The sequence below is a fragment of the Canis aureus genome, chromosome X, assembly GCF_053574225.1.
Source record: "Canis aureus isolate CA01 chromosome X, VMU_Caureus_v.1.0, whole genome shotgun sequence".
In the NCBI taxonomy this organism is placed as follows: domain Eukaryota; kingdom Metazoa; phylum Chordata; class Mammalia; order Carnivora; family Canidae; genus Canis; species Canis aureus.
Genome location: NC_135649.1, coordinates 123,004,991 through 123,069,910, shown reverse-complemented (window position 1 = coordinate 123,069,910; position 64,920 = coordinate 123,004,991). Strand labels below are relative to the sequence as shown.

Genomic DNA, 64,920 nt, shown 5'->3' with positions numbered 1-64,920 from the left:
TCCTCAACCGGTTTGCTGGGATGCGCCAAACAGCCCCTGCGCCCTCCCCGAATCCCTGCCCTTTGGGATGCGGTGTCCTCCCCAAATCCCTGCGCCTGGGATGCGGAGTCCTCCCCAAATCCCTGCGCCTGGGATGCGCAGTCCTCCCCAAATCCCTGCGCCTGGGATGCGGTGTCCTCCTCAAATTCTTGCCCCTGCGATGCGGAGTCCTCCCCAAATCCCTGCACCTGGGATGCGGAGTCCTCCTCAAATTCTTGCCCCTGGGATGCGGAGTCCTCCCCAAATCCCTGCACCTGGGATGCGGAGTCCTCCCCAAATCCCTGCGCCTGGGATGCGGAGTCCTCCCCAAATCCCTGCGCCTGGGATGCGGAGTCCTCCCCAAATCCCTGCGCCTGGGATGCGGTGTCCTCCTCAAATTCTTGCCCCTGCGATGCGGTGTCCTCCTCAAATTCTTGCCCCTGGGATGCGGAGTCCTCCCCAAATCCCTGCACCTGGGATGCGGAGTCCTCCTCAAATTCTTGCCCCTGGGATGCGGAGTCCTCCCCAAATCCCTGCACCTGGCATGTGGAGTCCTCCTCAAATCCCTGCGCCTGGGATGCGGTGTCCTCCTCAAATTCTTGCCCCTGCGATGCGGTGTCCTCCTCAAATTCTTGCCCCTGGGATGCGGAGTCCTCCCCAAATCCCTGCACCTGGGATGCGGAGTCCTCCTCAAATTCTTGCCCCTGGGATGCGGAGTCCTCCCCAAATCCCTGCACCTGGCATGTGGAGTCCTCCTCAAATCCCTGCGCCTGGGATGCGGTGTCCTCCTCAAATTCTTGCTCCTGCGATGCGGTGTCCTCCCCAAATCCCTGCACCTGGGATGCGGTGTCCTCCCCAAATCCGTGCCCGTGGGATGCGGTGTCCTCCCCGAATCCCTGCCCATGGGATGCAGTGTCCTCCCGGAATCCCTGTGCCCGGGATGCGGTGTCCTCCCCAAATCCCTACCCGTGGCATGCGGTGTCCTCCAAGATGTTAATGGGGGGTCACGGCTCATAGATGTTTCCAGACACCCCCCCTTTACCCAAAACCCATGAGCTATGTTACAAGCGCTCCAGCGCCCCGAGACTCACCCTCTGGGAGACGCCGCCACGTGCTTCCTCTCCACGAGGCCTGGCGTGGCCCCAAACGTGCGCGCGTAGCTCTTAGGACCCCGGAGCATCCGTCTGCATAAGAACGCCCGTGTGCCCAAACCCGGAGACCCGTCCTGCCCTCGAATGAGCGGCGTCAGGAGCACGTGCGCTTAGGTCCCGGCGCCCTGGCGAGCTGGAAAGGGTCCGGGGGCTACAGAGCGCGCCGCACAGGCCTCAGGGACGGTCTCTGCTCCACCCCACAGGGTACTTTGGCAACACCGACCCGCATGACGGCCGCTACCCGCCCAGGCCCAAGCCGCCCGCAGGTACGTGCACGGTCTCTCTCACCTGAGTGCGGAGGTGAGAAGGGAAGGTGGGGTGTGCAGGGCATCTGCCTCTAGCGTGGCGTCGGTGGGCTTGTGCGCACCTGTGCGCTTGGGAAGGTTGCATCGTGGGCGCAACCAGCCACGGGGCAGAGTGCACTTACATGTGGACACGTGTGTGAGCGTGTCTGTGTGTGTACTTGCACGCGCACTTACCTTCAGGTGCTCTGCACACACCTGTGCAGGTGCCTTTCTGCGTGCGCTCCTGTCCATAGCATCCTGTGCACAGCGCCACGTGTGCAGGACTTTACAGGTACGGCTCCCCACTGCTGCGGGGGTGCGTGTGCGAGCCCTCCTTTACACACGCGCACGTCCACGCGTCTTCACTTAGGCCTGTCGTCCTCACAGAGTGTGTACATATTCCCGTCTCTAGAGTCACGTGTGCATCCTTTTATTCATATTCACATCAACACCTGCATTTGCACAGGTCTCCATCTGTATGTATGTACACCTTCGTGTGCGTCTGTATGAGCACGGTCATATACACACGTGTCTGTGTATCGTTACTTAGGTGCATATCCCTTATGTATATGCACGTATCTCTCTATTGTTATATGCACGTAGATGCCCCTTTACAGATATTCACATAAACACCTTAATGTACACGTGTACATCTTCACTTAGGTATAGGCCCTTTGTATATGTACTTATTTACACACTTACGCATGCGTCCCTTTATATATGTGCGTAGAGACACCTTTATATATTCATGTCTCACGACATCTTTACTTATGTACGTGTACCTTTATATACACTTATATGAGCACTTTTATCTACATAGTGTCTGCATGTCTTTACTTGGACATATATCCCTTATCCCTTATAGATGTATGTTCATATTGATCTATTTTTTATATTTACATATATATCCCTTTATACATATATTTATATATCTTTATGTTCATGTATAGATCCCTTTATATGTTCACGTAAACACCTTTATATACAAATGTCTCTATATATCTTTATATACGCATGCACTTATTTCTATGTGTGTCTATTTGCATATACACTTTGATAAATATGCAGGTATAGATATTCATTTGTGTGTGTCTATATATATATCTTGATATAGGTATTACGTACCTTTATGTATACATAAGTGTTTATATGTAATGCATATATACACCTGTATATGTGTGTTTATATATATCTTTGTTTATATATTTTATGTACATACACACCTCTGAATATGTATATATACTTGTATTTGCACGTTTATATACATATACTTCTGTAATAATGCCTGTGTATAGCTTCGTATATGTATGTATACATATATCTTTATATGTGTGTATATATACATTTATATATGTACATATATAGTTTTAAATATGTATGTATATAGTTTAACTATATACATTTTTATATGTATATCTATATATTTATGTCTATATGCATTTTTATGGAGATTTAGTTTTATATGTATACTACACTTTCATATATGTATATTTATATATGTACTTTTATTACATATTTATTATGTATTATATATTTTATCATATATTATATATTCATTATATTTTTATTATATATTCATTATATATTACATATTCATTATATATTATTTATTAATTATATGTTCATTATATCTTTTATATATTTAACTTTTATTATATTTTATCATATATTATATATTCATTATATTTTATCATATATTATATATTCATTATATTTTTTCATATATTATATATTCATTATATTTTATTATATATTCATTATATTATATATTCATTATATTTTTATCATATATTATATATTCATTATATATTCATTATATCTTTATTATATATTCAACTTTTATTATATATTCATTATATATTATATATTCGTCATATTTTTATCATATTATATATTCACTATGTTTTTATCATATATTATATAATCATTATATTTTATTATATATTAATTATATATTACATATTCATTATATATATTCATTATATATTATATATTCATTATCTATTATATCTTTATTATATATTCCACTTTTATTATATATTTATTATATTATATATTCATCATATTTTATCATATATTATATATTCATTATGTTTTTATCATATATTATATATTCATTATATTTAATTATATATTAATTATATATTACATATTCATTATATATTCATTATATATTATATATTCATTATATGTTCATTATATCTTTATTATATATTCGATATATATTCATTGCATATTTATATTAATTCTATATATTTGTTACATATTTATTCTGTATAATATATTTATTATAGTCATTTATTATATATATTCATTATATACACTCAGTATATATATTTATTATATATTCATTTTATATATATATACACATATACCTTTATTTGTGGATATGTGCACATATACCTATGGGTGTATAGATGTATCTTTACACACACACACATCCAGGTGTATATAAAGCTTTCATGTGACGCTCTCTCCACCCCTGGCACGTGAACACCTGCACAGAATTTCTCATAGGTCAGGAAGGGCACGGGCCCTACGGGGCACACCCGTGCACAGCCCTGGGCTCCAGGCTGTAAGGCATGAGGCTTTGTGTGCAGTAGGCGAGGCTTCTCCCGTGCTTGCTTGTGGGATGTCCTTCCAGAGAGGTGAGGACTCGTCCCCGACCGCGTGCCAGACGGCACCTCGGTCATGTGGACAGGCTGGGTGCACACGCTGCTCTTTCCTGCGGAGTTTCACGCCGTGAACAAAGAGCGTTGTCTCTAAGGTTCTCGCTAGAATGCTCGAACGTCAGTACCAATGCCGGGCTTTTCATCAAGAACGTTCATGCTGGGGTTCACCTTCCCGGTCTTCCCGGCTCATAAACGTGCTTCCGGGTTGGGGTGTCCGGTCCGGCTCACATCTCTCTGCAGGAGGAGGATGCACCTGCACTAATAGGAGCCGCCAGGGTACCTGTGAGGTCTGGGAAGGCCCCGAGCTTTCCCTGGGGGATCTCTTTTCCTCCCAGCACGCCGTGACCTCAGCCGGGCAGCCCTGGATGTGCCCTGGTGGCCCTTGCTCTTGGCACTGTGTGGGGCTCCCTTTGGGGTGAGTCCTGGACACGGCTTTAGGGCCATCACCCACGATGGAAGCCTGTGCATCCCCGACCTGTGCCTTCTCTCCCGCAGGAGGCGGTGGCGGCTACTACCCCGGCAACGACGGCTACGGCGGCACTCACGGTATGGCCAGCATCCCGGGCCGGAGGGCGGCGGGTGGGCAGGCAGTACGCGGGGACTCCCGCGTGGGGCCCGGGCACGGCCTCTCTCTGGGCGCTGGGCATTGGCGCTCTCTCTGCTGGCGGCTGGGGCTCGCAGCCCTCTCTGCGCAGCTGTGTGGCTTGGCGGTGGCCCTCCGTCCAGGTGCCTGGCCACTGCCCGCACACCTGTGTCCAGGTAGCGGGAAATGGAGCGGCAGGTACCAGCACTGAGCATGTGGACATCGGCCAAGGAACCGGGGGGCCTTTGTCAGGCGGCCGACCTCCCGCCAACAGAAAGCACTCGGGGTGCCCGACTCTGCCAAGAACGAACAGAAATGTCCAAATGTCCGCAGGAGTGACGCGTGCAGTCGTTGTCTGGCCGGGGCTTTCTCGCCATCGAACCAGCAGACCTTGAGTCCCTCAGACCCTCTCTGCTCCCGTAAGGGAAGATTGAGAACACGACGTCATCGCTGTGGAAACGAAATGATACCGATTTTTTTTCCCACAGAGATACAATTGACACACAAGATTGTATTCGTTCTACGTGTGCAACATGATTCGGTAACTGATCACAGATCTAAGTCTAGGGAATGTCCATCAGCCACACAGAGTTACAAATTCTATTTCTTTTTTGCATCCATTGACGCACATAGTTACAAATTCTATTTTTTTTGCATCCATTGGCGCACCGTAGTTGCAAATCCTATTTTTTGCATCCATTGGCGCACATAGTTACAAATTCTTTTTTTTTTTTGCATCAATTGGCGCACCATAGTTGCAAATCCTATTTTTTGCATCCATTGGCGCACATAGTTACAAATTCTTTTTCTTTTTTTGCATCCATTGGCACACCATAGTTGCAAATCCTATTTTTTGCATCCTTTGGTGCACACAGTTACAAATTCTTTTTTTGCATCCTTTGGCGCACGTAGTTTCAAATTTTATTTTCTTCATTGTTTTATTTTATTTATTGATTTGACAGAAAGAGAGAGCGTGAGCAGAGGGAGGGGTCGAGGGAGACTGAAGTATATTCTCTGCTGAGCACAGAGCCCACCCAGGACTCAATTCCAGGACCCTGAGACCATGACCTGAGCCAACAGCAGATGCTCAACCCACTGAACAACCCAGGCGCTCCACAAATTTTATTTTTTTTATCGTGAAATGACAACCTTGAAGATGTATTCCCTTAGAAACTTTTTTTTTTCCTTAGAAACTTTTAAACACAGGATATAGGATTGTTCATTAGGGTCCCCAGGGCTTATTATTAATCTTATGACTGCACTTTTGCCTCTTTGGCTCCCATTCGCCCATCAATCAATTTATACATGGATTTCCAGGCATTATTTTCCTTTTGTTTGCCATCTTTTAAGGGATTGGAGCATCCTTAGTGAATTGAGTGACTGTCTTTTTGGTCGAAACTAATATTTCGACAGTGCTTTTGCAAGGCGTGTGGTCCTTTTAGACACGTGGTCCTTCCCATGAATCTTCCTAACCTGTGAAGCGTAAATCATTATTTCACACCTGTTTGTACAAAGTAAAGGAGAAGCATGGTGCTCCTGCACTCTGCTTTAGGGGGCAGACAGACGTCCACCACCCTATAGATGGTCCCGTCCCCATAACGCTGTCCCTACAAGATGCACAAGCCTGTATGGGACCCGGGACGTGTCAAAGGTCCCAGGTGAGCCCGATGAAGAGCTGCCTGGTTGAAAGTGAATGTGCCGACGTGATGCTCCATCATGGTCCTTCCATAGAAATTACAGGACAAGTTTTTTGGGATATTTTTACAAGCAGCCACGCGGAGTGTTGTGGGGTCAGATGACGCCCTCACATCCCCCAGGCCAGGGAGGTGTCCTGATCCGGGGGTGTGTTTACTCTGCACACACCTCTGACGATTCTCCCTCCGTGAGCATCTTTTCCAGAGCTTTCATTTCCATCTTTGCCGGATTTGTAAGCGGGAGACAAATGCCTCACCCCGCAGTGTTCCCCGGGAACCCTAAGGATGCCTACATCGCCTCCTGCACCCCGGAAATGAGGATGCTGATCACACGCCACCATTTCTTGGGGACCTGTCTCCCCCGAGTGCAGAGAGCACACCCGTCAGGATGATCACTCACCCTCGGGGCAAAGCGTCTGCAAAATGCGCCGAGGAGTGCGGCGGGAGCTGAGGTCCAGCCCGCGGGATGGATGCTCAGGGATTCTGTGTCTGGACCGCTGTCCTGTGGCACCGAGCTGCTTACACGAGCCCTGAGGATCCGGTGCATGCAGCCGGTGACCGCGTCACCCGCGGCTCCCTGGGGGTGGCAAAATGCGAGTGGCGCGTCCCTTCCTCGTGCACAAGGGGCACCAGTCCTAAGAGGTGATGACCTCATCATAGTGACCTCATTTTACCTCCATTCTCAACCTTGGAATCTTTAAAGACCCCCCACCTGCAAGCGGCGCCCGGCTCCAAGGTCCTGGGAGGCTCGGCCTTCAACATGTGAATTCCGGGGAGGCGCCGGGCTCACTCATCCCTAACCCCCACCACCCCCACCATCCACTTGGAAGACGCGGCTCATCATGTCGCCCACCGGGGTTTCGCGAGCACCCACAAAAACTCTTCCGCTCCCAAGCTAACAAAATCGGCATCAAGCATTTCGTTGGTCTTCTCATGTCTTTGCTGAGAGGTTGGCCTCCGGGTCCAGGAAGAAGGTGCCCCGAATCTTTGTTTCCCGGGCCAGGATGAGTCTAGGCTGTGCCAGGGTGGGCTGGCAGTGGCGGGCCCCAGGGCCACGGCAAAGCCCGCTCCCCAGGGGCGGGGGGAGCCTTCCGTGGGCCCCGTCCCATGCGCTGCCGAGGCCGTCGGGGCCGCTGTGTATCCTGCAGGCTGCCCTCTGCCTGAGTCGCCTTGTGCTCAGGGGCCACGCCGGGTGACCGTGCCCCTGCCCTTGGACCGGCCCGGTGGCCTGCAGGCGTTTGCAGCCTCTGGCCGCCTCTCGCTTCAGGTGTGCTGGCTTTCTGAGCGCTGCCACCGACGCTTCTGGAGCATTCTCTTCCGTTTCACGTATCTTTCTGTCCTGCAGGAGGCGGGCGCCCTAGACCCAAGACTTACGGGAATACCTATGGTAAAGGAGTTCTTTATGGCAAGCCGTGTGGGGAGCAGCTGTCCTCGGGGGGCACTAACACCCTGTCTGGGGCTGGCGGGAAGCTTGTCCTTTTGTCCCCCCTGCGTGGAAACTAACTCACCAGCTGGGCCTAATTTGCGTCCTCACCGGTCGGCAACGTTGCTTTGCACGCAGTGAAGCCCTACTTTCTTGCAAGGAAGTAAGCCCTGCTCACAGTTGATAACGTGTGTGTGTACATGCATGTGTGTGCGCGTTAGCGTTCACCTGTGCATGTGTGCGAGTGTGTGCCAGTATGCATGCATGTGTGCATGCATGCGAGCACAGTTAGGGGTGTATGTGTGCATGTGTACGCCTGGGCGCGTGTGTGCATGCGTGTGCATCTGGCTGCACACACATGTAAATGTGCTAATGCACATGGGCATGTTTCACATGTGTGCCTGTGTGCACATGTGTGTGCACGCACGTGGATTTGCACATGCAAGCCTGTATGTATCTGTGTGTGCACTGTGTATGTGTGTGTGCAGACGGATGTGTGCATGTGTATGTGTGTGTGGCTTGTACGCATGCCTGCATGTGTATTAGCATGCGCTCTGCGTGTGTGGAGGTAGGCATATGTATGGAGGTGTGCACGAATGCATCTGTCCATGTGTGCACATGCAAGTTGTGCTCATGCACCAGAGTAGAGATATGAACACTGTAGATGTATGAACACATGTGGAGGTGTGCATGAGTGTGTGCTCATGCACACATTGGGAGGTGTGCACACGTGTAGAGGTATGCACACATGTGGAGGTGTCCATGAGTGTGTGCTCGTGCACACATGTGGATGAATGGATCTATGTGTGCACATGTGCATATCGGTATTTTCATGCACATGTGCATGGACACTACTGTGTGTGCTCTTATACACATGTAGAGGTATGAACACATGTATAGGTATGAACACGTGTGGAGGTGTGCGTGTGTGCTCATGCACACATGTGGAGGCATGAACACATGTAGAGGTACGATGCACACGTGTGTAGGTAGGTGTGCACGAGGGTGTGCTCGTGCATGTTGCACACATACATGTGCATGTGTATATCCCTTGACCCCATGTGATGAAAGCTGCATTGCCCTGTCCCTTGCCCCCTTGCCCTCGTCGCCACCCCCGTCCCGGGGCTGAGTGTGCAGCCCGCCTCGGCCGAGTGTGCGTCCCAGGGCCAGGTAAGCGCCCTGCAAACAGAGACGCCCGTCCACGGGGCCGCGAGCTGCACGCCCAGCATGTCCGCAGCGCCTGGCGGGGGACGCTTGCTCCATACACCCATGACCGTGTGCCTCTCTCCTTGCAGGCGGAGATGGACACTCGACTTACGGCAACCCCCAAGGTAGCGCGTGGGCGCCGCACCCCATCTTTAATAAAAACACGCTCTTGCACAGTGCCGTGGGCGGGCCGGCGTGGGCGTGACGCACTGTCACAACTCACGGTCTTTCCTGGAGCAGCGGCTCTTCTTAGGTTTGGCAGGAAGCTGCTGAGCACAGCCGTGTGCCTCCCTGGCGTGCTCAGCTTCCCGGGGGCGCACAGAGGGAGGGAGGACTGTGGATCTTGGGCCGCAGGACCCCTCATGGCTCTGAGGGTCTGGTGGGGCGCGTGGGCCTGTCCCGGGGACACCGATGGCTCCCCTTCCCTTGACGCGCACCAACGGGGAGCCGAGAAGGAGATCCGTGCCCCTGCCACGGTCTGGACCCAGCCTGGTACCAGACGCGGGTGGTTCCCGTCCACGGAAGTGAGGCCTTCCCCTTTCTGGGAAGTGCGGATTTTTGTCGCACGAGGGAAAACCAAAGCTTTGCCGTCCGTCCTGTTGCCTGCAAGGCGTCAAGCAGGGCTGCGTGCACGCGTCCAGAGCTTGGAGGGCGGGCCTAGCAGGCTACATTTGGGTTGAAAACGTATTTTTTGCTCAAGAACACATTGCCCCTTGGAAAAAGGTACAAATGCATCCAATTCCACAAATACCTGAGACACCAATCAAGTGCCTCTTATTTGCACTTTTCGTCCTTGAGTGTCCTGAACGGGTAAGACGGGCTTAATACTCCCCACACCGGGTAGAAACAGAATCCCTTCCTCTGGCTCCTTGTTCTGATTTTTTTTTTTTTACTCTTTTTTCCCCTGGGGTTGCAGGTTGGGAGGGGCGTGGAGGTGAGATTGTTCACGGTTTAGGATGACCGGCTCTGTGGCGGGCCACGCGCTTTCTGACACCCCGTTGCCTTCCCCCGCAGGCAACACGGTAGCGAAGATCGTGTCTCCCATCGTGTCGGTGCTGGTGGTGACGCTGGTGGGCGCGGCGGCCGGTTACTGCCAGCGCAACAGGAGGCAAAACTGTTTCACGCCAAACGGCAAGTTTCAGGGTCTCTGAAAATACTCTGGGGTGCCCGTCACTGGGCTGGCTTATTTCTGGGTACGCCCCAGAGACCCACTTTGCCTTGGGAAGTGTTTTTTTTTTTTTTTTTTTGCTGGGACTTTCGATACACGGGAATGTGAGAGAACCACACACGGGTGCTCCTCCTTGTATTTGCATTTTTTTTTTAAATATTTATTCATTTATTCATGAGAGACAGAGAAAGAAGCAGAGGGAGAAGCAGGCTCCATGCAGGGAGCCCGACATGGGAGTCAATCCCGGGTCCCCAGGATCAGGCGCTGGGCCGAAGGCCGGTGCCAAAGCTCTGAGCCCCCCAGAGATCCCTGTATTTGCATTTTTTTAAATAAATTTTTATTTATGATAGTCACAGAGAGAGAAAGAGAGGCAGAGACACAGGCAGAGAGAAGCAGGCCCCATGCACTGGGAGCCCGATGTGGGAATCGATCCCGGGTCTCCAGGATCGCGCCCTAGGCCAAAGGCAGGTGCCAAACCGCTGCGCCACCCAGGGATCCCCTGTATTTGCATTTTTAAGCAGCTTTTTGGTTTAGCTGCCAAGAACTCACTTACAGGGACACCTGCTAAGCAAGCCCCCAGCGGGGCCGACACCATTTCGATTCGTCATAGGGGACCCGGAACATGTCTGGGTGGAGTGTGCGATTTTCTGTTCCTCTCCAAAGAGAAAAATATAGAGGCCCCAAGTTGTAAGCCTTACTGTTCAATTCGTAGGCTATGCACAGACCCCTCGGAAATGGGGGCGCGGGTACAGGGCTCTGTGGCTTTCTGGTTTGGGCTTTCTTTGGGGGAGGTGCAGGCTCCTGGGTTTGAAGACTCCTGCCCGGTTGGCCATCTGTGGGGTGCAGAGGTGTTGGGGCCCTGGGGACCTGAATGCAGGGAGAGTCCAGAGACTGCATGGGCGGGGGGCTCTATTGCACAAAGGAGGTGAGGGTGCGTTGAGGGGTGGTCCTCACAGCAAGCACCCACGTCTGACTCCATCTGGGGTTTGCTGGGTGCATCACTCACACCCATCCTGTGTCCCTAAGGAAACCTGCAGGAAACCTGTTGCAGGTGAGGGTGTTAAAAATCCCAAAACCTGCCCAGGGCCTCCCTCTGCTGGCAGATGGGCGTTACTGACCAAATCCGGGCACCCGTGAGTTCAGGTCTACACCACATCCTGCCTCTGGAAAGCTTAGGGGGAAACCGAGTCTCTGCAACAGCCCTTGCATTGGGGGGAAACTGAGTCTCTGCAAAACACCTGGCATGGCTGGCGGCTGGGGGGAAACTGAGTCTCTGAAAAACCCCTGGCATGGCTGGTGGCTTGGTGGGGAGCCGAGTCTCTGCAAAACCCCTTGCACTGGGGGGAAACCGAGTCTTTGAAAAACCCCTTGCAATGGGGGGAAACTGAGTCTTTGCAAAACCCCTTGCACTGGGGGGGAAACCAAGTCTTTGAAAAACCCCTTGCAATGGGGGGAAACCGAGTCTTTGAAAAACCCCTGGGGTTGGGGGGAAACCGAGTCTTTGAAAAACCCCTCGCATTGGAGGGAAACCGAATCTCTGCAAAACCCCTTGCACTGGGGGGAAACCGAGTCTTTGCAAAACCCCTGGCATTGGGGGGAAACCGAGTCTCTGCAAAACCCCTGGCATGGCTGGTGGCTTGCATGGTCGTGGCAGATCCACGGAGCATGCATTAGGATTCCTCCTTCATCAGGGCCACGCAGGCATTTCAGAACCCACGAGTGTAGACTTGAATCTTGCTCTTTTAGGGGAGGGTTGTCCACCTGAATTTTGCCCCCAATGCCTCACCTTCCATGACTCTTTTTCTGCAGCAGGTGGAGATGATTTTTGCTTTGTTTCTTTTTATTTATTTATTTATTTATTTATTTATTTATTTATTTATTTGCTTTGTTTCTTTTTAAATGTGGGGTCGTGCCCTCCCCGTTTCTGGAGACTAGATAAACATGCCATCGGGGTCTCCAGTTAGTTATTCTTTCTTCTTTTTCAAGATTTCATTTATCAGAGAGAGTGCGCACCAGCAGGGGGAGGGACAGACTCCCCGCTGAGCAGGGACCCCCCCCCCCCATGATTTCAGGACCTGGAGATCATGACCTGAGCTGGAGGCAGCCGCTTAAACAACTGAGCCACCCAGGCCCCGGCGCTAGCTGTCCTTCAGGGGGCAGCCCCGCCGAGAAGCTGCCCCACGTCGCGCGCACATGCCTGTGGGGCCGGGGCCCCTTACGGGTGACCGGCCTGTGTCCCTGACAGCGGACTATTAAAAACTCCCACCTCAGGGAGGTCAACGGAACCGCATCCATAGAAGCGGTTGGTGCAGATATTACCTGGTGAGCACAAAAGTAGAGTCGGTGAATTCAGGACCGATGTTCCAAGCCCTGGGGAAAAAAATAATACAAGGGAAAGCGTGAGAAAGGAGAATCTTGGTTGAACGTCCATCCAGAGAGCGTTATTTCGGTTTTTTTGTGTTGCCCGTGACATCGGGTTGGTCCTGTTCCGTTTCCAGAACCAGCGCACGTCTGAGGGCTTCGGGCCGCCTCGGGAGAAGCTCAGCGTGGACGGGGACCGCGTTGGCCGCTGCTGTGACAGTCCCTTTGGTGGTTGAGGTCACCTGTCGCCCTAGAGAATCTCCTGTGGGTGCAGCCGAGCCTCCGCGCAGAGCGTCCCCGGTGCACCAGGACACCTGAGCGCGCGTCGGGCCGTGCCACGATGACGGCTGCATCTGTCCGGGGCTCCCGTGGCCACGCCGCACACATCTGCACGGTGTCCTGGGTCCCTGACACTACCTCTTGGTGCACATCGCCTGCAGGGCGCATGGCGGGGAAGGGGTGGCCCAGGGGATAGGGGTTCGCGGGGTTCCCAGCAAGCTCTACAGGGGTGATGGGAGGGGGGCCTGACCCAGAGAGCTCGCACCCGTGGGTCGGGCTGATGTGGAATGCAGGATTCCCGCCACCCAGGGCCCGCGTGGACCCGTGCACCATCCCGTGTCCATTGCACACACACGGAGTCCGCGTTTCGGGATTGTGCGCACATTCCCGCTCCTGTCCAAGCCATCCTGGGGGCCGGGGCGGGAGGTGGGGGGTGGGGAGCGGCCTGAGGATGCTGTATCTTTTCCCGTGAAACCATATAATTTCGGTATTTCTGGACCCATCGGGGACGACGACTGCGATCCGCGCCTCTTCATTCTGTTAGTTTTCGCTCCACGTGCTGTAGGTCATTGTGCTGTGGGCACCGCCATCCTTAGTTGATACTTTAAATATAGAAAACCTTTTCTTAGTTTATATCTTTTTTTTTTGTAACCTTAGTAGTAGGAAACTTTAAATGCTCAAGCATCTAAAATGCATATACTACCCATTTGCTTCTATTTTAGGAATATTTTAGGGGAAAGGATAAAGGGTCGTTTGTGTTTATCTGTATAATTTCATCCCACTTAGGTAAATGCTTGTAGAGGTTTTGGACTTTGCCCGAAATATCGGGATAGAGACAATCATTGACGTCTGGAACTCACCGAGAGAACCCAGGAAAGTCCTAAATACGCATATTTTGCACTCAGCATGATGGATTGGGAGCTCCGGCTCCAAAGAGCAGGTGCCCAAAGCAGAATGCCCCGTAATAGAGCTTCGCAAGGAGAAAAAGGAACTCACAGCTCATAGTGTCGACGTAGGGTTGCTCATCCGGGGACTCAGGCCTCAAGTGAGTGGTTTTAAGACGGCGGCAGTGGTTCCCACGGGGAGAGGAAGGTCCCACGGTGCCTCTTGACTGTCACAAGAGATGCATGGCTGGTGCACACTTTGTGCATGTGTGTTCCGGTGTGAGCTCCTTTCAAGTGTGGTTAGAAGTGGGTGTGAATGTGTGCACGTGCACGTGTGTGGACGCGCGTGCGGACACACACTCCCACACGTTCACATACACACCTACATGCATTACGAAACACACACATCCTTCTGGTTGGCTTATTTGTTTGTTTCCCTGTAACTCTCATAAATACATCTTCGTCACAGCCAATAAATGTCAAGGGAAAAAGAATACCCCACGTTGGTTTGGTTGCCGAGTTCTTGTTTTCTGTCCTTCCCACTGGCGACCGGGAAGCAGCACCGGATAGGTCTACCAGTGAGGAGGCTACGCGGCTTGGTGGGCGTTGAACACAGGCCGTCCTGCATGGGGTTGCGTGTCCGTTGAGTGTTTGTGGCCTCAGCTCCATGCCGAGGGTCCCGGCAGTTGTTTGGGGACCAGATGGGCACCTGTCACCTTCCCTAGGAAGACATGTTCTCATTGGTGCCATTTGGAATGAAATGGATGATGAACACGTAACATAAAGCAGTCACACAGTTAGGGGATGGACACCACCCAGGTGACAAGAGGAAACTGCTAAGTGTTCAACCTTCTTAGTATAAGAATATTTGAATGATGAGCACATACAGGCATGTGTTTTGGGGAAGGGGAGGGCAGGGATTATACGCAGAAACATGTGATCGATTGATGATTGATTGGTTGATTTACTGATGGCTGAAGTATAGATGACACAGTGTTACATTAGTTTCACGCAGGGAGCTTATCTCCTGAAGGAATCACCAGGGCCCCCCAGTAGGGCCTGCCTCCCTGCCAGAAATCAGAGAAAAATCAGAATATACTGGACTCTGCATGCCTGTTAAGGAAGGAAAGAATGAGTTTGACCAGAGTGTGTAAAAAGCAACGCTCACCTGCTCCTCCCGGGAGCTCGAGCGTGCCTGGTGGTCCACGTCTGGAAGATTACCTTCACGCTGGTGTGGAGTGAAGCCTGGAATCTAATTTTACGCGGGTCCAGAGGACGGCGACCACCACGGGAGCCAGAGTCTCATTTCCATTTTCCTAACAAACACTTGCAAAAAATAATCGTACTCCCCTCCCGAAACCAAGTCCAAATGACGATAGGCGGCACTTTGCCGTTGCAGGGGGTAGGGGATGGTCGAGCTCATTGTAGAGAGGGAAAAAGAAATCACATGCACACACATGCACACACGCACACGCACAAATACACGAGCTCACTTGTTGGAGTTCTGGCCAAGAGGGGAAGTGTGGCCACAGAGGCGCACACGGGGAGCATGTGCACGTAGCTCACGGTGAAGTCCCCACCAGCCAAGGGCATAGCAGAAGCTGGGGTTCTACGGGGGGTGAACTGGGGCAGACCCTCCCCTGCAATCTTCAGAGGGAACGTGGTCCGGCCCCTCCTGGACCCCAGGTCTCCGGCCTGCAGAATGCCCAGAGAAACAGAATAAATGTGTGTTGGTGAAGCCACTGCGTTTGTGGGATTCTGTTAACGCAGCTGGAAGGGACTCATATGGACGCCACCACATGCCGGGTAGGTGTGTTCCTAATTTAGAAGACAGGATGGGGAACCCACTGAGCTTCCCTAGGGACAAGGTGGTGAGGAGGGTCAGGATTCATCTCCGGGCGCGGAGGCTCAGCTCACAACTTGGCATCTGCATTTCCAGCTGCGCGTTTCCAGCTCTGCAACCTGAAGCCAGTTGCACGACCTCTCGGGGTTTAGTTACTCCTTTAGTATGAGGAATCCATATAATCATGGGCTCTGCTTCCCCCAAATGGACAGAGGTTGCATGGCTTGACGTGTGACAAGCATTTCCAGTCGTGCCTGGTAGGTAGCGAGGGCTGCAGGTGATATGGGGGGGAAAAAACCCCACAAATAATTTTTTTTCTTAATCTAAATAGAATTAGGATCGTTGCAATATATGGGGTATTTCTTAGAGTCAGCGGAGATGTTGAGACCATGAAATCCAAACTGCAGACACGAACTAAAAACCGGGAGGGTTCGAGAATGCAGGTTTTCTGAATCCATAGAGCCAGGTGCAAGGCTTCCCAGCTGAACTACAGTTCCCAGCATCCTTTGCAGGCATGCTGGTCATGTGACAGCTCTGGCCAATGGGAGGCCACCTCTGTCCCCAGAGCTGCAAGACCCTATTAATTCCCCCAAACTTGCACCCGTCAGCGTGAAGACCTTGTTTCTCCACAAGCATTTTTGCATGCAGGTGTCGCCATGCACGGATGACGTTTGCGGCGACTCTGGGAAGATTCTCCTGTTTCTTTGTGTAGGAAATCCACTATAAATGTGATATTCTGTGAAAATCCATTATATGTATAGAATTGCATGGATACAATATATCACATGTGTATATAGGTGTGTGCATATATATACACACAACGTATTTCTGTATAAATACCTATAAATACCGTATAAAATAAATACATAGAATATGCATGTGTATAAACGCTTTATACATTATATATAATTTTATATACATATTGATGTGGTGCAGGGGTGGCTGACCTTTCTTTCTTTTTTTTTTTTGTGGCTGACCTTTCGATGTGCGTGGAATGTGTGTGCATTCCATGTTTGATGCGGAATCAGACTTAAAATTTGCATTTTTTTTCCCCCTGACTACCAAGAGGATTGTCCGTTTTGGAGACTTCATAACGGGAGCTGTCTGTGCACCATTATTTTATCTTGAATTGCATAATTCAGTGTAGACTGGGTTGCTTTAGCTTCCAGATAATTTTTTTTCAAAACATTTTATTTATGGGGGATCCCTGGGCGGCTCAGTGGTTTGGCGCCTGCCTTTGGCCCAGGGCACAGATCGAGTCCCGCGTCGGGCTCCTGGCATGGAGCCTGCTTCTCCCTCTGCCTGGGTCTCTGCCTCTCTCTCTCTCTCTCTCTCTCTGTGTCTCTCATTAACAAAAAAATTTTTAAAAATTTAAAAAAATGTTATTTATTTATTCATGAGAGACATACAGAGAGAGGGAGGCAGAGACCCAGGCAGAGGGAGAAGCAGGCTCCATGCAGGGAGCCCGACCTGGGACTCGATTCCGGGTCCCCAGGGTCACACCCTGGGCCGAAGGCGGCGCTAAACCACTGAGCCCCTGGGGCTGCCCAAGGGTTCCAGAGAATTTGAGCATTATTCATCTTCTTCGAATTTCTTCCTTGTGATTCATCATCACCAGAGCTCTCTCCAGTCTCATGCATTGTCCCCAGTTCCAAGGGCCCATTGTCGGTAGCAGCGTGACTTCCACCTGAAGCAAATGTTTCCTGATGAGTTTTACTCACGTTTTTCTTTGCCTCGTTGGGCTTCTTCGAAAAGCAGCCTCAGGTACCCCTGCAGGCGGGGAGTTCAGCCCGCGCCGTCTGTCCTGGCTGGGCCGTGAGACGGTCGGTCGTCCTTAACGCTTACAGATCTTTCGTCTGGCTCGCTGGCAAATGTCCTGCCGGAATGTGATCCGCAGGATGGAGTTCAGACCCGGTCAGACTTGTTCTCCTATCTGGCATTTCAAAGCGGTGATGACGCCGTGTAGCCTCAAACCTGCACAGACGGGGCTCTGCGTGTTTGGACGCTTCTTCGGGATCCAAATTCTATCTTCAACCCCTGGGATGCTGGGCTCCCAAGCTAATTCTTGCCGTGCACCCCTCAACATTCTGGCGCGTGTTCATCTAGTTTCACGCGGGTCTCGAATGCGTGTTTGTACTGAGCCCAGTGAGACGGTCAGAAACAGCCAAACACATCGTTTGAAGGGAATGACTAGCCTGCGAACATCGGTGGCTTTAGCATTGTTTCAAAAACATAAAATTACTCAGTTCACTTTGCTCATGAGCTGCTGATGGAATCCTAGTTTTGGAGAGTTTTAGGAAGGGCAGTCGGCTGGACTCTGAATCCCCCCACCCCCGCCCCGTTCATCCTGTGAAGTTTGCAAGGACAGGAGTGAAGAATTTGGCTTTCCAGAGATTCACCATCCTGATGTGGGATGCAGATCCGGAGTGGACTTGTCATGGGGGACCTGCTTTCTGTGTTAAAAACCATGTTTCCCGAGTCTCTGGGGTTCAGGGTACACCCTCGAGGCACATAATGCTTCCCTACCCTGTAGCCTTCACCTTGGCCCAAGTGTAGACGGTTCTTTGAAAATCGCTGAATCCCTTCAGTGGGATTCTTGGGCATCCCCCCGCCCCCAGCATGATCCATTCCCAGTGGATGGCTTTCCACGCTTCTTAGGTCCTTTCACAGGGGCCAAGGGCAGGCCACCCCAAAAAGCACCACTTTGGCATATTATTTTGCGGTTTTGAATTTTTTTAGATTCCAATATAGTCAGCACGCAGTGCTGTGTCGGTTTCGGGTGTACAATATGGTGATTCAAAAATTCTCGACAACAGCCAGTGCTCGTTAGGACAAGCACACACCTTCATCCCCGTCACCTGTTCCACCCATCCCCCGCCCGAAGGCAGCCATCAGTGTACTCTACACATTTAAGAGTGTTCTTGTGTTTGTCTCTTTTTGCTTTGTTCATGGATAAAGAAGATGTGATATATACATGACATATATGTACAAGGATATTATATCCCATTGTATGTATATGTATATATCATGCATATGGTGATAGATTTTATATAATATATAGTATGTATGTGTATATATATTATATTCCATTGTATGTATACGTATATATCATGTTTATGGTGATAGATTTTATATGGTATATAGTATATATGTGTATATATATTATATTCCATTGTATGTATACATATATACAATATATATACACATTGTAATATATTTTATATAATATATGCTATATATGTATATACTATATTCATCTATATGCATTCTCATATATACTATATATATACATTTTAATATATTTTATATTACATACAGTATATATGTATATATCTATTATATTCCATTGTGAGTTTACATATATAATACATATATACATGGTAATATATTTTCTATGATATATATAGTGTATATGTGTATATATTTATTGTATTCCATTGTGTATACATGTATATTATATCCTATTGTATATGATATATACACATGGTAATGTATTTTATATGGTATGTATAGTATATATATGTGCATATTATATTTCATTGTGTATATATACATTATATATGCACATTGTAATATATTTTATATAATAAACATTATATAAAACACATTTTATATAATAAAATATATAATCAACATATATTTTATATAATAAACATCATAAACATTGTAATATATTTTATATTATAAGAAACACTGTATATATATTATATCCCACTATGTGCATACATATATACACAAAACTATACATTGTAATATATCATATATATTGTATATATATACATACACCCAAAATGGAATATTATTCAGTCATACAAAACAGTGAGATCTTGCCATTGGCAAAGACGTGGATGGGTCTAGAGGATATCATGCCAAGTAGAATAAGGCAGCCAGAGATAGACGAATACCATATGATTTCACACATATGTGGAATTTAAGAAACAAAACATGTCATTTAAATAGAAGCTACTCGATACACAGCCAGGGCAAGGACACCGAGACCCTCCTCTGTTCCCCTGCAAGCAGGAAACAGCTCTCCCGTATGAAAAGTGCCTTCCCTTTATTAAGAAATAAAAAGACACCCTTAGCACCAGAAACTGAGGCCGTAAAGCTGAGAAAGCTGTGAAAATAAATCTCATTTTTTTCTAATCTGCCTCAGCCCAATTTCTGCTCAGAATTCCTTACTCATGATGACAGCTCCCAAACACCTATTTTGTTTTGTTTTCATCCTGTCCCTTCTTCACAAATATATTGTCTCTTTGTCTAAAAATGTGTAAAACTGTCTGCCCTGGCCATTTCTTTGGGTCTCAAATATCCATGTTGGGCCTCCGTGCACACGTGATACACCTTTGTGCGTGGTTTTTCGCTGGCTAACCTGACTCATGTCAGTTTAATTCCTAAACTGGCCGGAAGTCCTTGAAGGGGTGGAAGAAGAAGTTTCCCTTCCCGACATGCTGGAGGACTTTTCTTCAGGAATTGTGACGGGGATGGTCCTCGAACACAGGTGTGTGGCTGCCCGTGACGTGCACCCGCGTGTGCAGAACACCTGCCGGGGGTGGGTTCTCTCTCTGCCTCGGGACACGCCCGAAACACAGCGGCCAAGAGCGCCGTGCACACCTGGCACCTTCTCCATCCGCTCGGCTTCCCCGCTGTGAGCACAGTGCGGACCTGGAGGTGAGAGATTCTACAGCTGAGGGAGGCATTTGGGTGCAGGTGATAATTGCTTCTGCAGCCGCAAGAGGCGACTGTCCCCAGGCTCCTGAGACGGTTGTGCTGTACACTGTGCTGTGGCGGACTCGTGGATGAGTTCACACTTCGTTGTGGGCGCACGGGAGGTTGTGTGGCCCAGAGCCGCCGATTCCCTGCTCTGGCTTATATTCTCCGTGCAGACGAGACCTTGGGGCTGAGGATAAAATTTGCGGTGCCGAGTTTCAAATGGACGTAAGGCAGGTTAGCGGATGATGGTGCTGTGTTGTCTTGTGATTCTAATGGGTTTGGGTAAAGGGGAAAAGGTGTATTTTTTAGATATATGATTACATATGTGTTATAAATATATGGTACTTAATATATTATAAATATATACATGCAAATAAATATATATTAAAATTAATATGACTAATATAAACAAAATATTTTGGTTACTATTTCTAATACAGAAAATACAGATTTTTTTTTTTGAAAATACAGATTTTTTAAAAAGATTTTATTTATTCATGAGAGACACGGAGAGAGGGAGAGAGGCAGAGACACAGGCAGAGGGAGAAGCAGGCTCCATGCAGGGAGCCCGACGTGGGACTCGATCCTGGGGCTCCAGGATCACACCCTGGGCTGAAGGCGGCGCTAAACCACTGGGCCACCCGGGCTGCCCAAGAAAATACGGATGTTGATAACACACGTAGAGCAATCTCTTGGGGTTCCTCGATTGTTTTTAAGAGTGTGAAGGAGTCTTGTGACCAGAGCTTCTGAGAACTTCTGCTGTGTTGTATCAGTCAGGACGTTGAAGTCATGGAAAGCCCATCTCGAAATGGATAAAACCATAAAGTATCGCCTAAGAAGACCTACTGAGGCTTGAGCCTCTGGGGTGGAGTGATTTGAGGGTTCAAAAATTTCCTCCAGTGGCCAGCAAAAGAGAGATTTTGCGGCCTGGCTTTTTTGCAAGGCCCTATGAGCAGGGTGCCTCATGGCCAAATGTGGCTGCTGTAGCTGCAGCCATCACAGCCTCACCCACTAAGATGCGGAGCCCTAATTCCAAACATCTCTTATCGCTTTCTTTTTTTAAGGCTAGAGATTTCCTTCCAGAAGCTGCCAGGCACCTTCTCCTTCCTGACTGACACACCACAGGCCACACCACCCCTAACCCAAATTGATCAGACGGGGATGTGTGCGTGAATCCTGGAGGAGGAGAATCCCAGCTCCGTCCACCCCAGTTATCATATCGCGACAAGGCCGACACCTCGCGGGGTTATCTTATTTATCTAGTTAGTGTTAAGGAAACCTCCACACCCAACGTGGGACTCGAACTCACAACCCCGAGATCAAGAGTCGCACGCTCTCCGGACTGGGCCAGCCAGGCGTCCCCGGGCACAGTTTATCTGAAGCTTCACGCAGACCTTTTTCCATTTATGATGCCGAGTGGGGGCAAAGTAGAGGTGGAGGATAACCCAGCAGCCTGTGCTATAAACGCTTTGCTTAGTTTTTATTCATTTTTTGTATCAAGTGGCTTTGCAACTGTAGCTCTTTCTTCCTCCCCCATGTGCGTCTTTGCAAACTGGTAGCATATGGATATATAGTTGCGATCGCGCTAGCCTGTGTAGACATCAGCAGTATTACTGCAAATATCCTCTTGCTCGACTTTCACGTTGATTCCTAGGGCCACCGCCACAGAACAAACATGCGTGTTGCGCAACCAGACTGGTTGGTGTCTTTTTTGCTGTTTCTGGGGTTGAAAGCTCTCCCAGCCCTGGAGGTCGTGTACTGGTCCACTAACGCGGTTTCTGGTGCATGAAGCGAGGTCGCCTTTTCTTGTCCCCACGGCTCCTTCGGGGAGAAGGCACGGCCCGCTTCTGCCGCCAGCACACGCCTCGTCACAGGAAGGCACCGGGGAGCCCACCTTCCGCCGGAGGCGCCCACGCTGGAGGTCGCTGGGTGTCCCCGGTGCGCGCCTTTCTGGAGCCTAAGGCGTGCAGGACCCCGATGGCCACCCACGCTCTGGGCAGCGGGGGGTGGGTGGGGTGGGGTGGGGTGGGTGCCTTTCGCACCGGTTTCTGTGCACCAGTTCGGAATGGTGAGGGTCCCAGGGGGCAGGCGGGCGTCTGGGGCAGAGGTGGGGACACAAGGCAGTTCCGTGTGCACAGAGCAGAGCTTGCGGCTGGAACGTGCATCCTGCCCGAGGCAGCCACCAGCCCCCACACTCGCTTTGCTGATCCCGGGGGGTCCCCTGGGGCAGCTGCAGGATGAGCATTCCCACATTTACTTCCCCGGGGCGGGGGGCTGCTAATGGGCTGACCCAGGGCTTGGAGGCCGGGGTGGAGCGTGGACGGGAAGTGATGCTTACTCCTTTCACCCCCACCGTCTGCACCTGTCGCTGTTTCTTTCCGGTTCCCCGAGAGCCCCGCGGACACGGGCATTCCAACACCCCCTTCCCTAGAGCCTATGGGGCAGTGGGATGCGGAATGGTTGCTTTAGGGGCGGTGGGAGCCCTCCCTGACTCCTAACCCTCCCACCCTCTCTAGGAGAGGGCGTCCCCCGCCCCCACCCCGCGCGTCCTCAGCTCCTGTCTGTGTTTTGGAGGCTGCTGGCATCCCGGGGTGGAGACCAGGGAAGCACCCTGCACCCTGCGGAGCACAGGACGCCCCACCCCACAGGCACTGGAGCCCCTTGAGGACCGAGACCCCAGCACGGAGCTGCCGTGACCTGACTTTGGCTCCTGGTAATTCGCCCAGACGCCCGTGCCGTGCGTGCGGATAGGAGCCAGGGGCCTAAGCTCCACTTGGAGACAGATGTGCCGGCCCAGCGGGAGGCTGGGGAGGCAGGAGGCCACCCTCGGCGCGGCTGACCAGCCACCCGAGACGCTGTGGAGCACGCACACCCGCACACCCCCCACGGCAGTCACCGCCTCTGTCTTACTTGTTCCACACAGAGACCCCTGAGACATACGTCCAAGATGCCGTGGGGGTGACCGGGGAAGGGAGAGCACCCCCTTTCTTTCCTCAGGCCCTGGCAGAGGGTTATCCGGGTGACTCAGCCCCAAGCTGGCCTCCTCCCAGAAGGCTCTCTTGCTACAGGACAGAGTTTCTCAACGATGGGGTAACTTTGCCCCCAGAGGCCATGGGGCAATGTTTGGAGACATTTTCAGTTGTTACAACCGGGGGTGAGGGTGCTCCTGGCACCTAGGGGGTGCACACTGAGGATCCTACAGTGCATAGAACATCCCATAGCCAAGGATGGTCCAGCCCCAGATGTCAGTCCTGGTGATGCCAACAAAACCTGCTTTAGCACAAGAGACTATCCATCCATCCATCATGTCTATATGTAGCCAGCCAGCCAGCCACCAACCGACCACCCAACCCTCCAATTATCCATCCATCCATCCATCCACCATCATGTCCATCCATCCATCCATCAACAATCCACCCATCCATCCATCCATCCATCAATCCATCATATCTATCTATACTCCAACCATCTATCCATCATCATGTCTATCTAACTATAAGTCTGTCCATCCATCCATCCATCCATCCATCCATCCATCCACCATCATGTCCATCCACCCATCCATCCATCCATCCATCCATCCATCATATCTATCTGTACTCCAACCATCCATCCATCATCATGTCTATCTAACTATAAGTCTGTCCATCCATCCATCCATCCTAGTGGTTAGCACCCCAGGCATGATCCTGCCCCTTAGGAGGCCACTGGCAATGTGTGGAGTCATTTCTGGTTGTCACAATTGAGGGAGGGAAGAGAACGCTCCTGACACGTGATGGGTAGACACCACAGACACTGCTCCACACCCTAAAGCGCACAGGACATCCCACCTCAGAGAGTGACCCACTGCACACATCACTAGCACCCAGTGGAAATCCTGCTGGAGGGTAAATTCTAACCCATGTAAAGGGGACAATGTGGGAACCCCACTGCCCCATGTAGGACATCAAGGAGGCAGCAGCTGTCTGGGACTTTACGAATGGATCTCTTATTGTTGCAGTTCTGTCCCAGGCCCCAATCCTCTAGGAGGGCGCTTGCACACAGGACCTCACAGTTTGCTCACTTGAGGCCAGAATGAGGCCAAATGGAATGAGCCCACAGCACGGGTGTGCGGGTACACGTGGCAAATATCGGGGCCAACAGCAAGACCAGCAGAGAGGCCGGGGAACCTGTGCCTTCCCCTCGAAGTGAGGGGGCTGTCGGGGGCTGAGCAGGACTCATGTGGGACCTGACCCTTCCCGCACGTGTCCAGCTTCATGAGAACGTGTCTCCTGTTCCAGGCAGGTGTGCATTCTGGAGACCGTTAGAGGGGAAGCCATCAGTGTGATGAGGCGGGTGCCACGCTCGTGTTTTCCAGATGGCGCTGCCCAAGCGCCTGCACCTGGTTGCAATGCCTTCGCAGCTCTGGGCCTGTGACGCGGGGTGAAAAACGCCGCCAACATCTGTCCCGTAAGAGTGACGGTTACTGATCCAGGTGCTGGGTCTCTGGACAGGTGCATCTAGAACCTGGCGCCCTTCCCTTCTGTCTCCGTCCTTGTGACGCCCAAGCCCCTTCTTTTCCGAAGCCAGTGAGCCTCGATGGCTTTTCACCCCGTTCCCCGTGGGGTCGTGAATGGGTAAGTTGGCACAATGGGGAACCAGATGACATGCAGCAGAGTCCTGCTCTGGGGAAGCCAAGATGCTGGGACAATAGTAATAATGATATTGGGATAATAATAATATGGCTTGGCAATGTCCCTGTCTGATGGGCGATGGATGACATCCCCGCCCTACAACGCTGATCCTTAGTGGGGTTTAGCGGGGGCCATGCCCTCTTGGCCCTTTTCTCTTGTTTCTGGAGCATAAATTGTGTCGGCGCCCAAAGTGTGGGATGTGGAACGCTAGGAGGGGGTTCCCTGATACCCCGAAGTCTTTGGGGGGGGGTTGGGACAGGCAGGTTTCATCAGAATACCAAGACATCATTCGTGTTTTTAAACTACGTCGGTATGCACACTGATGGTGTGGACACGACACAGGTGAGCCTGCAGGGCAGGCGGCTGGGTTAGAGGGGGCGTGACGCCCCCCTCTCTCCTCCTCCGTCACCCCAGGACGCATTCATTCATGAACACACGCATTCCGCCACTAGTTCATGTGTTCAAGTCCTTCATTCATTCCTGCGTGCAGCCGTGGACTCGTTCCCTGCACGCACCCATTCCCCCCTTCGTGCCTTGGGTTCATTCATTCACTGCCGCGCAGTGTCACTCATTCACGGAGCTGGGCGCTCCCGCACTCCTCCAAGCGTGCGCACGGGAGCTCATTCATTCATGCGCTGAACCCAGTCATTCATTCATTCCTAGATGGGCTCCTTCACCCATGCACGCGTGCATCCAGTTAGTCCTTCCGCCACCCACTCACGTCTCGGGCGCGCACGCATACCCTCCCCCCTGCAGTCCTGCACGGATACACGGCTGCATGCATGCATGCATTCATTCATTCATGCATGCATTCGTGCATGCATGCATTCATTCGTGCATTCATTCATTCATTCATTCCGGCGGCCAGGCGCTGGCGCATCCGAGTGGGGGGCGCACGGCCGCACCCCGGCGCCCACACTTCGCGCTGCCCGCACAGTCGCACTCCTGCACGCGCACGCGCGTGCACCCCACGCACACACACTCGGCGGCGTCCGCCCACGCGCGCACGGATTCAAGCGCCGAGGCGCCAAGTGTGCATCGGCCACTTGCCTCCCCTTCCCGGCCGCCCGCCGTCCCCGCCGTAGGTTCCAGCGCGGCCTTTGCAGGGCGGCCCCTGGCCTCGGGCCCGGCCTCCGCGCCTCTGCAAACATCGGCCGTGGCGCGCGCTGGGTAAAGGTTAAACGTCCGGAGCTACCGACCCGGGGCTCCCGGATTCCGCGGGGAGGGAGGGGGCGGCGCCGGAAGGGAAGGGGAAGGCGGCCCTGTCCCTCCGCGGCCGGGTCGGGGCGGAGGGCGGGGGCTGCTGGGGACCCGGGCCCCGGGCGGGGGTGGGGCCGGGCTTCCGGCGAGCGGCCAATCGCGGGGCGCGGGCCTCGGGGCCTCCCAGGGCGGGCCGGGCCGGAGGCCGCAGGAGCGCGCAGGAGGTGCGGGGGTCAGGGGCTGCGGGGGGCCGGGAGGACCCTGGGGACCCTGGCGCGGGGACTGCCCGAGCGCCCCGGGGGTGCGGCGGCGCCAGCGAGGTGCGGGGCGCTGGCAGGGCGGGGGCTGCGGGGGCGTGGAGGCCTCTGGGGCGCGCCGGGGGCGCGGGCAGGGCGGGGGCTCCGGGAGCGCGCGGGGGGTGCGGGGGCGTGGAGGCCGCTGGGGCGCGCCCGGGGCGCGGGGGGCGCGAGCAGGGTGGGGGCTGCGGGAGTGCGCGGGGGGGACCTCCCAGGAGAGGACGGGAGGGGGGCGCGGGCCGGGCGGGGGCCGGGCGGCCAGGAGCCCGCGGAGGAGGGGCGGGGCGCAGCCGGGCCGCAGGTGACTCGCGGGCGGGGGGCTCCGGGCGGGAGCGGAGGAGGGAGGAGGAGGAGCCGGGAGGAGGTCCCCGGGCCCCAGATCGCCGAGTCCAGGCGGGGTGCGCGGGGGGTGGGCCGGGGGGTGGGTGCCGAGGGGCGCCCGGCGGGAGCGCAGGACACCTTGGAGCCGGGAGGAGGTCCCCGGGCCCCAGATCGCCGAGTCCAGGCGGGGCGCGCGGGGGGCGCAGGTGACTCGTGGGCGGCCGGGGGTGGGGTGGGGGTTGGGTGCCGAGGGGCGCCGGGCGGGAGCACGAGAGGCCTTGGAGCCGGGAGGAGGTCCCCAGCGCGGCGGGGACGCTTCTGACACCCGGCGGGCCGGGGCCCCAGATCGCGGAGTCCAGGCGGGGCGCGCGGGGGGCGCAGGTGACTCCGGGGCGAGGAAGGGGGTGCAGGGGGCCGGGCCGGAGGGCGGAGGAGGAGCTGCAGGGCGCCAGGGGCGCACAGGTGGCTTGGGTTCAGCGGCGCCCCGGTGCCGCGCGCGGGTGGGGGGCGCAGGGCTGCCGCGGTGGGTGTCTGGAATGCCGAGCTGTCGCCTGCAGGCCTGGAGGTCGGCGCGGGCCCCGGGAGACGCCGCTGCTAGGCCCTGCTCAGCGCCCCGGAGAGCACAGGCGCACGCCGCCCCGCTGCGCCCACGCCATGCCGGGTGAGTACCCCAGCGCTTCGCGTCCAGCGTCCCCGCCCCTTCTCCCACCTCGGACGGACATGGATCTGCTTTGGGGAGAACCCCGCTTTGAGGGCCCGGTCACCCCAAGCCCCTCGCCTCCCCTGTGTACCCCCGCGTGTGCAGAGACCCGCGCTGCGGGGGACAGATGGAGATGGGATGGCTCTCCGCAGCAGGGAGGGGGTCCGTGCAGAGCCTGGTCGGAGGGCCCTGAGAGTCCTCAATGTTCCTTCTGTAAGGCGCACCCCGAAGAGCCATGCACTGGTTTTCTGGCCATCCAATTGCAGGGGGCCCAGTTCCTACACAGATAGGAAGCTCACGCCCCCAAAACTTTAGGAACAGAGTGCCTTTGGGGTTTCCCAAGCTCAGACCACAAGCATACTTGGCTGTTGCAGGAAAGATTGGGGAGAAACCCCCAGCAGGGCAGCAGGCTTGGGGTGGCCACGTGGCTGGGGCCTAAGGCAAGGCGTCGCCCCTGAGGGTCACAGGAGTCCTGTGCACCTGCCCTTTGGTTTTCTGGACATCACATGTGGGCAGTTCAGAGGGCCAGAAATTAGATAAGGGGCCTGTGGCCCTAACCTAAGAGAACCATGCCCGTCCCGCTTTTATCCCGGAGACGCCCCGGTCTTGCACCAGACCAGACCTGACCAACCACGAGCCCATTAAAAAAAACAAAAAACAAAGAACAAACAACCCCCCCCCCCCAAGAAAAACAAAAACAAAAACCCAGACTACTTTTTGTTCAGAGGAGCGTTTGGGTAAAATCACTGCTTTCGTCCCGTCTGCTTCAGAAGGGAACAGGGTTGAGGCCGGGGCAGAGGCGCGGTTTCCTGCGGTTGGCGCGGGGACCGTGCTGGGAGGAGAAGCTCCGCCGAGTCTGTGTCCCAGGGGGCTTCGCCGCTCTCCGCCTGAAGCCGGCTGCCCCCGGAGCCGCGCGGGCCCATACAGTGGCAGTATTCAGCGTTGGGACACATCTCCATCAGCCCTGGAACGTGCTCGAAGACCCCAAGAGGGCATTCGACACGTTTCGGGGAACAAAAGCCACCTTTGAGTAAAAGAGGAGGGGCAGACCAGGAGGCTGGCGGTGTTATTTCGGGGTGTGCGTGTTGCGGGGTGAGGATAGAAGATGGGTCGAGCGGAGGACCGGCAAGGAATCGAAATGGATTGAAAGGAACGTTTCTCCCTGGCTCGATACGAAACCCTCAGGCACCATGTTCTTTGGGCCAAAGTTGATTTTTTTCAATAGTTCATTTTTTTTTTCTCTCTTAAGCCCGTGGTTGGATACAGCCACACGTGCTGTTTCCCCGCTCCGTGGCGGTGACGAAAGTCCCCACCCTGGTGCCTTGTGGGGCTGCAGCGGACTCTGAATGCGGTGTCCTTGGACATTGCTATCAATTCGAATCTCGGTCATTGGTCATTGGTGGCTTCTTAAAAGCAAGGCCGTGTGGCATCTGAAGGCCCGTTAATGAATTTTCATTCTTTTTTGCCTTAAAAACCACTGGCCTGTCTTTGGGCCTCTGATGGTGCTCTTACCCATGGGGGATCTTGCACCGCAAGAGCGTGAGTTTGCGTGTCGGGGTCGCTGGAGAGAGGGCCTCTGCTGTCCGGGGGTGCCGAGCTGTCATCCTGTTGATATGACCACGAATCCCTCCATCCCGAGCGGGGGCAGAGCCTAGGAGCTGGGTGACACAGTCCCCAGAGACCCAGCCGTGTCTTTGTCCATCCCGCGAATCAGGAAGTTTCTGGAGAAGTGACCTGTCCTCAGTGTATCATTTGGGGTCCCCAGAGCCCTCCCAGGTGACATGCTTCCCTCCACGGACCATGGCAGCTCTCCCCTTCCCCCTGCCTCACATGCGACCGTGTGTCACGTGGAAGCAGCTGATGTGTCCAAACGAAGTAGGTCTGAAACATGAGACGGCTGGAAATCCAACTGTTCTGGCGTCTGGCTCGATGGCTCTCTGGGGAAGGCGGCCCGCGCTTATCACCCGCGCGGACTCCAAACAGGCCTCGCGACTTGGAGAACAGTTTCCTTAGTGATCATTGAGAGGATAAATGAGTAGGAATAATCTGGTTGGGTCTTTTTCATGTCTTTGTTTTACCTTCCATTTAGAGAGAAATTTATTTATTTTCTGTTTTTTTTTTTTTTTTTTTTTTTTTTTTTTGGAAAGGCCAACCAAGCTGCTTTGCGAATTTGCTTTTTCTCTTTGAGGAGGATCCCGTTTAAATTGTTTAAATAGGAAATATGCAGCCAGTGACGATGATGCAAATGCAGCTTAGTGGAAAAAGGTAGTATCTCAGCCTGAAAAGGGCAGATGCATATAAACTTAAACCTGAAAGGGTCACCAGGTGATTGCTGAGCTTCTTTTCCCCAGGGTGGGTGGCATTCCTGGCTCTGCTTCCTGAGTTTAATGCTCCAATTTATTAGGGTTCTAGGGTTGCCGTAACCCACAGAAGGGGTGCCTTAAAGGACATACACTTATTTCTCCTCATCCTGGAGGTGGGGAGTCCGAGGTCCAAGAGGGACCGAGGCTGGTTCCTCCTGAGGCCTCTCTCTTGCGTGTGTAGACACCATGTTCTCCCTGTGTCCTTACTTGGTTGTCCCTCTGTGCCTGTCTATGTCCTCCTCCCCTCTTCCTGTAAGGACTCCGGTCTTACTGGATCACGGCTCACCCCAGTGACCTCGTTTTACCTTAATCCCCATCTTTAAAGACCCCACCTCCAAATATATCTGCATCCTGAGGCCCAGAGAGAGAACTTCCTACGAGTTTGGCAGGAGGAACGTATTTCAGCTCACAATACCCGCTGATTACAGCAGTTACATCTACGTCCTTACAAAAATGCTGCGAAACCAGTGTATGCAGTTGCCAATTTTGATGACTTTGCTGTTTGTATTATGTTCCACCCTGTACATTTCCTCGGGCAAATGCAACTGCACCTTCCTCTTGTCTGGATGGCTATCCCATTGCAGGGTGGTCCATTCTGGATATGGGAATCTCTCATCACCTTGAACTCTCTTGGAGGAATCCAGTCTTTGTTCCCATGTCTCAGAAATGTCCACAGACAGGGGTGTCTGCTGCCCCTAGGCGTTTCTTAGATATTGGTAGATACATGATAGATACACACAAGGTAGATAGAGTGGATGGATAGAGGATAAGAAGGATAGATGTAGTGGATGGATGATGGATTGAAAGATGACAGATGATAGATCAATCAAGATGACTATGGATGCATGGAGAGATAGATATGGATGGATGGTTGCATAGACGGTAGGTATGATTGATGGATGGATGAATAGATGCTAGATCTACATGATTATGGATGGATAGATAGATATGATGGATGGATATGTGGATGATAGATTGCCGATTGGAAGGATGAATGGATGGAGAGACGATAGATCTAGATGGTTACGGATGGATGGATGGATAGTAGAAGTGATGGATACATAGAGGATGCATAGATATGATTGGATGGATGGATGGATGATAGATATGATGGAAGGATGGACAGATAGATATGATGGATGGATGGATGCATGGATGGATAGACAGATACTTTGGGGGGCTGCAAAGTTGAGTTTTGAAGTCTACTTTCTGAGTATAACCCACAAGTCACAGTGGAGACAGCAGGAGTGTGCAGACCCCTCTTAATCCAGCAAGTCAGCAGCAGCAGCAGAAGAACGTGCAGACAGGAGCGTGTTGTAACAGGCACATTTTGGAATTTACCCCCATGGAATGTAAAGGTCAAGGAGGCGGCCCTCGGGGGAAACAGGCCTCAGAAGCCTGCGTCTGCCACGTTATATTTAGCGTGAACAGGAGCCCTTCTAGGACCCTGCAGTGGGAGCCACTGGCCCGGGGAGGGGAGGACGCTCTGGTCTTTGAGAAGTGAGGTCTGTGTGTTCTGGCCCCGAGCTGCTGCGTGCTGCGCATTTTAATTTCTGCAGACAGCACGGGAGTCTGCGCAGGATTTCTTTCAACTGTTGTGTATCTCCTGGCAACACGCTCTTGGGGGAGCAGGAATTAGAGTTGTTTGGAAGTCCCCGTAAACGCCACCACCACGAGGACGCACTTAGACTGGAAATCACCGTCAATTGAATCCGCCATGAGCATTTCTTCCCCTCCTAGCGGGACACTGTGAAACTGGTCATAGTTGGGTTTTTTTGTTTTGTTTTTTGTTTTTATAGTTGGGTTTTTTTGTTTTGTTTTGTTTTTTGGTTGTTTTTGTTTTTGTTTTGAGTGGAGTGGACATCTGCATCCTGGCTCAGCTAGTCGGGCGGTTGCCCACACGTTTTGATGTGTTTGTGTCTCAGATTCAGATATTTGGGGTGAGTTTTTCAGACTTGAATGTAGAGCAAAGCAAAGAGTCTTGGGTATCCATCCAGGCAATATATTTGCAGCATCAGGACATTTTAACCATATTCTGCTTGGCTTTGCCTCATGTATTGGGTTAGAAAGTGCTCTGTGTGTGTGTTTTAAAAGGAAAAGATGCAGGGGGTGCCTAGGTGGCTCAGTCATGCACTGTGTGACTCTTGATCTTGGGGTCATGAGTTCGAGCCCCATGTTGGGCAGAAAGATTACTTAAAAACAAAAAAGAAAAAAACAAAACAACAAAAGAAAGGATGTAGATGAAATGTTCCTAGTGAATGTTTATAAAATATGAAACAGCTACTTGGTTCAGACAGAGAGCGGTGACTGCCAAGCCTGCCACCTGCTGAAACCCCCCGGGGCTGTGACTCTGGTGTCTTTGTCCACATCCGCAGTGTCTGACCAGGCGTTCGTGACGCTGGCCACCAACGACATCTACTGCCAGGGCGCGCTGGTCCTGGGCCAGTCCCTGAGGAACCAGAGGGCGACCAGGAGGCTGGTGGTGCTCATCACCCCACAGGTGTCCAACCTGCTCAGGTAAGTCGGGAAGACCCCCACGCTCGCTGACGTCACGGGAAGTGTCGTGACTCTGGAGCGTTGCCGACACGCTTGTGCGCTCAAGCTCTTATCAAAGCAAGCAGGTCTCGTAGAGGAAGGGAGAGATCGCACGTTGGAAGTCATAGCAGGTCACATGTGCTCCTGCAGCATCCTGCATGGCCCAGAACAGGTTTCTAGTCTGTCCCTTTGTTGGCCGCTTCCCAGGGAAGATGAGTGGAGGTACGTCCGGGCAGTGGGGGGGCTGTGCCTTGTGTGTGGCTGTTCTGCTGTGGTGGTGACTGTGTGTCTAGGAGCAAAGCACAGCTCTGGACTTCTCTGGATTGCTCTAGAGCACAGAGGCTGGATACAGGTGGCTCGCCCACGTGTAGAGATGTAACCAGCAGGTGGGATGCAGGATGCAGGACACGGCCGTGCATGTGGTCGGTGATAGATGAGCATCAAAGAGCACAGCTGTCCAGCCGACCAAGCCGATTCCCAGCTCCTGAGGTCTGGAACACACGGGACACTTGATAGCTGTGTGTATGGTAGCGGCATTGCCGTGAGCTTCAGACACAGCCTCATTTGTGTGAATCTCACCTTTTCTCTGGGCTTGTGTGTTGTTGGTGCCACTCAGTTGACACGGTGTCTGTAGAAGGAAGCTTCGGAGGCAGGGACAGGGATGCAAGGGCAGGTTCCTACCATGATGGGGCCATGACATGCCTCATGCAAATGGCCAGGCTCCCGTGGACTGATCTGAAGTCAGGTGGTTCCCAGTGTCCGGGAGCTGCGTGCACTTGGCTTGACATTGCCATGCAGCGCTTGAGATGGGAGGTCAACGATGATTCCAGACTTAGTTGGATAAGGATGCCTGCAGGTTCACGTGTGCGTGCTCGCAAATGCAGACACCTGAGCACCTCGGCATCCTGGTTCTGTTGAGCGGGTTGTGCATTCCAGCCTGAGTGTGGGGACGTTCCCATCTGTAGACACACATGGTGGTGTCCCCACAATATCATGAATGGCGTGAGTTACTGGGGAGACCGTTTGTTCCTTCCACATGCTCCCAGGTGAGTGATGTCACCATGGTGAAACCTTGTGCATGGAGAATTCATGAATTTGCAGCTTCTGGAGGCTGGTCCAGAGGCCTGCACTTTGGAAGGTGTGCAGTTTGCCACAAGGAAATGCAAGCATTGGTAGGAGAGGTTGTGATAGCAGCGTGGGCATGAGGGTCTTCCAGTTTGTCCTCGCCTGTGCGCATGGTGGACAGGGCCATGGCGCTCATGGGCAGAGAGAGCCTGGAGGGGTCGTGGCCTTTCCTCCTCGTGGGAGGTCAGAGGAGGCCTTCTTGGAGCCAGGGTTTGGCAGGCGAGAGTCAAGCTCTGGCTGACCAGCACCTAAGGACACGGGGAGGCTCGTAGTTTGCAGGAGTGATGTCGGGTTAGCTCTCGGGGCTGAGATCTGAGAGGCCAGCTGTGATCAGGACTAGGTAGTGTGAGGGGAGGAGGAGAACCCAGAGTGAACTGAAAGTAGTGTGGCTGTGAGCTGAGGAAATGTTTGCAGTCAAGAAAAGTTAGTAAAAAAATATAGTTCAACTTCTTAGAGACCCTGTTATGTGCAGTCGGCCCTGCAGACTTGTGTAGACTCCTTGTTGTGGAAGACGTCAAAGACTTCCCAGCGTGTGAGCAGAAGTTAGTAGAGTAGGAAGCTTTAAAGGAGACCTGGCCCTGCTGCAGAGCTGAGAGCAAGTGAAATCAACTCCGTCAACAACGATATACTTGAAGAAAACTTCCCAAGGTGAAGAAATATCAGAGAAAATGGTTATCGCCAAGGCGTGAGGGAAGCAAATGAAGACCCCACCTGTAGATATCTACATATCGAGGACTTACTCGTTACTGCTGCAGTGATAGAGGTTTCTGGATACACCCAAGAAGCCACGTGGCCAAGTTTATCGGTCATTGGCACCATGGTTGGAAGTGATTGTGAAGCATGTAGGTGCTCAGGGGCTTTGCTACTGAAAAAAAAAATTGGCGTCTGCCGGCCGAACGTTACATCAAAACACAGAACTTAACGAGAAAGTTCTTTCTGGCAGGACAACGAGGCGAGGAAAAGCCTAGTACGGAGGGTGAATCACTGTTGTAAGTATATTTATGAAACTGGGCACAGTGAAAAGGGACCCGGGTTATCTGATTTATGAATTTTTTTATTTTTAAAATGTATTTAAATTCAATTAATTGATATAGAATGTATTATTAGTTTCAGAGGTAGAGGTCAGTGACTCATCAGTTGCACATAACACACAGTGCTCATCACATCACGTGCCTCCTTCATGCCCATCACCCAGTTACCCCAGCTCCCCACCCGTCTCCCCTCCACCCACCCTCAGTTTGTTTCCAATGATTAAGAGTCTCTTATGCTTTGTCTCCCTCTCTGATTGCATCTTGTTTTCTTTCCCTTTCTTCCCCATGCCCCTCTGTTTTGTTTCTTAAATTCCACATGAGTGAGATCATATAATTGTCTTTCTCTGATTGATTATTTCACTCAGCACAATACTCTCCAGTTCCGTCCACATCATTGCAAATTTCTGGATTTCATTCTTTCTAATGGCTGAGTACTATTTCATTGTCTATATATCACATCTTCTTTTTTTATTTTTATTTTTATTTTTATTTTTATTTTTATTTTTTTATTTTTTTTACACCAGATCTTCTTTATCTATCGTCTGTTGATGGACATTAGGGCTCTTTCAACATTTTGGCTAGTGTGGACATGGATGCTGTGAACATTGGGGTCCAGGTCCCCATTCAAATCACTATGTTTGTATCCTTTGGATAAATACCCAGTAGCACAATTGCTGGGTCCTAGAGTATTTCTATTTTTAACTTTTTGAGGAACCCCCCCATCCTGTTCTCCGGAGCGGCTGCACCAGTTTGCATTCCCACCAAGAACCTAAGAGGGTTCCCCTTTCTCTGCATCCTCACCAACATCTGTCATTTCCTGACTTACTAATATATTTTTTATTTTTATTTTTTTAAGTTTTTATTTAAATTCCAGTTAGTTGACATACAGGATAATAGTACTTTCAGGCATACAGCGTCGTGATTCAACACTTGCTTACGTCGCCCAGTGCTCATCTTCATCCCCATCACCTGCTTAACCCATCCATTCGCCCACCTCCCCTACCTGACATATTTGTTTAGGAAACGATGGACAGAGTCACTGCATCTCACATGTAGGAGAAAGGAAAGGCAGAAATGATCGTATGGTTTCCCGAGTGTAAGGATCCAGGCGAGAGACACTCTGATAATAAACTGGAGAATTCCTATTTCAAGGAATAGGATATGTGCTCAAGATCCCTTATGCACCAATGAATGTGTGCTCAATAGGAATAGGATATGTGCTCAAGATCCCTTATGCACCAATGATCACCATATACAGCATGTAAAACAAAAAAAACCAAAACCTATTTGATACACAGGCAAATGCAAAAAAATGGTAGAGGGAGAGTCTTTTTTATATAGTTTTCCTAAGTTTAAATCAAAAGGCAGACACGTGAGTAAATTGATGTAATGAATAATGCATGAGGTATCTCTTAAATGCTATGCATTATGTAAACAGTGATCTTTGTTCTCATCAGTATGGACCACTTAGAAAAACTGATTTTATACTCATGGTACAAGGAAGCATTTAATGTGTCGGTTGGAGCAGGAATTGAATGTTATGATCTCTGACTATAATGTAATAAACGTAGGCATTAAGAGCAAAACAAATTTAAAAACTGCATTACCCTCGGACATTTTAAATCAGAAATTCTCTCCTAAACACTTCATGGCTTGACAAATCAAAGCTTGAATTCTATGGTGCTTAAAAAATATTAGCAATATAAATGCTACCTATACAAACCAAAGGGGAAAGCTGGAATCACTCCAGAGAGAAAAACTAAAATCAGCGAAGAAATCAAATACCGAGTTCAAATAATTTTTAAATTAAAACAAACAAAAAAATATGAAAGGCAAACAATACAAAAAAGCAGTGAAGAAATTATCCAGTTCGAAAAGCTTTTAAATTAAAACAAACAAATAAAAAATACATTAGGCAGACAATACAAAAATTGAAATCGGCAAAGAAATTATCCAGTTGGAAAAAAATATTTTTATTTATTTATTTTATTTTATTTTTTATATAAATTTATTTTTTATTGGTGTTCAATTTGCCAACATATAGCATAACACCCAGTGCTCATCCCATCAAGTGCCCCCCTCAGTGCCCGTCACCCAGTCACCCCATCCCCCACCCACCTCCCCTTCCAGCCCCCCAGCTCTGTTTCCCAGAGTTAGGAGTCTCTCATGTTGTTTCCCTTTCTGATAGGAAAAAAAATTTTTTTAATAAAACAAACAAAAAATCCGTAAGGCAAGAAGGGAGAGATTCATTAAAAACTGAAAACTGGGAACAGGAAACAAATCTAACTTCTGGATTATTTAGAAAGTAAATTAAGACTACAGAAAACATAAATACCCAAAACTAAAATGAAAAAGTAGTTATTTGCATGCAATTTGAATTTTAAAAGCAAATGGGACACAGAGCACTTTGCCTGTAACGTTGACAAAATGCTTGATCCTTCTAGGGAAACTCGCATGACCCCACGCTGAGACTAGAAGGCATAGGATACACTGCTAGCGAGTAGCCCAGGGCGGGAAATAGAGAATCGTATCAAAGGCTTATCTGGTAGAGGGTTCTGAGCCCCGGTGGTTTATAAAGGACGTTCTGTTACATGGGCCACTATGGATGAATTTCCATGTGATAGGAGCTATCTCAGAGCTTCGGAGAAAAATGAGTGTGTTCATTTATTTAAAGAAGCTGCCCTAATCTTGATACCCAAACGTGATTTACAGGTTTGGTTGTGTTTTACTTATAGACCAAAAAAAAAAAAAAAAAAAAAAAAGCCACCAAATACACACCACCAACCAGACCGCTCCATATGTGTCGTAGAGAAATGAATGGTGCCCGAAGGAAGACAGCTCATGAGCACAGTGTAATTCGTCCACATATCAGAGAAAGGCAACGATATGGTCCTTTTAATGTAAAGCTAATGTACCAAGATGAATTCAGGTAAATTATGAGTATAGACGGGACATTTCTTTTTTTTTTAGGTTTTATAATAATCTGTTTTTTAATTTATTTTTATTTTTTATTATTTATTTTTTATTGGAGTTTAATTTGCCAACATATAGCATAACACCCAGTGCTCATCCCATCAAGTGCCCCCCTCAGTGCCCGTCACCCAGTCACCCCCAACTCCACACCCACCTTCCTTTCAACTACCCCTTGTTCGTTTCCCAGAGTTACGAGTCTCTCATGTTGTCTCCCTTTCTGATATTTCCCACTTAATTTTTTTTCCTCCTTTCCCCTTTATTCCCTTTCACTATTTTTTATATTCCCCAAATGAATGAGACCATATAATGTTTGTCCTTCTCCGACTGACTTACTTCACTCAGCATAATACCCTCCAGTTCCATCCGCGTCGAAGCAAATGGTGGGTATTTGTCGTTTCTAATGGCTGAGGAATATCCCATTGTATACATAAACCACATCTTCTTTATCCATTCATCTTTCCATGGACACCGAGGCTCCTTCCACAGTTGGGCTATTGTGGACATTGTTGCTATAAACATCGGGGTCCAGGTGTCCTAGACATTTTTAAGGCAAAGAGAAATCTTAGAAGTCAGTAGATGAAGGTGTCTCAGCCTGGACACTATTGACATGTGGGGCATCCTGGGCACTGTAGGGCATTGACCAGTGTTCCTGGTCTCTACCCACCATATGCCAGTAGGATCACCACCTACAGCCCTCCTTGCCGTTGTGATAGGAAAGACTGTCTCCAGGCACTGACATGGATGGATGTTTCATTCATCTGAAAGTGGAGAAAACCATCTTAAATTAAAGCAAAGGTGGACATCAGGACCGTGATAGGCCAGAAATTACCATGTGTAAAAGTAAAAAGAGTAAAAAATCAAACGAATAAACTAAGGAACATATTTACAAAGTGCACAATGGAGAAGAGGCTTCTTGTCTACACACTATTCAAATAATTCTTACAATCAGGCCTCACAAATGGACGGATGGACGTAACCATGCCGGACGGTACGTCTTTGGGGGATCTTTACAACCAGCTAGGTTGGCAGTGGTGTTTGTTAATGTTGGTATTTTAGGGGGCAGACCTTTGCCTTTGACATCAAGTGACATCATCAGACCAGAGGCAACTTGGCTATAACCCATCCCCTCAAGAAGCATTTTAACTTAATTGATGCATAAAATGCATTTCCTCTTGCCAAAGATGAGCTCTTCGGGCCCCAGAGAGAAACACATTGAGCCGCAGTGACATCCACCTGCGTCTAGAGCCTTGACCTTCAGAGTCAGACCAGAGGTTCCAGCAGACACAGAGCTGGGAAAGCTGACCCTGAGGTGGACACACATCCTTATGTGTCTCGCTTGGGACCAAGACGGGAAACACGAGGTCTTTCTTGGTTGCCTGTTGTCCCATCAGTCCCCCTGGTGATTGGGGGCAGTCATATATATATATATATATTTTTGGTAGAACTGTCCTGATAAAACCAAAAGGATCCCAGAAGAGCACATGATTCCCTCCTCCGTTCCTGTCTCATCAGGGTCAGTAAAAGCTGTCCGCACTCACTTTCTTCAATCTTCTGGTCCACTCACGATGAACTGTAACATCGAGGAATCCTGAGAAGGTTCAGTGTTGCAGAACCAGTTCGGTTTTCTAGGACCCATTATAGGCTTCGCAACCGTTGGGAAGGCTGAGGAACAGTGCCCTGTGGTCCAGTGACAAACAGTGACAGGTGACCGTAAGTGAGCAAGGCTGTGGGTGTGGATGCCGACCACCACTGTGCTCTTCCGGGCTGTGGGCTGTGTGGTCCAAGTGCAGAGTGGGGTAATCTCTCCTGCAAAGAAACAAAGCCAGGAGCATATGCTCAGAGCTACAAACAGATTGTGGTCTTGAAACTGAATTCCAAGTCCAGGCGCTTATTTTGAGAAGACAGGCAGCGCTGAACAAAGGGATTTAAGGCCCAACGTCACATACTATTTGTAGCAGCACGGAGTGGGATTTGTTTGGCCCGCCACACCCCCGCTCCCGGATCTTGATACAACCCTAAGGATGCCATAAATTCCATAAATAATCGGGTTAAAAATAAGGGGAAAACTTGGAGATGAAATAGTACTTTCTCAGAGATGTAGGTACTTTCAATACCGTTCGATGAAAAAGCACAGAAAAACGTAAGGCACAAGCCTACAAGCCAGTCCGGGCTACAGCGGACAGGCCCCGGAAGCCCCAACACCTGCCTAACAATGAAGTTTCAAAAAAGAGCAAAAGAGAGAACGGACTGTGGGAAATAACTCCCCTCCTGTTTCGGCTGTGAGAATGCCCCGTGAGCGTCGAGCGGAACGAGTGAAGGCAGGTGTTGATACCGAGGGGTGGCATTCCGGAGCCCCAAGACCCGAGAAAGGTGCTAAAAGCACTTCAGCATCAGTCGAGTCGAGCTGGCCGATGTCTCAAATTTTCTGGAGCAAAATAATTTCATGTGTGTGTCTAGGAAAGTTATAGTTGATGGGCAGTATCACGGTAGTTTCGAGTGTTCGACGCGGTGATTCAATATTCTGTGTGCTACAAAACGTTCACCACACCAAGTACGGTCACCGTACAGAATTCTGACAGTATGATTGACTATGTTCCCTGTGCTGTACTCGTCATCTCTGTGACTTATTCACTTTTTTAACGACAAGCTTGTACCTCTTGATCCCTGTCACCTATTTCACCCGTTTCCCCACCACCCTTCCGGGGCAAGGTGGTTCGGGAGGGGGGCGGGCAGCGCACAAAGTAGTTTTGGAATGAGATCTCTGTGTTCAGCCAAATTAGTGCAATTCGAAAGCAAATTAAAGATGTTCCAAATCCGTAAGAGCTTGAAAATGTTACCCCTCAAAGATGTTCAGGAACAAAATGATTTGAGGGGGATCCCTGGGTGGCGCAGCGGTTTAGCACCTGCCTTTGGCCCAGGGCGCGATCCTGGAGACCGAGGATCGAATCCCACATTGGGCTCCCGGTGCATGGAGCCTGCTTCTCCCTCTGCCTGTGTCTCTGCCTCTCTCTCTCTCTCTCTCTCTGTGACTATCATAAATAAATAAATAAAATAAATAAAAATAAAACAAACAAACAAACAAACAAACAAACAAAATGACTTGAGGATGTAGTCCAGCAAAGTGAAATGTGAATCCAAGGAAGATCCTGTAACAAAGATGCAGCTCTAAGCGAGTAAGTGAGTGAAACTCAGAGTTAATTGTAAAAGGATTGAGGCATAATTGTGGAAATGATCTGGGATTTGCACTCCACACCGAGGTGATCAGTGGCAGCAGAGGGGTGAAGATACACAGGCTGTCTTTATATTCGATCAAAAATATAAGTTTAGATTCGTGTGCTGCCAGCTTGAGGGTGGAAACCACCAGAACACTAGAAAGGACGTGTACAACTTCCCAAGCATTAGTGGCAAATGTGTTGAATGGAAGCAAAAAAAAAAAAAAAAAAAGAAAAAAAATTCTAATCCATGCAATGGAAGGTGAAAAAGAATTATGAAGACAGAGAAAGTATGATAACTGTTTAAAAAAATAAGGAAAAAAAAAACTGTAGGATTCCATTTGAGTAGATCAATGATCATACTAAAGGTAAAGGCATTAAAACCCTTGTAAGGGAGAGAGAGATGTTTGTCGTAGCAAAATAAGCGGAAAAGGCCAGCCCTTCCCTGGACGTGTGCAGGAGGCACCTTCGACCACCACACAAAATGTTGAAAGTAAAAGATGTGTTCGATGTGATTATATGACTCGGTTCCCATGCAGGGCCCCACATCGCGTTAGTTAGCATGTCTGCCCTGTGACTTCCCATCCATCTATGTAACATTTCCTCCTTCTTTCCTTACGTGTCGTGATCCGGACATTTTCGAACGGTACTAGTCATTTGTTTCATGGAATTCTTTCGGCTTGTGTTGGTCCCATATTTTCTCGTTAGCAGACTGAGGTTATAAATTTTTGGCAAAAAAGAAAAAAAAAAGTCCGCAGGGGTGGTGTACCTTTTTCAGGGCATCCTTTTGAGGAGTATGTGATGTTGCTGTGTCTTGTCCCTGGTGATATTAACCTTGAAAACATGGATGAGGTACTATCTGTGCGGTTATGATTTTTGTAACTGATAGTTATCTTGGGGGAGTTGCTTTCATCCTATGAAAACGTGCTGTTTCTTCTTAAAACCTTTACCCCTTGATTTTAGCATCCACCAGTGAACAGTGTCGGCTATAGTTATTACTGTGGTGTGAGCCAAAGGGTGATTTTAAGAAATATTTTATTTAAGTTCAATTTGTGTAACATTCAGTGCTCATCCCGTCAACCCAATGATGATTTTCTATTTCCCTCATTCCTAATGTGTTTAGAGTTTGGAATCCTTCTGTAAGGAATTACTGTTCCTTCTTCCCCATTTACTTATTTATTCAATTAATAAGTATTAGTATGGATGTTAGGTTAGTTTTAGATTAGATTACTATTACATATGTATGGGGACGCCTGGGTGGTTCAGTGGTTGAGCATCTGCCTTCAGCTCAGGGCGAGATCCCGGGGTCAGGGATGGGGTCTGGGATCGAATCCCACGTCGGGCTCCCTGCATGGAGCCTGCTTCTCCCTCTGCCTGTGTCTCTGCCTCTCTCTTTGTCTCTCTCATGAATGAATAAATAAAATCTTAAAAAAATATTCCTTGAATATTCATTTTATACTTTGGGTTTCCTATTTGTTTCCTTGTTCAAATCCTGATCGTCACCCTGTATCCTTTTGATGTGCCTGCATCTTTTTTCTGGCTTTTCCTCAATTTTTTTTTTTGTCATCACAAGATATTCCAGCCTATGATAGAGTAGAATTGAAGAAAAAAAAAATATATATAATGGAACACAGGAAAATTTCATTTTGAGAAAAGGTAGTCTTTCAAAATTTGAGTCCTGAACTTGTATGCTACTAACAATGTAGGTTTTGAATACATAAAATAAAAGCTGATGGAGATCGTAGTGGACATCTGTCAGTTTCTCCTGGCTCAGCATTCATCCCAAGGCCCGTGCATTTTTGAAAGAGAAATACCTTTCTGCGGGATGACTGGAATCAGCCTACCTAACACAGTTAGGTATAGGGGTCAAGATCTTCAAGTTTGCATAAGATTTAAGGATGAGCAGAACGGATGCAAAGCTCCATGGGAAGATTGCGCTGAGTTTGATGGGATCTTGGATGCACGCTTCATGTTTGTATGAAGCAAAGGGGACAGCACGTCCTGTGTGTTGAATGTTCCCTTGGTCTCCTAGTACTTGGTGCTATGTCTTTTCCAGGGTTATCCTCTCCAAGGTGTTTGATGAAGTAATCGAGGTAAACCTGATAGACAGTGCAGACTACATCCACCTGGCCTTTCTGAAGAGGCCTGAGCTTGGGGTCACCCTCACCAAGCTTCACTGTTGGACTCTCACCCATTACAGCAAGTGTGTCTTCCTGGATGCAGATACTTTGGTGAGTACAGAGGGATAATGAGGACCTGATACTCCACTTGGTGAGGAACCCTTCAAGGACATTGCCTTCCCCTTTTTAAGGGGGCTGCTGATTCCTACAGGTGGATTCCCACCAGGTAACATGCATCTGTATCACCAGCATTGGCCAAAATTAGATATGACATAGCACTAGCACTGCTGTAACCCTGCCCCCGAGGCTCCTTTCCTAGGAGGGGTTAATAATCACGTGATGTCATCTACACAAAATAGAATAATTAGAAAAAATATTTTGCCTTGGTTGCATATTGAGTTACATAGTTCTGATTGGACTGGTGCACCTGGCTTCTTAGGCTGTGGCGTCCTCCGTGCGTCATTTGGGGTAGTGGCCTACGGTGTAGGAACCAATGACGACGACTCTGAAAAACGGCCATTGGAAAGTTGAAATGGGAAATGACGCTGGGGTGTTGGCATCCGTTCTAGATTGTCTTGGTTGTGTCAAAGCGGGTCTCTAGGAAGATGGAGAGGTTCAGAGGAAAGTGAGGCCAGTAACGCAGTTGGAGGCACGTTTTCTTTGTTCCAAACGGAGCACAATTTAGCAAGGCGGCGGGTGTTGGAGGGGGTCTGGCGTCAGTCAAGTTCTAGAAGGCAACAGATTACATCATACCGACTTGCAGGCCTCTCCACGTGTGCATTTTCAGAGGTTTGTTGGTCACGTTTGCTAGGTTAAAGAGGATACACAGCCAGGCGAGCTCGCTAGAGGATTTTAAGAACCTTGAGAAAATAGTTTCAGAGACGGTGTTAGTTCCATCACTCGAAATAAACCGGAGGGCAATCTTAGGGTCTCTCCTCCTCCTAAAGCAAGCCTTAGAGAAAGCGTCAGCTCAAAAAATGGGCACAGGTTTCCAATCACTACACGTTGGCCACCCTCGGGTTCCTGCTGCATTTGTCACCTGCATCCTGGAGGTAAGAGACGTGACGCTACGGGTTCCCCATGCTCTGCTCGGCCAGGTGCTATCCAACATCGACGAGCTGTTTGATAGGACAGAGTTTTCTGCAGCCCCCGACCCTGGATGGCCAGATTGCTTCAATAGCGGGGTGTTTGTCTTCCAACCGTCTCTCGAGACGCATGGCCTCTTGCTGCAGCACGCCACCGACCACGGCAGCTTTGATGGTGAGTGACGGGATGCTGGAGGTCGGTGGGAGGGGAGGGGGCCGTTTCCAGCGCCCATACCCCTGCCTCATCCTCACTCCCCCTGGATATGGGAGTGGCACTAATCAGTTAAAGAGGGGGTGGGAGCATGAGGACGGTCGGGGTGGGAGGGATAAGTGAAGTCAGTAACTAAGTACGCGACAAACCCATTGAGGAAAATATCCTCAGTGAGTAAGAAGAACGATTCCCCAATCCTGACCATACAGAAATAAGTAGGCGAACCTTTCTCTAAAGACCCGGTAATAGAGTTTTTTTCAGCATCACAAGCCATCCGATCTCTGGGGCAGATAGGGTTCTGTAGTTGTAGAGCGAAAGCAGCCACCGACAAGGCTTCAATGAGCATGGCTGCGTTCCTGTAAAACCTTATTAACAAAAACGGATGCCAGCCTCCTTTGACCAGCCCCTGACGTAGCATAAAGTCAAGCGAGCCACGAGAAGCCGATATTTGGTTTGATTGCGCGTTAGTAGATGCGGAAAATGCTAGAATTGTTGTCACAAAAAGAAAACCGTACACCGACCAAGAATCGTCTCTGCGTAAGGGCGAGGAGTTGCCCACCAGGCAAACACGGTTGGGGAAAGAGTGTGGCTACAAGATAAAATTCATTACGGGAGGAATGGAGAATTTTGGAGACAATGTGAGGGTATAATTATCAAAGGTTTGGGTTACGAGTGGAGAATTTTGGAGAGAATACGCACTGTTAAAATTAGTGATATGGGTGATCCATTCTTTTTGAGACAAACGATCATATTGTAATGGGCTTAGAGAAAAGAAGTACAATGGGACCGCACGTGCGACTGTGTATTTTAAGCCCTTCAAACACGTGGAAGGGCTGGACCACGCGTGATTAACCTCCTTGGGTGTACGTTCACCATTTAGGGGCAGATCAAGGCTTATTGAATAGCTTCTTCAGTAGCTGGTCGACAGCAGACATCCACAAGCACTTACCGTTCATCTATAACTTGAGCAGTAACACGGCGTACACCTACAGCCCCGCTTTCAAGCGGTAAGTTCTCCACTTTCTAGATCCTTCCATGCCTGGTGCCTTCCAGCAACCCTGTCTCTAGAATCCTTATCAGCCTTTGGCATGTGGGACAAAAACAAATTAGATCATCCCTCTCGTTGCCTCTTGCTTTAAATTATAGGTAGTCAAGGCGGTGAGGCTTAATGGTTGTGGTTCCCAAAGTATGGCCTAAGGAACCCCCGACGGGTTCTCCACAATTCTTTCAAATGTCTGCAGAGTCTAGATGACTTAAAAAAGTTATTCTAAGATGTTATTTTTTTCTTCTCTTATCATTTTTCTTTTTTTGTAAGTATACAGGGGGATTTTATAGGAATTCCATGACGTGGTAAAATAACACACTAAAAATTAAAAAAAAAATAGAACCACGCACTAAATGCAGATGCAGATAAGAGAAAGCACCTGTCTCCTCTTGGGATGGTCAGCATCATTCCTTTGAGAATTGCTTTTCGAAAATACAATTATTTTTCACGAAAAAGTATGAAATGAGCGTCAACATCTCGTGAGTGGATTGATTTCTAACAAATTGGTTAAATCTGTCTTCAGATTTCTCGGCTTTGTTGTCCGTGACGGTAAATGCATACAGATAGGATCCACGTGAACAAAGCTCAACTCTCGGTCCTCGGTGTGTTTTAAGAATGTCAAGAAGAAAAAAAAAATTAAAAAAAAAAAAAAGAATGTCAAGAAGTCTTAGGACCAAAACATTTGAGATTCGCTGCTGTCGGTGATGTTGTTATAAACAAAAGTGGAAAGTTTGAGCAGAATCTAGGGAAAGAATAATTCTAGAAGCATGTATTTTTAACAGCGAACATATTGCCTCCAAGGAGCAGAAATGGGTCCTTGGGGAGTGAAAACATCCTATTTTTTCTGATGTATAAAGCAGAGATGTACATACAGAATGCGGATATACAGTGCAAATTTCATGGGAAGATGATTATGGGGAAAAAATGTTTAAAAACGTTGAGAGGAGAAAATTCACAATCTTGTAAGAGAACCCAGTTTTCTTGTTTGTAGCTAGTGTCGTCTACCGTAAAAGCGATTTTTGGGAGGGTCCTTGTTGTTTTAAGATGATGTTTTGGGCAATCTACGATAATGTTTATCTTTATAAGACTCTTGATTTAGTCTTCTGGTTTGAGGATTCCCTCAAATGGGTTTTAGGATTCCCAATAGGTTATAGTGAAGTTTCTTGGTAGATAGAAAACAAAATACTCCAAATGTTCATTGTTTAAAAAAAAAATTAAGGAAAATTACCACCCGGTCCACCTAGTAGCGTTGAGACAAGTGTCCATGTACTGCTTTCTTTGATGTGTGTGGTGGTTGTGGGGTGCCTCCTGCATGCATGTGATCACTTCCACGTGCAAAGTAGATTGTTTTGTGTTTCTTCCTCAGATTTGGCTCGAGTGTGAAGGTCGTCCACTTTTTGGGGCCCACGAAGCCTTGGAACTACAAGTACAACCCCCAGACTGGCTCGGTTTTGGAGGAGGGCTCCGGGTTGGCCAACCAGCACCAGACATCCTTCCTTAACCTCTGGTGGAAAATCTACCAGCACAGCATCCTGCCCCTTTACGAAAGCTTCCGGGATGAAGAAGATCACGCATCTCCGGGACACACCGTAAGCCAGCGACACCCTCTAAAAGCAAGAGTTGAGGACGGGCATAGGCTCTGCGCGATCGATACCCGGTGTACTTACTCGGAACGCTCCCTTCTGTTTGAACATGCCGTATTTCATAGAGGACGCCGAAGATACAGACACCCTGGTTTGGTTTTTTTTTTTTCTGGCTCTAAATCATGAATGTTTAATGAGCCAAAATGTTGGTGTGATCTAGAGGGTTCGTGCATAAATAGATTATTTCAGTTGGCCGCCTTCATCAGGGAAAGAGCCACTTGCAGCTAAGTGGCTGCGGGTGATTGATTACCATGTTGTTCTAGGAGATACTTGCCAATTTACATCATCAATGCAAGTGGCTTTTGGAGGACGTTGCTCAAGAGGATTTTTGAAACCGTTGATTGAGACCAATTTGATTTTTAAAAAAATGTAATGGTAACCCTTCATGCACTCAATAGTCCCGTTTGTGCAGCCAGTTTAGTACGGATACACCTGCCGCGCAGAAGGCTTCTTGAAATTCGGTCCCAGGAAAGGTTATTACCTGATCGTTATTTACCAGCGCGTGTGTTAGTACCAAGCGGCCTGATTGAAAAGAATCCATACAAATTGAAAATAATCTCTGCCACAGTTTTTGTTTGGTGGAACTAGGGGCTGCTTCTCTTTGGAAGGACTGAGTTTCTCTGATCATGTCACACGAGGGAATAGGAGTTTATTTGTGTTTGTGTTGCCACTTATTTTCTGCCAGGTGGTTTGCAAGGTGTCACAGTTTACGGGGAGGAAGAAAAGATGTGGAAGTCAGGTGGTTCTGAGGAATAAGTCTAGGAGACGTGACCCATGTGGTGGTTCTTGCCAGAATGGTGGCAACTTCCTGGAGGACCACCTGTCACCTGTTTTATTAGAACTTACCTTTGTGAGTTGTCCCATGGCCACGAGCCCTACGGCCCTGGGGGTCTCTGTGTCGGTCCTGCGGCACGGCAGTGCTTGCTTTTGTTTCCAGAGTGTCAGACCCTGGCCCAGAAGATTTATAGGTTGTTGATAGGTTCTCAGGGCCTGGTTTCATAAGTCTGTGTGCATTCCTTGGGTGAGCTTATGTTTATTGAGTGCAGATGATTGATACGGTTGGGGAGCACTGGCCTCATAGAGGACGGGACGGGTCCTGGGGTCCCCAGGGCAGCCAGAGAGTTAAAAAGATGTAAGGAGGACTTACCGGATGCATCCCTCTTTGTGCAGGCTGCTGTCGAGGAGTTGGGTGCAATATCAGCAGTGGGGTCCAGCCAGCCTTGGGCTGCTCAGGGCCCTGTGGAGCAGACCGTGGTCTCGGATGACACCCCACCCTCACCCAAGGGATGCCATGCGGAAGACGTAAGTACCCGCCCTCCACACAGGTGTGCCGGGAGAGTCAGACGCTGGCTCCCGGAGGAGACAGAGCTCCGAGCCTGCTCCCGGAGCTCCTGGGGCTCCCGGGGAGGGAGAGGGCGTGGCCCCGTCTGCGGGGTGCTCCGGCTTCGAGGGGCTCCTGCGTTCGTGTGGATCGTCGCACCGTTTCACATGGCGTACGTGGCGTAGTGCTCTCACAGGTGTGCGTCCCAATCCTGGGAACCTGAAACCGCTACCTTATCTGGAAACGGGGTCTAGGCAGCTGTGGTTAGGTTGAAGACCTCGAGAGGATGACTCTAGGTTTTCCGGGTGGCCCTGTGTCGTCACCAGGGTCCTCAGACGGGGGAGGCAGAGGGAGATTTGCTGATAGAACGTGAGGTGATGGAAGAGGCCACATAGAGACGGGAAGAGCTGCGTGCTGCTGGCGTCAGGGGCGCGTGGCCACAGCAGGGTTGGAGGGCCCTCAGGACGCAGGAAGAGGCCAGGAGATGGAGCATCTGGGGGAGCCGCCAGAAGGAACTCCACTGGGCCCACATCTTGGCTTCAGCCCAGAGACACCCGTGTCGGAGTTCTGAGCTCCAGAACCGCAAGATGGTCAGTCTGCATCGTTTGGGGCCACCCCAAAGGGGAAGCAAGAGTGAGCATTTGTCCCAGCGGCCACAAGAAGCTAATACAGGTGTCGGGTCTCATCCTGATATTGTGGGGTCCCCAAACATTCAAGTTCAAGAGGTGTCGCCTGCATCTCCCTGGAGCCCAGCTGCCAGGCCACGCAGTTCTGCAGCCGGAGAGCTTTCGCCAGCCCCTCGATGAGACTATGACTTGCAGATCCGTGCTGACCCGTGTGCTCGTTTCTCCTGAGCCTGGGTCTGCTGAGTGCTCCTCCTCGGAGAAGAAAACTAATACCGGGTCTTATTTGCAGAAGGGATAACACCAAACGAGGCCGTTCTTTCTCCCTCCCCGATCGCTGAGTGAGTACGTTGGAATAATGTCCAGTGTTTAAAGATTTCTGAATTTGAATCCTCATGTTGAAAGCCGGTTTTATTCCCTTAATTCCTCACCGAGATTATTAGGAATTTGTAGCCGGAGATGGCTCTCGGGGGTGGTGGGTTCAAGGGCTGTTGTATTTTTCTGTGTGCTTCACCCGGGGTTGGTGGAACTGTCATAGATTGGGAACAGCCAGCGTTTAAATGTTAGGAAACGTGTCTGTGGGAGGGACTCTACGCTTTATTATAATGTGGAGTAAATTACCTTGTCTGGGCAGCTTCACGCCGTAATAGTCTTTGAGTTGTGATTTCACGTCAACGCAAACAAATGGAGCAGACGCAGGGACAGCCGGGTCCATCCGTGGTGAAAGATTGTGGTGCCATTTGGGCAAGTTTGCTCTGGCCGCGAACCCTACCCCATCCTCAAGGGGCAGGACTGGGGGAAGGAAGATGGTGGGAGAGAGCCCAAGATTGGAGAAAAGTGGGTTCAGAACAAGTCCCTGTGTGGAAGGAGGAACGTCACTGAACGTCATTGAACGTGTGACCCTGCGGGCCGTGGGGTCTATAGATGGGGCCTGGGGCTGCCATCTTCCTGGGCTCCGTGGAGTCTGAGCCCGAGGCCCAAGGGATCGGTAGACGGGAGGCGACTCCCCAGGTGGGTTGAGTGTGGCCCGTTCAGGACAGTTCACTAGTCCTCACAAGTAATTGTGGGACTCCCAACTCTAGTCTTGGCTGCCGTCCCTGCTCCCGCTCACCTCCGTACGTACCCCCACGCCCCGGGCTTGGAGAACCTCTCCAGACGGTGGGTCGCTGCGGTCAATGACCCGTGTCTACAGATGGCGAGAGGAAGCGGCCGGGGGAAGGAATACAGAACAGTCCACCTGGAGGTGTGACTTTGATCCGTACTAACGTGGTGTTTCGGGGTGTCTGCTTCACTCTTCTCTCCTGCTCTAACCCACCCTTCCATCCTGCCGTCTGTGAATTCTGCGTTGCAGTGATTGACGGTTGAAGAAATCTGGGTGGCCTGCCTGATTGCTGATGAGCACGTGTCTCCAGAAGCGATGAAATCCTCACGCTTTTAAAAGGAAGGGATGCCCACCTCAGTGCCCGCCACCGAGGGAGGCACTTGACGGGATGAACACTGGGTGTTATTCTGTATGTTGACAAATTGAACACCGATAAAAAATAAATTTATTTAAAAAAATAATAAAAAAATTAAAAGGAAGGGCTGAAAAAATAAATAAATAAATAAATAAAAGGGATGCATCACTAAATTCTACTCCTGAAGCCGATATTACACTATATTAACTCACTAGAATCACGCTGTATGTTAACTCACTAGAATTTATTTTTTTTAAGATTTTATTTATTTATTCAAGACAGAGAGAGAGAGGCAGAGAGACACAGGCAGAGGGAGAAGCAGGCTCCATGCACCGGGGAGCCCGACGTGGGACTCGATCCCGGGTCTCCAGGGTCATGCCCTGGGCCAAAGGCAGGCTCTAAACTGCTGAGCCACCCGGGCTGCCCTCAGTAGAATTTAAATAAAAATTTGAAACAAGAATTAAAAAGGAAGGGAAGCTTCCACGGTATCTGGGGTATGGTTCCTTATTTGGGAATTAATTATGCATCATCACTGCCACCTACCGGCCATGTATTGAATCATTGACCCCGGGTCTTTAGTTTGCGGAGCTGGAACCCTGTCTAAAAATAAATTCAAAAAAATAAAATAAATAAATAAGTAAGTAAATAAGTAAATAAATAAAAAATAGAAGATCATTTTCATAAATTCCTGAAAGTGTACAAGAGCTGGGTCCTGAAATTGGGATCCTTATTGAAGATAGCAGCCTTTCTATATATAATGATGGCAACAGTATTGACAAGGTCTCGGTTTTCCAAAATAAAGCTAAATGTCTCATTTTCTTCCTGTATGAGTTAATGTATTCGCCATGTACTGTCTTCACAGCCAAGTGTTTTGTCCTCCAGTGTCTTGGGTGGGGAAATGTACTTAAATGGAAAGTGAGGAATGCCCTTTGTTTTTTTAGAGTTATTGGTTGTTTTTATTGTGACTTCGTAGAACATCCCATTTTGTTTTCGTAAAAGCTTTCATGGAGGGATAACACACATGTAAAAAAAAAAGGAAAAACAAAAACCAAAACCAAAACAAAACAAAACAAAACGGCCACACATGATAAGTATACAGGTTGATGCATTTTCAGAGTGAAAAGCGTCCTAAATCGCCGCAATCCAGGTCCAGAAACTCACCCCAAGGGACCTCTCGCACCCTCGCAGCCACTAGGAAATGCTCTCCCGACCTTGACCCACACCACTTCCTTGCGGGTGCTTTCGAGCGCCTTCTAAGGGGGGGCCCCACAGTATGTACTTTTGGGTCTGGTCTCTTTCAGTTGACATCTGTACGAGATCGATTCGTCCTGCTGAGTGGGTCGGTAGTTCATTTATTCTCATGGGCTGCGTATTATCAAATCGTAGCAAGACCCGAAGAATCGATTAATTCCGGCGTTGATGGGCGCGCTGCCGTTTTGGGTAACACGGGTATCACCCTGCTAGCAGCAAGCCTATTCATGCATGTTGTTGCCCTTGCTAAGCGTTTTTGGAGACGTTATACCTAACAACGGTGCGGTCGTTACATCAAAGGGCATCGCGTGTTAGTAGATTCCGCCCAGGATTTTGCAAGCGGCTGCAGCCCTAGCGGGGTTTGGGAGCTCTGGATGACGCCACATCTTCATTCCGCAACCTTCCAAGGTGCCGGTGAGCACGTGGGGCATCTCCTTGTGGTTTTATTTTTTATTGCATTTTTTTATACATTTATTTTTTTATTGGTGTTCAATTTGCCAACACCCAGCGCTCATCCTTGTGGTTTTAATTTGCACGGTTGAGATGATGTTCAGTTAACTCGAGCCAGTTCTTAGGTGCTTATCAAGCTTTGACTCTTTTGGAAATGCTTGTTCAAATACTTTGAACATTTTTCTCCAGAGTTTCCTTTTTTTCTTTAAGTTAGCGTCTGGACGACGTGTGTATATTCGAGATACAAGTTCTTTTTCGGTAGTAGAGTACGTATTAATATTTTTTTCCTACTCTGTTGCCTTTTCAGTCCCTAAACGGCATCTTTCTACGAAGAGAAGTTTATAGTTTAGCCACGTTTTAGTATTTCCTTTAGGAGTAGTATGTCTTGTTTATTCTTTAGGGTATCTGTCCGTAAACTAGGGTCATGAAGATAATCATCTTCGTTGTCTTACAGAATTTTTATTGTTTCCACTTTTTACACCAAAGCGCATCATCTACTTGGGATGGATATTAGGTAACGAATGCGTTTGGGGTCAACATTCACTACTGTTACTTGGGTGTCTGTCATTAATTCACGGCACGGGTTATCGACCACACCATTGCTCCCCGCCTGCTTAGTCATGTTTCCTTTGCCGTCAGTTTAGTGCCCATATGTGGATGAATCTATTTCCAGACGCGAGTTTTTTGCTTTATTTCTCCCTTTCTTGCACCGATAATTACTGCCCTGGTTACCGTGGCCTTAAAAGTCTCATTACCGGTCCTGCAAGTACTTCAACTTTTTTCTTCTTTCCTTGCCTCTTGAAAATTTCCTTTAAATTTCCATATGAATATTAGGATCAGCTTCACAGTTTCTTGGAATACAAAAAAAAAAAAAAAAAGAAATCATCTGGAATTTTGGGTAGGATTGCATTGATTCTATAGATGGGTTTTAGAAGAATTAGTATCACCAAAGTTTGAGTCTTCTGCTCTATGGACTTCCTATTTTTAGATTTTTTAAAGGATTTTATTTATTTATGAGAGACACAGAGAGAAAGGCAGAGACACAGGCAGAGGGAGAAGCAGGCTCTCTGCAGGGAGCCCAAAGCGGAACTCGATCCCAGGACCCCGGGAACACAACCCGAGCAGAAGGCAGATGCTTGACTACTGAGCCACCCACAGATCTTCTTTAATTTCCTTCAATATGGTCATTTTCCTAGTAAAGATCTTGCATACATTTTACTGGACTTATTCCTAGTTTTTGAGGCCATTATAAATAGTGTTATTGTAAAACCTACGATTTTTGCCTGGATCCTTTTGGTTATTCTGCATACCTCATTACATCACCTGCAAGGAAAAAACAGTCCCGTAGTTTGCTAAGATGTCAATCATACATCGACCGTGTCACCTGTCCATTCCACTCCTACGGTATTTACTCAAGAGAAATGAAAGCATACGTTCATACGAAGACAGCAGATTTGATGTGTAATAGCTCAGAACCGGAGACGACTCAAGTGTGTGTCCATCAACACGTCAAAGTGTGAACACATTGCGGCCCGTCCATACACTGGAATGCTACTCGGCAATGAAAGGGAATGCACTCCGGAGACAGGCAACCGATGTGCAAAGCGTAATCATACCGAGTCAAAGAAGCCGGACCAAAAAAAAAAAAAAAAAAAAAAAAAAAAGGATATGTACCAAGTGGTTCCATTTCTCTAAAATACTAGAAGAGGTGAAATAATCTACAGTGTCAGATAAAAGATGAGAGAGGGCCCCTGGGGATGGTGGAGGAAGGAGGGAGAGATTACTGCGGAAAACTTTTGGCGATGACACGTATTTGCTCTCTTGACTGTGTCAAAATTTGCCCATTTGTACAGGTTAGTCCCAATTTATAGTATGGAAATGGTACTTCAGTAAAGCTGTTAACGAAGCAAGACGCGTGAAGTTACTATATGGTCTTGGCACATCTTCGTCTTGTTATGAAATAATTTCTACCAAAGTTTATTGCCTTAAGCTTCGTTTTGCTTAGTACTTATGTGGTATGTTTCGCTCTGCCTTTTTCCTGTCAATCTTTCCGTGTTCTTAACGTTGAGGCTGGAACTATCTAAAAAATTCGGAATGGGGTTCTGTTTTCTTTTTATCCATTTCCTTTTTTTTTTTTTGCCTTTTAACTGGGGTAGATTGTTGACATTTGATACAATTACTGGGATATTTATGTTTAAATCTCTCCTATGGTTGGTTTATTTATTTATTTTATTACCGATTTGAAAGATATTTTTCTCTCTTTTTAATCTTTCTTTGGATACACGAATGTATTTTTAGTTATTTCATTTTAGCCTCTCCTTCCATGTCACTGTGGCATTATTTTGATCGTTTTTTAAGTGGTTACTTGGAGATTTTCCAATTGTCATTCCTGACTTTGATGTCACGTAATGTATTTACGACTTAGAGACTTCCGGGAGGTAGAAGAACCCAGAAGGGTTTCAGATTGTTCTCTTCCCCCCGGCATTTTGTGCTGTTGTTGTCTGTTTTAATTCTGTAACCACTTCCTGCCGTCCAAGTCCACTTACCTATGTCATCTTATTTTCATTCCGTGTTTCATTCTATCAATAACAGCTGTCTTCTCCCCTCAAAGAACTTCCGTTATTATCCATTTTATTTTATTATTTTATTTATTATTATTATTTTATTATTATTCATTTTAATTCAGGCTTCATGCTGAAAAATTCTCTCCACTTGTATATCTGAAAATTCCTTTACTTAACCTTCATTTTGCGGCCAGGTTTTCCGGGATGCACAATGCTCACTTGTCAGTTCCTCTTACGAGGCACTTTGACGATGTTGTTCCTGCATCTCCTGACGCCCATCATCGCTCTGCAGATTCATCTCCTAGATTCGTGTTTAGGCACTTGAGGGCGATTTATCTCTTCTCTCTGGCTGCCCTGAAGATTTTTCTCCTGGGCTTTAATTATCTGCTTTATAATCAACAGCTCTGGCTTTATTATTTTCCCTATTTGTCCTACTTGCAGGCTGTAGCTTGAGCCTGTATTCCTTCTGCGCATTCTGTGTCTCTGTATGTCTCTGTCTCCCCCTCCCTCTCCCCACTCTTCTTTCCTTTTAGGACTCTGATGACATCTCATTAGGACTTGTTACCATGTTTGCCGCATCTATGACTCCCTTCTCTACATCTTTCCTCCCATTTCTCCTTCCATGCTTCATTCCACTGGCCTATTTTCCAATTGATCGATCTTCTCTTTCATTGCGTTTCATCAGTTGTGAAACCCATGGTCTCAACAGTCCATTTCAGCTATTTTTAACCCCAATTAACATAAAATGTTAATAGCACAGCTTCCATATTTCATTGAAATTCTCCAACTTGTCCCTTTATTTCATTTAAAGTATCTCTTACACTTGATTACAGTCCACGTCTGATAAATCCTATATCTGGGATTTCGTGTGGATCTTGTGGTTCTTGTGGTTTGATTTTGTTTTTCCTCTTGCTCTTCATTCATGTGGTCTTGTCTTGCTCTGTGCTAGGTGATTATTGATACCACACGACACATTGCTTATGGAGAAACTGCAGGGATCGTTGGGAGTTTTGAATCATCAACATCCAGTGGGCATTGCTTCCCCCCCGCCCCCCAGGAAGGAAATTTTCATAGAGGTGATTTGCCCACACCCCGTGGGAGGTTGAGCTGGTGTGAAATTGGGCTTCTGTGTTTGTAAGAGCGCTCTATTTCTGCCCCTCTTTTTAGTGGAGTCCCTCATGAAAGCCTGCGGTGTACAGCGGGTCCCTCCTGAACACCTCATCATTTATGAGTTCCTCGGCCTCATAGCACCTCTGAAATGTCTGCTTAAACTCTTGTCTACAGCCTCTTGCTTGCCTAAAGGGGAAATAAGATGCCGGATGCACTTATGATATTGATATTACAGGCGCAGCCCAGCCTGCCCACATGACTTCTGCGTGTGTTTGCAGGGAGAATTGGGGCAATGTGTCAGCGTTCTCTAGCCTCTGGCAGACGTGATTAGGTTAATCTTGCGGAAGCCTTTGGATCATTTACAGACCCCAGCCTGTGGGCATAAACTTGCTTCCTGACCATGAATTGATTAGGCGCGGGGTATTAACAGCCCCAAATAGGTAAAAATCTATGTCTGTGTCCCAGTCAGCTTTGGTGGGAGAGGCATGCTGGGCTCCATGCAGTCATCGTGGGATCCAAAATCTTCCTGTTGTTCTGCTCCAGCTTCTTCTAGGACATTCCATGTCCACTGTGGCTCCCTGAGACAGAATTAGCCCTCCCCGCTGAAGCCAGCCATTGCACACAGTGCCCTGTATTTTCTCCTGTGCACATGGAATGACCGTAGCTATGGACCATCCTTGGAAGCATGGAGAAAATAATCCCTCGAGTTGCTCTCTGTGGGGGGTTGTTTCTTGTGGAACCTCAGTTGAAATAGGTTGGAGGGATCTTGTTCCTCATGTGACATGTGAGGAGCGAGAGTGGGAAAAGCATATCCCACCTCAGTGGAGGTGAGTCACAGTGCATCTCAGTGGCATGGGTGAGAAGTCGCCGTGCGTCTCCACTTATGTACAAAGAAGACGGGAGCCCAACACAGTGTGAACCCAACACAGTGGAGCAGCTGCAGGAGTTGGTGACCCTGGCCGTGTCTGCCCCACACCTGATCCTTGTCGTGCTGCCTTTGTATCATGGAATCCAACAACCTAGATATTTGCGTGTTTTCAGATATTTGCAGGAGGGTTATTCTAATGTACTTTTCTTTCTCTCTTTATGACAGATGATAGGGTGGCCTGAACTTGAGACATCCGCTGGAGTGAGGTGTGACCCATTGTCACCACCCTCCCCCCAATGTGCAGACTCCTCAGGGACCCAGAGCACCTCGGTACACCTCATTTATACTCCTCCTGCACATCTGTGTCTCCTAGTGTTGTTTTCTTGGTGTGTCTGTGTCCGTCGAACAGCAGAGAAGATGCCCCATGCTTTTATTCTTCATCCTGTGATCTTGCCGAATGGTTTTCCCAACCTCGAATACGTGTTGCGATTAGTCCATAAAGGACCCAAGTGTCTGTTCAGACTTCTGTTGGTCATTTGGTCAGTCCATTTCCCTTTAGGAAGCATTAGAAATGACAAAGGTGTAACATCACCATAACACATATTCCCCCTTTTAAAAAGTTTTTTTGGTAGGATTTTGGATCCATCTTTAATATCAGTATTAAGGGATTATGGGTCATACCCTTGTTTTTGCTAAATGTGCCCTCATGAATCTGAGCTTCTGTTACCATGCATCATCAGAAGACAGAACTCAGAGTCTGCTATGCTCATTGAGACACAAGCTTAGTAAGATACTTTCATGGGCACTTGGTATAAGCTATAGTCAACCCTTCAACAACACAGGGTTGACTTGCACGAGTGCACTTATACACATGGATTTCTTCCCAAAAAATGCATGATAGCACTATATAAATGTATTTTCACATCTTGTGATTGTCTTAATCACATTTTATTTTCTCCATCTCGTTTTATTATAAGAATACACTCTATAATATGTAGAACGTGCAAAATACATGTTGATCGACTTTTCATGTTACTGGTAAGGCTTTCGATCAACAGTGGGCTATTGGTAGTTATGTTTCCGGGGCGTCAATCGTTATATGTGGATTTTCTCTTTTTTTTTTTTTTTTTATATATGTGGATTTTCGACTGTGTGTCAGTCAATGACCCTAATGCCACGTCGTTCAGGGCTGAACTGTAATTGAATCCCTGTGTGAAAAATTACCTTTGGTGCATCCCATAGAAACTTCCAGCATCTCATCTTGTGTGGGAAATAGTGGGTGTCGGGGGTGGATGGTGGGAGCGGACAGGCCTGCCTTTTCAAGTCTTTGCAGAAGGGGCCATTTGGCACGAGATTCATTTGATCATATTTTCCCCTGGCAAAGAGTTCTCTGTCCTTGTGGTTAAGACTAGTTGCCCGAGGCCATCTGCAGACTAACAATGCAATGGTTATGTTTCTAGCAGCCCACGGATAAAGCAGAAGGTGACCCATCTCTGGAAATTTTGGAACCAAGCCAGGAGCCCCCTGTGGATGTCACCGGGGACCCCAGTCCTCAGGATGCTTTGGAGGTGGTACCCTAACTGTCTTGTCTGGCATTCCTGGTGGACGCTAGCTATCCACCATCTCTGGGGCCGGCAGCACTCGTGCGGCAACTGCTACCTCAATTTCCAGCTTGATTTGGTTTGAAATAAGACTCTGCCTGCATCTCTTGGTACTTCTGATTTGTCTTCCTCCTTCCTGGCATTTGCGTGGGGTGCTTGGTCACTTTATTTCCCATCCTTAATCACTGTGGCCTTTCTCTCTTTGCACACTGTTCTGCAAAACTGAATTGACATTCAGGGCTTTGCTGTTCTGTACGGCGAGCATGGGTACAATCACCCAGCAAGCCATTGTCTCAAATGAAGAGGATGAAAGCGAGAAAAATCTGGGGATGAATGTTTTGAGCTAAAATGGCGCTAGTGGTGCCTTTCCTTCCTCTTCTGTGTTCTTGTCTTAAATGTTCTTCTTTCTGTGGATATGTTTAATCAAAGCAATTGCAAAACAATTTTCTTTTTCTAACAGTGATTGAATGACACCTTTTGGTTTTAAGTAAAGTTAATATGGCTCCAGAGTCGGGTATTGGGTCTCCAATGAAAGTTAATATTGAACATGTATCCATTTGAGAGGCTATAGCAGCATACTATAGACAGGGGGGCTTATGCACATGGTACATTTATTTCTCACAATTCTGAGGGCTGGAAGTCCAAGGTCAAGGTGAGACGCGCTTCCTAGTTCATAGACCTCCATCTTCTTGCTGCGTCTTCATGCAGAGCAAGGGATGAGGAAGCTCCCAGGGGTCCCTTTTATAAGGACACTGATTCCATTCATGGGGGTTCCACCATCATGACCAGACCACCTCTCAAAGGCCCCCCTCCTCATACCATCCTATTGAGGATTGGCATGAATTTTGGGGGAGCACAAATATTTAGTTTCTAGCAATAGTCACAATATGGCCTATTATGTAATACATATTTTAGTTTGTACAATGCCTCTACTAGAATTTACTGCTGGAGAAAACATGTACGCTCTTTGTCAGTGTGTTAAATGCCAAATGCAGTATTTTGAACTTATTTCCAGAAGTGTCAGTGACAGGGTTTCTTCTCAACCTGTGCTGTCCGGCATGTGGAACATGAGCATATTCAGCTCCTGCACTATGGCTCTGAGGCTCTCTGATTCAGATAAATAGCAGTTAGGGGGTAACACGGTATGGGGGTGCTGCTGAGCAGACCTCATGTGACAGCCCAGCCGTGTGGTGTGGTGGGTTTGGGACCATTGGTGAGTTCATTACCTTCTCTGATCCATGAAGTGGAGACAGGGGTGCCCACCTGAGAAAGTGGGAGATGGGGGTGGGGATTAGACCCAGGAGTGATTTAGAAGAATCCATGACAGTGCCTTGCTCATAAGGATCAGCGCCACCCCTACCACGAGGGCTTTAGCCTGGCTGTTCCCAGCGGATGGCACCAGGAACACTCGCACCTTCTGGGGCGATGCACCTGCATGCACCTGATGCATCCCAATGAGGGGGTGTTGTGAGCACCCAGGAAACAGGCGCTCCACTACTTGTCTGCTTAACTGGGGCGTGTTCACTTTCTCCTCCTATGTGTGTCTCCACTGTCCTGTGGACGGCCCTCACTGTTTTGTATAATACCGTGTGTCATAAAATCAAGGGAGTTTGTGGTTTTCCTAGATATGTACCTCTTCTTGGTATCATGGATGATGCGATCACCACACTGTTTTGTGTTGAGCAGTACTGTAGCATGTGTGCTATGCGTCCTGTTCATTCTAGAAAGTTTAACTTCCCAGACATGCACTGAGCCTGAATCCAAGTGCTCTTAGAGGAGAGAAGGGCTAAGGTATGCTGGAAAAGAAAAAAAAAAATTTAACTCTTGCTATTATTTCCTTGACCAATAGGATGGCTATGTTTGAACATGACGTATGGAAACAAGGGTAGGACACGGAAAGTTATCCATACAAACTCTTCAAAGACACCTGCAAAAAGTTAGAGTAGAGAGTACGTACCATATGCCCAGTGGCATCGAAAGTCGAATTGAACCATCTGGTATTATCCCACCAACGCACACGGCGTCTGGGGAGTACCTGGGTGTCCCCTGTAGCGTCTGTGGGTGTGTATGTTATCACCACGTGCATATTTCTAGACGTCTTTTCCTAATCCTTGGTAAGAAATTTTTAGAACAAACGTATTTACTACTTTTGTTGGCTCATTGGGTGCCAAAGAAAAGGTGAGTGTGTTTGCACATGTGTGTGTTTATATATTCTCTCATATTTTGGCTTTAGGAAGATAAAAACCGCACCATCTGCAAGCAGAAAACCACTGGGGTCATTGCTGAAATGGCTTTGCCGGGTGGTCCAAACTACTATGGGCTTTATTCATATATGGCAACCATTCTCTTGATTTCACGTAGTTTCATTATATGCGGTGATGCAAGACATTGAGGTTTCGGGTGCGTGGAAGCATTAAATAGGTGCGAGTGTGTGCGTAAATCAGTTTAGTGGCCAGAAATTAAAACACTTGTAACGCAAAAGTGAACACATGTAGAATGGTATTTTGTAAGACTTCACAAAACATGGCCAGGAAAAGCATCGTCTTCAAAGAGTGTGATATTCAGCTCAGCACGTATTTTGTTCAGAAGAACTGAGCTTCATTTGTAGAACCAGTGGCTAAAGCGGACGTTATGTCACCCCAGCGATGGCCTCAAAAACTGTCTCCTGTCTGTCTGTCGTCCCTAGGTTGACCTGGCCGTGTCGGTTTTCGAGATTTCCATTGAAGAGAAGGTCAAGGAGCTGAGTCCCGAGGAAGAAAGGAGGAAGTGGGAGGAGGGACGCATCGATTACATGGGGAAGGATGCATTCGCGCGCATCCAGGAGAAGTTGGACCGGTTTCTGCAGTAACCCGAGCGATCCTGTTACGCCGTGTGTGGTTAGACAGTGTTCTGTTGCATGATCCCATGAACGCGGACATCTCCTCCACGCCCTTCAGAGGGAACAGGTGTTCAACTATGTGCCTCTATTTGTGGCTGACCAACTTGAGTGCCTCACAAAAATTATGTAGACCGCCAAAAACTCAGCTTAAAGCCCCCTACCTCCCCGCTCCCGCCCTGCCAATCCAAGCTACCCATGCCTTCTTGGCTTCCCTGAGCTGCCAGTTCTTTTCAGCAAGTGGGAGCAGGAATAAACTTCTGGTAGACCCTTCTTTGTGCTCTCTGGTCCTGCTCCAAAGAGCTCTGGGATGCTGCCTTGGGCAGGTGCTACCATGACCTATCCTATGTAGGGTTAGACGTCCCTGCAGATTCTCTTCTGTCCCTGAGCTAATGACACCAGTGTATGTATTCAGGACCTCAGGAAGCCTCAACGATGGAAAGTCTTTTCCTTGAGGACTAGGGAGACGTTCAGACGAGGGTAATTCTCATGGAGACACTACAGCTGCTATTTCTCTTCTGCAAAACCCAGTGGGACTGCCAGGTGCCATTAACAGATGCCCAACTGGGGAAACGCTGGAGGTAACGTGGAAGGGAGACTCTAGCTGGCTTGGGACATAGAGCGTCGTCTTGGTTTGGGAGAACCAAGGGTTTACTCCAGCTGGTTCTAATGACACCTCGTTCACACTAACAGGATCTGGGGAGGCTCTTGGTTTAGAGGCAGATCCGTTTGCCGTCCCGTGCACTTCACTGCTCTATGCTGGATATCACTACCTCAGTCCCAAGTAGTGAGTCAAGTCACTGTGTTCTCCAGACCATTTCAATGCACCTGTTTGCATCTCACTTTTATGAGACTGGATGCTGTAGGAGAAATCCTCATCTTCCGAAGTACCCCAATTTTGTGAATTCATGCAGTGTGTTGGAACAGCTCACAGGGTCACTGCTCATGGCCACCACAATCATAATTAGAAACAGGCATCACTGTCCTAAAGAGAGGGAAATGTGTGTGGGTTTTTTTTTTTTTTGAAGTTAGAATGCATTATCATGCACATGGTGTGGAACATCAAAAGGTTTCGTACAGATAGGTTTGGACCAAGTGGTGTTGGCCCTGCTATAGCTGGGTGGGTGTGTTTGGCCACATTTTACATCATGTCGAGCAGGTGAGCCCTTGGGTAGGGGAATCTGGGGGAGTGCATGACATGAGTTGTGATGTGAGCTTCCGCAAGATGTGAGTTATGCAGGGGTTGTTTCCTTTACGTCTGGGTGGCTAATGGTCTGCAGTCTTGGTTGGCATCACACCTAGGATGCTTCCAGAGCTAAGTGAAGATAGCCATATGGATATAGCCTTATAGGGATTGAGCTGGGACGGTCATCAGCCATTAGAATGACACTATATTTATTCTGGGGAAAGACCGTGGGTACTGTGTGCTGTGGTGTTGGGTTATGGAAAACAGAAGCCTGGGTCTGACATACTGAGAAGGAGGAAAGAGTCCAGATGATGGATATTTGAATCTGGTTCAGCTTCTGTGGGGAAGAGAACTCCTGTTTCTGGACACAAGTTCCTTGCTTTAAGGTGTCCGTTCAACACGGACTTCTGTTCTGCATTCTGGTCTCTATCTTCTGACGTGAATGGATGTTAATGCACTTCAATTAAAATTTTAAAACAGCGACATGGTGTCCCTTCTGGTGTGTGTTTGCGTGCGTCCTGAGCCATCAGAATGATATATTATATGTAACAAAGGGAAGGGATGTGGGTGTCTTTGTCCTACACTAAATTTAAGTCACCAACATTTTTTTTTCCAGAATTCCTAATTGCAGTAAAATGTGTAGAGCTATTTACTTCTCAGTTTGTGAAATTCCCTAAGGTCTCTCTCTAGGGAAGCTGCCCATTTCCTAACACTGTTTTTCAGTGTTGTGAATTCATTCATTCATTCATTCATTCATTCACTCAGTCTATCCATCCATCCAACCACCCATCCATGTATCCAGTCATTCATCCATCCTTTCATCCATCCATCATCCATTTATCCACCCATTATACCTCTTTTCATCCATCCATCATCCATTTATCCACCCATCATACCTCTTTTCATCCATCCATCTACTGGTATATCCATCCATACACCTATCCATCTATCCTTTCATCCATCCATTATCCTTTCATCCAGCCATCATATTCCTATTCAGCCAGCCACCCATCCATTCATATATCCATCCATCCACTCACCCATCCACACATTCATGCATCCTTCCATCCTCCAGTCATCAATCCATCCATCCATCCACCCACCCATCCTTGCATCCATCCTTCCATCCACCTATCCACTCATCCTTTCATCCATCTACCCATCAGTCCATCCACCTAACCTTCCATCCATCCATCCATCCATCCATCCATCCATCTATCCCTCCACCCATCCTTCCATCCAGTCACTCACCTATCCATCCAACCATCCACTCATATATCCATCCATCCATCCACCCATCCATCAATCCATCCATCCATCCACCCATCCATCCCATAGTTATTGAGTTCTCTGTATGGCAGACATTGTGACATGTTCATATGTCATATCATGACATATTCAATAAATGAATAGTTCATTCTGAGGTTTCTAAATAACATATTTGTAAGAGGTGTAATATGGTGGTGTTCTTTGAATAATGCCAACGCCAGAATCTATTCTACGTAAAGTCAGGACTACACGGTTGTAGAAGTTGAATCCGCAAGAGATTTGACCTGTACTATAACTAATATTTTGGTGCATTAAAAGAGGGTTGTGTGGGTTTTTTTTTTTACATTGCATTTTCCTAGTAATATTTTTCAATTATTATTTGGGGGCAGGAGGCAATGGCATGTGGGAGAAGCACTTGTAGATATACTGACGTTGTAGGGTGGGTGACAGTGCGTAGATATAGAGGAACAAAGTATAGTGTCCTCAGTTGGTCGTATCCTGCTGAAACCATTGAGTGCTACCTGAATGCACGCGAGCAGCCCGAGTGCTGATGGGTTTTGGCGTTGGACTGGAGACAAGTTGAAGCAGAACAGGGGTTCTTTGGGGCCACCACTCCTGAATTAGGAAACACAGACCAATTATCATTTTACATGCTTATTAGTCATTCGTATCTTTAGTAAAACGACTGCATGTCTTTGCTCATTTACCGGATGGTTTGTCTCCTTATTATGGATTTGTATTCATTTGGAAATATTTTTCTCCACGGTCCCGAGCTTATCTTCTCCTTTTCTTCACGGTGCTCTTTGAAGCACTCAAGCTTTGACTTTTGATAAACTCTCATTTATCAAGTTTTGAATAGTAGATCAGGCTTTGGATATCCTTAAAAACAAAAATCTTTTCCCAATCCCCCCAAAATAAAGATTTTGTCCTGAGTTTTTTTTTTTTTTTGAATGTTTTGCAGATTCTTCTCATAATGTTTAGGTCCCTGGTGGGTTTGGCATTCACTCTTGGGGACACTGTGAGAGGTAGAGTGTCCAAATATGTGGGGTTTTTTGCACGTGCTGGTGAGCACCCCACTGGATGTTTAACCAGCTGATCTTTGGGGCCACCCAAAGCTGAGCACATCTGCAAATTTTCCCCAGTTTGGATGTTGGAGTGCACCCCCGGGACCCCTCTGGGTGTGCTCACACTCAGGCAGAGCTGGGTACAAGGGTGTGGGAGGGGAAGGCAGGCAGCCGTGGGGATTCAGCAACATCCGACACCACTTGCAAAGCTCCCCATTTGCTGTGTGGGAGGAAACTCCTCTCAAGCTGGCTCAGAGCGGACAGCCGAGGGGAGGGGTCTGTCCTGCCCCTTAGTTAAGCCACAGCCGGTCTAACCGGTGAGGCTCCTTGCCAATGTTTCACTGTGAGTCCAGAGCCCTGGAGACTGAGCTGGGGCTTGTCCGGTCAAGTTGTGAATGAGCTCTGAGTGCCCGAGCCCTGCTGTGAATCCCGCTTACCCCAGAGGGTCTGCACACAGCTCCCTGTGCCT

The 64,920-nt window shown here is 48.6% G+C and overlaps 2 protein-coding genes and 1 long non-coding RNA gene across 11 annotated transcripts in view; all 3 read left to right on the top strand.

Annotated features, from left to right (window-relative positions):
- Window positions 1-14,217, top strand: part of XG (Xg glycoprotein (Xg blood group)) — a 27,632-nt gene extending 13,415 nt beyond the window's left edge. For 2 of the 4 annotated variants that reach the window (XM_077889701.1, XM_077889700.1), the window contains 6 exons: window positions 1,373-1,435; window positions 4,621-4,671; window positions 7,748-7,789; window positions 9,121-9,156; window positions 10,046-10,162; window positions 12,698-14,217. In XM_077889701.1, coding sequence (XP_077745827.1) covers window positions 1,373-1,435; window positions 4,621-4,671; window positions 7,748-7,789; window positions 9,121-9,156; window positions 10,046-10,162; window positions 12,698-12,714 — 326 coding nt within the window. In that variant the 3' untranslated portion in view covers window positions 12,715-14,217. The remainder of the gene's footprint in view (window positions 1-1,372; window positions 1,436-4,620; window positions 4,672-7,747; window positions 7,790-9,120; window positions 9,157-10,045; window positions 10,163-12,697) is intronic. The other 2 variants (XR_013375081.1, XM_077889702.1) reach the window with 1 other exon arrangement.
- LOC144308747 (uncharacterized) lies at window positions 4,681-6,031 on the top strand. The gene is made up of 2 exons (XR_013375082.1): window positions 4,681-5,249; window positions 5,671-6,031. It is a non-coding gene; the product is annotated as an uncharacterized LOC144308747 (long non-coding RNA).
- An 11,780-nt stretch (window positions 14,218-25,997) lies between the features above and the next one.
- On the top strand, window positions 25,998-62,601 carry GYG2 (glycogenin 2). 6 transcript variants are annotated; one of them, XM_077890320.1, is made up of 11 exons: window positions 25,998-26,122; window positions 27,327-27,430; window positions 32,208-32,349; window positions 42,765-42,939; window positions 43,926-44,088; window positions 45,005-45,131; window positions 46,536-46,758; window positions 47,983-48,114; window positions 56,682-56,786; window positions 57,917-58,024; window positions 60,744-62,601. In XM_077890320.1, exons 2-11 carry the CDS (start codon window positions 27,424-27,426, stop codon window positions 60,903-60,905), a joined length of 1,344 nt encoding a protein of 447 aa, XP_077746446.1. In that variant the 5' UTR covers window positions 25,998-26,122; window positions 27,327-27,423; the 3' UTR covers window positions 60,906-62,601. The 6 variants fall into 6 exon arrangements, with proteins under 6 accessions (XP_077746446.1, XP_077746447.1, XP_077746443.1 ...); XM_077890321.1 differs by lacking the exon at window positions 25,998-26,122 and adding an exon at window positions 26,294-26,376 and having other exon boundaries at window positions 57,920-58,024; XM_077890317.1 differs by lacking the exon at window positions 25,998-26,122 and adding an exon at window positions 26,294-26,376.
- Window positions 62,602-64,920: the final 2,319 nt, after the last annotated feature.

What these genes read in the sequence shown, in the direction of transcription:
- GYG2 (XM_077890320.1), top strand. An exon ending in TCCTGGATGCAGATACTTTG is followed by an intron (nt 42,940 to 43,925) that starts GTGAGTACAGAG and finishes CTGCTCGGCCAG; the next exon opens with GTGCTATCCAACATCGACGA. An exon ending in GTCCTCAGGATGCTTTGGAG is followed by an intron (nt 58,025 to 60,743) that starts GTGGTACCCTAA and finishes TGTCGTCCCTAG; the next exon opens with GTTGACCTGGCCGTGTCGGT.